This window comes from Cryptomeria japonica, chromosome 11, assembly GCF_030272615.1.
Source record: "Cryptomeria japonica chromosome 11, Sugi_1.0, whole genome shotgun sequence".
NCBI classification, from domain to species: Eukaryota; Viridiplantae; Streptophyta; class Pinopsida; order Cupressales; family Cupressaceae; genus Cryptomeria; species Cryptomeria japonica.
In genome coordinates, this window is record NC_081415.1 from 251,606,605 (window position 1) to 251,678,693 (window position 72,089).

A 72,089-nucleotide genomic window follows, 5' to 3' on the forward strand; every position below is an offset into this window, starting at 1 on the left:
ATGCTATCCAATCACCATGCACGCATATTTCACGAGGTCATCCTTGATGAATTAACAGACATTCCTCGTGAGTCGCTCACTGAACCGGTGAGCTTGGACATTTGTCTTGCTGACCTTCCCAAGGGCTAGCACTTCTCCTATATTGCAAAAACTGGTGACGACATGAATAGCTTGCGGTGTGATATCATGCGTCCACTCTAGGTACATCTTGTCACCATGAACTCTACTTAGAATGATCCTAATGTGGTCATCTATGAAATCCTCTAGGAAGTAAACCACATTGTGAAGTTTCTTCTTCTCCAAAATGCTATACTCTGGTTTGATCTTTTTATCCTTCCCACAAAATAGACCTAGTTGTGAATGGATCACAAGAGACCCTAGGTCTTTGATTTTGTAGTCTATATAATCTGAAATCCCTTCTTCTACTATAACCCAAGCTAGTACTTGTGACAAAACATTATATTTCAATTTTCTTTGAATGAAATCCATAGAATCGACAGTTACACTAGAACTATCATGAGATGTTGAAGCCATGACAAAATAGAAAACTCGAGAAATACCTTTTGGAAATCGAGAATTTAGGGCTTGCAAATTCCACTTCGCATTCCACTTCGTCGATTGTTGAATCACTGCTTTGAGTTCTTCTCTTAACCGTTTGATATTTTCTTCTGAATCTTCTTCAGGGTTTCGAGATTTCTTTGAACCAGAACACAAATCACTTTTTCTTTGCTCTACACTTGAAAAACTTCTTCGCTCGAAAAATGATGGTGAGAAATGATTTGAAAATTCCTTTTAAACATATTCCTCACCTACTGTAATAAATGCTCCACCATTAGGGTGTAAACCCTAATTTGCCTATTACCGTTTTCGGTCTTCTGCCAAGTGACAGGTATCACATACCGGTTAAGGTCTTTTACTGGTGTAAACCAAGGGTTCAAAACATTTTGTCATTTGCTCCCCCTAAGCTTTTCTGATGCTTAGTTTGTCGGTTTCGTTATTTCCACACTAGGTGCAGAAACTGGTTCTTCTTGTAACACCGTTGGTTTCTTCTTCTAGGTTTTGTTCATATCCGCTTGAACAGTGTCAATATCAATCTTTCCTTCTGGAGTGACTAGTATATCATCCGATATGTTCTTTCTTGATCTACAGAATCTGGCAATGTGACCTGGTTTGTTGCAGTGATAGCAGACCATTCCAGGTGCTCTCCACGATCCATTATTCATGTTGTCATTCTTCCTCCTGCATGTTGTAGCAGTGTGACCATGATCATGACAGATCAAATAGTTTTCTCTCCATCTGGTTGCCGCTTGATAGCCATTGCTTCTTGACTGATGATTGAAGGCATTAAACCGGTTGTGATTTCAGTTCACAAAAGGTTCAGGACCAACTCCTTGAGTCCTCTGAGGATATCTTCCAGTGTTGTTCATAACAGACCTGCATTCAGATGCTCTATGCCCAAACTTGTTGCATGCATAATAGTTACCATTGAATTTATAGGATCTAGGCTTATCATTTAGAAAATAAGGAAAATTATTGTAAGCCTTACTCCTACACACATTGGCAGTATGTCCTTCTTTAAGACAGTTAAAGCAAACAGGTTTAAACTTTTGCTTACCTTTATCCTTTGATACCGGTTGTTTCTTTGATGCTCCAACATTTGTACAGGTTTGGCAGATTCAAGCTTTTGGTCTAGCTTGACAGTACTCTTGTTGAACTTAGCAAGTATTTCCTTTGACTCAGAGAGTTCTTTGGAAATAGCAGCATTTGTTTCCATCGGGTTTTCATTTTTAGAGATGGCAATGTTCAGTTCTCCTTGCATGTCTTCCTTTTCCACTTTTCTCACATGGAGTTGAGCAATTAGGGCACTGATCTCTTGCTTCAGCTTGGAGTTTTCATGATCTTTGTCTTTGACCAAATCTTCATCTTTCCTCCGGTTCTCAAGCTCTTGACACATTCGAATAGTTAGTCCTTCCAATTCTTTTCTCAGGTTGGAATTGGATTCATTCAGCTTTTCTACTTCTTGAATCAGGGCTTCCATGTCCGCTTCATCAAAAGAACTATTTTCAGATAGCTCCATCAGCTTTTCAGCATGTTCTCTCCTCTTTGCTTGAGATGCCTTATATTTGACCATAAGATCATCATAGGCTTACTCAGACTGACTAAGCCAATGAGTAAGTTCCCTCAATGTGTATTCCCCCATATCTCTTTCCAAGTGGTTAAACTTATAGAAAGGTTGGCTCTGATACCAATTGATGAATACTAAGAGGGGGGGTGAATTAGTATGCCAAAAATATTTGTACTTAAACACTTTGCTAGACTAACAGTAAACCGGTAAGATAGTTTAGCAGACAAATCGGTTAGCACACATGCAAACCAAATAGCAAATAATGCATTCACCCACTGAAGCACAAACACCATAACACAAGAGATTTTGACGTGGAAACCCAAATGGGAAAAACAACTGTGAGATGGTACTCACAAGTAACTATCCACAGAATAGAAACCAAACCGGTTAAGGTCATACAATGTTCTTTACCATAATAGATCCTGTTAGAATCTCAATCTCTGTTAGGAGATAAGTCTGATTAAAGACTACCTTGCTAGAGGATTTTAGATCCACAGATGTGAACCACCTTGTTAGAGGATTTACAAAAGGCTTTTTGGGCCTACCCGGTTAAGGGCTTCAGACTTGTCGAAGATGTAAGTAATCAACAAGTGAGTGACCTAGCTAATAGCACAGATTGCTTGGTTAGATCCTTGATAGCTCTTTCCTAATGCATTCCAACATTACTTCAGTCTTCTACACATTCATACTCTCTCTAACTCATCAACCACCTTAAACCCTAGCAACAACATCAACAACTTAAAACCCTAGACATGATGTCCTTATAAAGGAATTTGATTTCATGTCGGTCCAATAGGATTACAATACAATTTCCTAGGTTCAATGCATCTAGACATATTTTGTAACACAACACAAAAAGCACTGTTGAAGTGTCGACACCATCAAACAATCAGTGGATGGTAACTCATCACAAAATGCCGGTTGGTCACTCATCACAGAGTATTACTAGTTCATTCAAAATACCGGTTTAAGAAAAATACCGGTTGTTGGTTTGACAAAATGAAGACTGGGAAATATGTGTTCTACCGCTTTGATCCTTCGTACCGCTTGAGATCCTCGAACCACTTGGGATCAACATACCGCTTCAGATCGGTAATCACTTTCTGCAAAACACCAATAGTCTAAGGACTATAATGCATCATACCAGTTGGAACAAGTACTAGTTGAGCTTTAACTTATACATACAAAAATGATCTCAATGCAAGTGTGTGTCCATTAATGACAATCACAACATAATCATCAAAAATGCCAACATACTCAAGGATAAAATCATTTCATTTTTCCAGTTTTGATATGATCTAAAGAGACCATCACTTCTAGGTTGAAGAGGCTAGAATCATTTAGACCAAAACTAATCAAGGCAAACGTCTCTATTCCTCACTACAAGTTGATACATGCTATGATTGATAGTCATGATTTCACCATTATGAAGAAATTTCAAACACTTATGAATAGTAGAAGTGATTTCTTTCATGGAAGAGAGCCAAGGATGTCCCAACTTCACACAAAATTGATCGGATGTAGGAATGATATCAAATTGAACATCTAAGCATTTAGTGCCAACATCAATAGGAAGTGTTATAGAACCAATAGCAGAACAAGAGAAGCCATCAAAAAATTTAACTACTACATCAATATCATCATATATAACTTGATTGAATTATAAAGTATAAACAAATTCTTCAGTTATCACATTAACCACGCAAGCAGGATCAATAAGCACTCCTCTAGCAGGTATACCTTTGATTTTTGCACTTATGTATAGTGGGCCATCGGGTGCTTTAATGGCCTCACTAGGATCAAATGTGATTCACAAATCCTTAGGAGGTTCTTGTTGATCTACAAGGTTCACCACATTATTAGATTCAAGGCCAACATCATTGGGAGAGAAAGTAAGATGATCATTCTCAATCACATTAGTGGAATGGGATGGTAAAGGATTAGTGAACATCTAAAAATTTTGATTAGGAGGAGCTACGGATTTGTTTCCTTTATCATTCACACCTACCATAGATATGGTATTGTTATCAATTAATTCTTGAATCCTACTTCTCAATGAAAAACATTTTTTAGTGTCATGACCTGGCTAACGATGGTATTGACAAAACGATTTAGCATCAAAGTAAGGTGAAGTTTTCTCAGATGGATCAATTGGTTGATTTGGAGACGTTTTAACATATTCTTTTGTATTAACTTAGACATAATACTATGCAAATATTTATTCAAAGGAGTAAATTATTTTTCTCTTTTAAAGTATTTAGACAAAGGAGGCACACATATAGTGGCTACTAGTTGATTGTTGTTGTTGTTGTCATTGAATTTGATGAATCCTTTGTTTGGTTTGAACTTCGCAATCGGTTGTTAAGAACTATCACCCTTATCACTCAGAGCCATGGAAGGAGATGATTGTTCCAATTGACTCACAACCAGTTGATAATTGTGAAGTATTGTGCACAACTGTAGAAAGGAAGTACATTCAGTTAACAGAACTTTATCTCTAATATATTTTTGTAAGTTAGCAATAAAAATGTTTTGAATATCTTGATCAGGAACAGGAAAAGCAATCTGAGAATACAAATTTTTATATCTACCAATAAAATCAACCACTTTTTCTTTAACTCCTTGTTTACAATGCATCAAATCAGTCAAAGTAACTTTAGGACCAATGTTATTGTGAAATTGTTGAATAAAAGCATTAGCCAATTGTTGAAAAGAAGTAATAGAATAAGGAGGCAAAGAGAAACACCATTGCAAAGCTCTATCCCTTAATATTCTAGTAAAAAATTTTGTTAACAATCTTTGGTCATGAGCAAAGTCACTACACAAAGTTTGGAATGTTTTAACATGAGTTAAGGGATCACCTTTTCCATTATAAAGTTCCAATTGAGGGACTTCTACATGTTTATGAGGGACTTCTCTAACAATCTCATTGGATAATGGGCTTGCTACATCAAATGTGGGCACATTATACTTAGATTGATTCATAGAAGCTATTTATTGTTGTAATCAAGACATTGTTTGGGCTAGACTATTGAATGTAACTTCGATAGAAGGATTTAAATTAGACATGTTGGATTGAGAGGGAGGAGTAACATTGTTGAATCAAGCAAGAGATTGAGAATAAGGAGTGGGACACTATGATAAGTAAGTAATGGAGGAGGAATGAAGGAATTATGATTGAAGGAGTTTCCCACTTGATTGGCATTTATAGGTGGCGAGTGTGATTGGGTAACAAGGAGAGTACTCATGGTAGAGAAATTAAAGAAGAGGTATTTCCCTCATGACTAACATTTGTAGGTACAACATTTTGTGTAGAGGTAACCATGATGTTTGATGTGAAGGTAGGGACACTAGTCATGGAAGTTGTCAAAGGAATGGAATGATTAACTTGATTAGGAGGCTATGTATAACCTAGGTTTTCAGCACAACTCTTCATAGGAATGATATTAGAATCAACAATATGAGAAATACCACACAAGATATCAACACCATGTTTATCACTTTGAATCATTATTTTCAATCCTTCAATCAATGGGAGAGCTTCACTTTCCGAGTATTCTTGACTCATCCATTGTTGAAGATTGTCAAATTGATTGTCCATCTTCACCAATTGGTCAATATATACCATAGTTAGTGACTCATCCTAATCATGAGAATTATCAAGAGGATAAACGGGAATATCTATAGGATTGAAAGAACCACCAATATCCTCATTGAAAAAGCTAGCCAAATTAGATTCCATTTCCTTGGTATTTAAACCTTGGGCAGCCTTAATTCTAAAAATTCTCCTAATGAGGATACTATAGGTAGTACTGATAGTAATAAAACCCATGCACTAAGGGAGTGAAATTGGAAATTTGAATTTTAGAATGCAAAATGGTTGAAAGAATAATTGTAGTCACGGGGATTTGCACCCGATGAAAGCATGGAAAACTTGCAATCCCATGAAACATGGGACTACTCTCAGGTTGTGGGTATCCTATTATGAGAGTAGACCTCCATAATATAGGTCAGCTTCCTATTTGATCACCTAAAAAACTAACTTAAATTCTAAGAAAAGGGATAAGAGGATATGCGTAAAACTGAAAAAAATTCACTACTAGGTGATCCACCAATGATTGAAAATGACTTGCAAATGCTTAGCAACCTCACAAAATACTCAAATATTGAAGCTATGCAATCTCACAACTCTGTTACTTATGCCTACAAAAACGATTCTTATTTAAGGATTTGACTTTTTAATGTATACACAAAGGAGAAACAATGAGTCTCTCATAGTTTTGATCCAAAAGAATGAAAACACTAACATAGACCTACACTATGACATAGCATTCTCAACATTCAACATTGAAGGAATCTGATAAAATAAAGAATAACACAATATTTCACCATAAAACTCACAAACAACAATTGAAAACCAAGAAATGATAAGAAGGAGAACAAACTTCTTTGTTGAGAAACATGAGTAATCTACATTCCAAATCTATAAAACTACTTACAAAATTTGAATACTACTCATGAGAAATGAGTTACAAAAAGTTTGAAAAATTTCTGTTGCATAGGTACAAACTCCGAAACTAGAGAAGATACAGTAAAACTATCACTTATCCAAACATGCTTTCCAAAATTCAAATTCAATCAATAGATTGAATCATGAGTGCAATGTCACTATTCAAAGCCTTTAAATAAAAAAGGAATGCATAATCATTGGAAGGCTTTACCGATGCTGGAATTTGATTCCAAGTCCTTTGAAACTAGTAGTTGAAGTCCATCATGTGCTCATATGGAGCTCTTTTGATGGTAGTGAGTTGCTCCACTAGTGAGAGATGATCAGACTTGTCTTCAAAATGTTGGTTCAAACGTTGTCCTAGCTCATCCCACATAGCTATTGAATTCACAGGTAGACCCCTAAACCACCAAAGGGATTTCCCTTTGAAAGAGGTTACCAAAAGCCTCAAAGCAACATTTACTGCAACAATATGATGCACTCTACACAAGGATGCCACATCTCTGATATGTTACATGGCTATCATGTGATCCTCGCTACTGAAAAATGGCAGACTCTTAAGTGTTGCAGCTAGTATATCATCATGTTGAGCCAAATTCAAGGGAATTCCTTGATTAAAAGGCACAAATGGATGGATCCTAGGAGGCTGATTATGAGTCATATTACTGCTTGAAATATTGACACTGCTAGAACTAGTGGTATTTGTCATATTTTGATTGGAAGAACTTGTAAATAGCGGATTATTATATGTTTTTATAGCAAGATGAAAATTTGGAATAACCGGCGAAACACCTACTGTTGAATTTGAAACATTATTAAATACCCTAGCCTTCCTTTTTGGGGATGATAGCTGGGTATGATTGACTGGGGCTATACTTTGCCTAGTCTAATATTTTTTCATAAGCTAAAAGGCTAGATTACTGAAAAAACCAAAGACTTGAGTCACCAAGTGTGAAAGATATTTTGTTGTTTCACACACCAAGACAATGTATGGTGACCTTCTATGAACTGTAAAGTCCAACAGTCCCACCGAGCGTGCCAAAAACTGTTGTCATAGGGATTTGCACCCAATGCAAGCATGGAAAACCTGCAATCTCGTGAAACATGGGACTACTCTCAGGCTATGGGTATCCTATTATGAGAGTAGACCTCTAGATTATAAGTCGACTTCCTATTTGATTACCTTAAAAACTAACTTAAATATTGAGAAAAGGGATAAGAGGATATGCATAAAACTGAAAACTTCACTACTAGGTGATCCACCAATGATTGAAAATGACTTGCAAATGCTTACAAACCTCACAAAATACTCAAATATTGAAGCTATATAGTCTCACAACTCTATTACTTATGCCTGCAAAAACAATTCTTATAAAAGGCTTTGACTTTCTAATGTATACAAAAAGGAGAAATAATGAGGCTCTCACATTTTTTATCCAAAAGAATGAAAACACTAACACAGATTTGCACTATGACATAACATTCTCAGCATTCAACATTGAAGGAATCTAATAAAATAAAGGATAACACAATATTTCACCATAAAACTCACAAACAACAATTGAAAACCAAGAAATGATAAGAAGGAGAACAAACTTCTTTATTGAGAAACAAGAGTAATCTACATTCCAAATCTGTAAAACTGCTTACAAAATCTAAATATTACTCATGAGAAATGAGTCACAAAAAGTCTAAAAAACTACTGCTGCACAGGTACAAACTCCAGAACTACAAAAGATAGAGTAAAACCATCACTTATACAAACATGTTTTCCAAAAATCAAATTTGAATTTTGGCTCCAAACTCATGCGCTGTCAATAACCTCTGAGTCCCTCCACAAAATCAGGTACTTAACTGAAAGAGAATTTTTTTCAAACTAGAAAAAGAGTTGTCAAAATGATAACAATCTCCTTGGGTGGATTCAACTAAAAATCCCTCAAAATCGGGGACGAAACTAAAAGTGACAAAGAGTCAAACCCCTAAAAACCCTCCTTGACTGAAACTCAACCTCCAAGGACTCTTTAATTGATACTAAAGTGCCCATTAGGTGGCCAAATCACCTAAATTTTCTCCTCAGGTTTGCAAAGAGCTCCAGTTAACTATACCTCTCTCTTTGATTATCTTTTGTAACTCCTTTCAAAAAACAACACCTCCCTTAGTATACATTAATGAATAAATTTTATTAAAGTGATTTATTTTTTCACTTAAATAAAGTCTTGCAATTTTGAAATCAAATGCATAAAATCAAGAGTTTCATGAAAGTAATCCTAAAAGGGCTAGTTTGAATATTTTCTTTATAAGTGTTGTTGAACACTTGAAAAGAATTACAAAGATGAAAAATAAAAACCCATGCCTAAGCAAATAAAGCCTATTAAAACTAAAAAGTCTCTCTTTCTTAATGGGCTTCTACAATTTCAAACCCTAACTCGAAGGTAAAACAAAAGATTAAATCATTGTACCTTTCCATTTTCTTTTTCACTCTATTGGGCAAGCGGCCGCCATTAGAACTAGGGTTTTGAATGCTGAAATCTTCCATTGTGATTGCTATTTTTTTATGATTGGTAGGAAATACATGCAGGGAAAGGAGAGGTATGGTTTCTTCTGTGTAGGTTTGGTTTTTTGACCTCTTCTCACTATATATCATGCTCATTTTCTGATACTTTGGCATTGCTCTTTGCTTGTTCTAGATTTATGTACTTGAAAAGATGTTGTAGGGTTTATAGATACTTTGATCCTTCTTCATTCTGTCTCATGGATTTCTTCTGCCCTCTGTGACTTTCTTCTTGATGAAATGGTTGTTTTGTGTGCTACTACAAATGAAGTTTGTGCTATTATGAGTAATGAATCTTGTTTAACTTGGCAGCATAGACAAAAACTATGCATCATGTAGGGCTTCATAACTGTATATTTGGTGAGGAAAGCATTCTTGAAACCTATTGTTTGAGAATACTTTGATAGACATTTCACCATTCAATATTCTTGTATATCTGTGATGTCATCAAACATAACATCAAACTATTGATTTTTTTTTTATATTATGAAATACTGAAGCTTCAACAATATTCTTTGAAGATAGCTCTTAACTTCATGAATACCCTGCTGAATAGTTTGACTGCTCCATGTCTAGAGGACTGATTCTTGTGCTTGTTTATGCTTCAAATATTTGCAAGGTATTAGCGAAAATTTGGCTAAGGCCCTTAAAAACATTAAGTAATTTGTCTTTTGACTTTTTTCTATTTTGGCTAGATGTTGCTGGTTTTGTTAGGCTTTTATGTTGGTTTTTGCGCAGAACTGTGCTAGTTTTTTTGCAGAATGTATTTTCTCATATCTTAATACTCTTATCTTTTAAGGATCTTTTGTAAAGGGTTTCGGGATCCCTTCAAAACCTGCTTTTCCCATAATCAAAAACAAGATTCTTTGATGATAACTCTTAACTTCATGAATAACCTGTTGAATAGTTTGACTGCTCCATGTCTAGAGGATTGATTCTTATGCTTGCTTATGCTTGGTTGTATCTTATGCACTACATTCAAATGCCTTTTGTGACTGTGATCTCTCTCTTAGCATGATCTGTGCTTATGGATTACATATTGTCTGATATACAATATTATTGTTCTTGTCCTCTATTGGCTATTTTTCTCAATGAAAATATTAAAGGGACTACATTGTCTTCTAGACTCTTTTATGTACTTGGAAAGATGTTGTAGAATTCATTGTGCTTTGTCTTCAACTTCTCTTGTTGTCTTTTAATGATCTCATTTTTCTTCTTATATGACTGCACTTTGCTACTTTTAGATTACTCACACAGACCCTTATTCTTTCTCATGGCTATGTGGTGCTATCTTCTGAAGACCCTAGGCATTCACTGTTAATAAATAAGCAAACAACAACCATTTTTTATTCACCATTATCTTTGTGTGTGTTCCTGCAAAAATCTTTTGGTGAATGAACATTTGGACTTGTAAGAACTCCCAAGGCTAATAACAGTGACCCTTATTCTTTTGTACATTCATGTCACTACATTATTTTGACCATTGTCATGACTTATATTACTTTGGTCTTGAGGCTTCACTTTCAACTGCTACTCTGAGTTTGGTCTTTCTATGAATGTTTCACCATTTTTGACCTAGGGATCCCTTTTATATTTTTTAATGTGGTACTCCATTCAATACAACTCTAATAGTATTTGACAGTGATTCTTTTATCAACCTCAAATACCCATTTGTGCCTTGACTGCTACTGTAATAGCACATGCTCTTATCGATTGTCTCTAATATCTTCTTGACTGACTTCTTGTATCTGGCTGCTACTATGAGGGTGATCTCAACCTTGGAAATACTTAAGACAAATATGATAATCTGGTGTCCTTATAGATTGGGACTGATTATTAAAAGCTCAGTTTTTTTATGTTTGTGCCTTATGCATGTTGATATGTATCTTTCATGCATGGATTCTATATATATCTCATGTTTGATCATAAGCCCTTATGCTGGTGATGACTATTTAGAATTATCTTTTCACTATGATGGATCTATCACTTTTATACTGATCTTCCATTATTAAAAACAATGAGAAATTATTGTCATGCTCTTGTCATGTTTTCTCAAGGTCATGGGCTCTTTAAACTGTGCATTGAGTCTTTACTGTTTTGATGGTGACTTGTTCATTCAATATTGAGAGTAATGAGCTAACTGTCATATATATTCATTTGTCTCTATTAGACTAAGATTGAAACTTTCAAGATAATAATTTCTTCTTTTGAACGCTCTACACATTGTAACCAGCTATCCTGAGGATTTGATCATGACTAATAACTAATTATGCTTTGCAAAGGCTATAGCATAACTGCTTCTTTACATTGTGTAATCATTGCCTCTTCATCATTTCATGCTTAGCTACATTGTTACCGTGTATGAAAAATTGTCCTCAAGATACACTGTCACTGCTCTGACAGTAAACTGCTCTAGCTTTCTGTCGGATCTTACTGTACCTTCTTCAAGGTAATCTTCCTCCAATGTTTTTGAGATTGCCCCCCATCGATGTCTTTTCCTATAGGTTATCACTATGATCCATCTTTGATGATTGTACTCTTCCTCTGCTAGGCTACAATAAATAATTTTATATTGCTTTACTCTTCTCATTTAGAAGGTTGGAGACACTTAGTGTTGTTGTATACCCATGTTTGGTACTTGTGACTGCTCATTGGTAATTGTGATAGGAGTGTGATTGCACTTTGGATATTGTGTTAATGGTATACCTTTTCTCCTTGAATGGCTCTCTTGTGCTTAAAACATGCTTAGATTTTATTTAATATATCTTTCCATTGTCATCATTGATGATGAATACTATCATATTGTTGCATTTTGAGCTTGTTTTCATGCTTTTATTATCACAACTCATGACCTTAAATAGGCTTAGCACTGTTCTTATACTAGTTTCCTCTTTTGATCACAGTCAAAATATTCTTGACATTCATTGTCTTAAAAGTTGAACACACACCTTGAAAACTAAGATTTTTTTTTCCTTCACATATTTGACTTGTACTATATCCTAGCATTGCATTTTGACACTTTTTCCATCACTTCCTCCCAGTCACAAAACAAAGTCCATCTTGACTACATTTTTCATCTCTTATTATACAAATCCTTTATCTTTTATATGATCAATCTATGACTGCTAAGGTATTCATTGTACTTTGATCTTGGTTGATCATTTATACCATACCACTATGTTTGTGATGTTCATTTTATGTTCAAACATGTATGTGAAATAGTACATCATGCATTTCTCTGAGCCTTGGGGCTATGCCCATCTTCTTAAATGCTTCAATTTGTCCTTTCTTTTTATTTGTGGACTAAAACATACATTATCTTTATATCAGGATTGTGGCTGAGTTTTACTTTTGTGTTGCTATAAAACATGTGACTGAATTGAACACTCTATTCCACTGTCATCATTGATGATGAAGACTTCATATGTTCATTGCCATCTGTAATAGCACTTATGCTGAGAAGTGATTTTCTTTGATTGGGGTATTGAGGTTTTGCTTTACGACACGATGGTTATCAGAGCGTTATAATTGTTCTGGATAACTATCTATCCCAAAACAAAATCTTGATACCTCTTTGGGATATTATTGATCAGAAACTTTCATGAGCTAGGCTCAACCCTTGTGGGAGCCGCATTTTACACCACTCATAATCAGCTGATAAACAACCATGTTACTTTCTTGTATCTGCACATGAAGCAAACAAGTGAAAGAAAACAATGCATATCTGATTTCTTGTTGATGATTTGATCTGATATTTGTCTCCTAGACCTAATGAGACACTAGTTGTTGTTATGCACATGAGGGATAGATTAAGTATTTTTAGGTGCATATGTAGGTAGGGAATGATGGCTCTCATTTATCTAGCACTTTTTTTTTCCCTCAAATGTAGGTGCACGACAATAAGGAGGTATAACTGGATGCAAGATGGCGAAAGATTGCAGATACTCAAAACAACTCAAAGAGGACTCGTCATTCAGGCAACAACGAGTCACCCTTCCCTATCTACATTTTTCTTTATATTTGCATTTGCAAGTATATAGTTTGTTACTCATCTGCACTACCAGTTAGTCTCACGGCTTGTGTAAGACATTTGTATATTCCTTTTTAATAAAGACTACTCTTTTTCAGAAAAATGTGTACTCTCATACTATTCTAAATTTGAATTCATGAAAATGCAATCTTCTCTTTCTCTTTTCATGCTCAAGAATGTAATAATAGAATAATAAATATGTACATTTTTTTTTATGTTAAAACACTAAAGCTCTACCTGATTGAGCATGTAGCAAAAATAGGTAACAATAATATAATCTCCTAGGAATTTAAAATTTAAAATTAGGGCTTTGCAAAATAACCTCTAAATTTAAATTTGAAATTATCCCTTAGAATATAGAAATTTAAATTTAAAATTAGGGCTGAAAATGACCTCTTAATTATAAAATTTTAAAAATTGAAAGGAGGGAAGATTAAATTTAAAATTATGGTTGTCCAAATCTAACCTCTTAATTTTGAAATTTGGAATGTTGAAATATTGAAGAAATCAATTTAATTTTAAAAATTAGGGTATATGCAATTAACCACTTAATTTTAAAATTAAAATTGAAAATTGAAATGTTGAAATTCATATTTGTTTTCGAGCTTAGGGCGACCTAAAACCAATAAAATTTCACAAATCTTTGGAATTGAGCAGTAAAATATAGTCAAAACAGGCTCTCGAAATTTGAGGAGAAAAAGTCAAGACCAAGTAGGTACCAACCAACTTTTTTCCAAATTTTTCAGGGAAGCAAGATATTATGATTTTAATGCAAATTCCAGAAGGATATGGGAATTGGAGATGTCTAGATATGTGAAAATAAGCCTTGAAGGTTGAAATAGGACATACTTAGGATGTTCGAGAAGATGATTAATTGAAAGAATAAAACAAAAAAAGGGAACACTTAAGGGATGACTTTTATGATGTTTAGAAATACAACAAGAAGCTTTAGATTTAATTGAGTCAATTAAATACTTAAAGGAAAATTTGAAATTGCACAAGATTAATTTAATTTTAAAAATTAGGGTTTGTTGCATAAACCACTTAATTTTAAAAATTTAAACTTGAAAATTTGAATGTTGTAAGGAAGGAAAGTCAATTTTGAAATTGAAGGACCCAAATTTGAAAATTAAGTCAAGATCTACACAATCCACAAGTTCAATTTTAAAATTAAAAATTAGGGTTTTTTTATTTAACCACTTAATTTATAAAAAAAAAATTGAACATATAAATGAAAACTTGAATTGTAAAATTGAAGAGTTCTCAGATCTGAAACAATCAATCCAATTTAGACAAATCACAAGCTCAATTTTGAATCTAAAAATCAGTCTTTTTGTTAATTTAACCTCTAAATTTTTGAAAATTGCAAGGAAATTAAACTTGTAATTGAAAATTTGAATTTTAAATTGCATACACTCAAATTTGAAAACAAAAATCAAAATTAAGGGTGTAAAGAGTCGGGTTCACCAAAATGTAAAGTGAAAAATTGGGAGCTTAGCAAATTCACCATAGGGAAAGGAGAATTCACTAATCTCAATTTTCATTTGGGGAGACTTTACATTCAAAAGAGGGGGATGAATCTACTAGATCCAATCCTAAATGATACAAGGACTGAATACTAAGTAGATTGATTGTATTTGGAATGTGTTTGACCCTCTTTTGTTAGTTGACTAATTGAATTGACATTAAGTGTTGGAAATGAAGACAAATATGAGAAAGCGGCAAGCTATAGATTCAGGATTTCGTCGTGCACTTGGATCTAAGAAGTTTGAGATTATTCAAACCTGCTCTGCGAAATCTGCCAAAAGTTGCAGGGACCGTGTGTCTAGACAAGGTCGCCCTCCTATCAGTCCTCCGAACTTTCTCCACATCGAAAAAGGTTTTTATGTCTCTGCAAATAAAGCTTAATTCCAGAAGTACAATTGTACACCCGCTTCCTGCACACAAAAAGAAAGACAAATGTGTTGGGAATAGGGGTTTGCCTTTAGGTCAAACCCCAGTTTTGGAATTAACCAAGTGGTTGAAATAATGTAATTGAAATAACTGAAAGTAGAAATCCAATCCTCCTCTTTGAGGGGATGTTGAATTGATTGTAAATGAAATGCTTATACCTCCTTGTGAAGTTTTACTTGCCTCCACATGGAATTATGATTTCATGAATTAGAATGATGATCTCCTCTTCAATGCTTGAAATCTTGACTCTATTGTTTCTCCAAATCTTGAAGGAAGACTAAAAATGCTCAATTTCTCTTAAATGTTTGAATGCTTGACCTCTTGAATGCTTGAATACTTGATAATGATTGTGGATTGTCAAATGAGAGGGAAAATCCCTCTTAAATACTTGCTCGTAGGATTAATTAATTAATTTTTTGATATGAGTCGACATAGAGGGGATTCTCCCACTTCAAATTTGAGATAGGTCAGGGGGAGGGCCCAAGATAGGTCCTCATTAAGGTGGGCTAGGGTGTCGTGCCCTGGTCTTGCGCTAATTTGGGGTAGGATCAAGGTGGCACTTGGGTGCATCACTGATTTGTATAAAGTTTTTGATATGTGTGAGCATAATTAGATCTATGATTAGGCTGAGGGGTGCAAACACTAAGGTGAAGACCCAAATGTAGTCAAAAATTACAAGGGGTTCAATTTTAGGACGTTACAAAAAGATACCCTAGAAGAGGCACAAGTGCTAGCCTTTTCAATGTCATATTTAGGCTTGTTAAGGGTATTATCCACGTATTCCAATAATTTCCTTAAAAGGGTTATTATATAGCAACATGAAAGATGGATAGTGTTGGTGTAAATAAATATTCATTTTGGATATTATTACACTTTACTTAAGTTAACTTAGGATAATGCATCTCTTCGTAGTTTGGAATTGAGACACTTAAGGAAGTGTGCACATAGGGATAGAGCTTGTAGGAGAAATTTCACCTTTTGTGGTCTTATTTTGCTGTTACACTCCACATTCGGTGGGTCATCCACCTTTTGTGGAATATTATATTATTTCTCCTACCTACCCCTAGTATTTCTTACCTACCCTTGTTTCTCATTGAACCACATGTCATAATTGTGTGCTCATACATCCATATGGCCTTGCCTATATAAGCAGGCCTATATTCATTGTATTGGTTAATCCAGTTGATCATTTGCATATTGATGAGAATACAGTTTGTTCTTGTCATTCTATTGTCTCTCTTTTTATGCTTTTCATTGTGCCCTTGATCTTGGCAAAATCCTACAGATAGAATCATTGAAAATGATTTATAAATAGGAAGTAATGAATGGAAAATTAGGGTTTCACAAGTTAAGCCTTGTAAACTAAGAATTGATCTAATTTTCTAAACAAAACATTAAAGGAAGGGAGAACTCAATTGGTCCAATGCAAGAGGATTGGATGCAAATCAAGTTCTTTTCCCTTTGAAATGTATTTGAATGCTAGATCTAGGGTGAATGATGAAGAATTGACATGAAACAACAAAATAAACAAGTTATAGATTAGATACAAAGACATAGAGTAAAGTCTAAATAGAAGAATCAAAGAGGCACCTATGGCAGCAAGTTTGGTCTAGAAATGCAAGACTTTGTGGTAATTTGTGTCCCAATCTCTGATGTCAAATGTGGATAGACTAGAATCTTTTGGAATGAGGATGTCACTAAGAATTTGTTCCTCGAAGCTCGTCAAAAATTCCTCGAAGGGCGGTGGCAATTTTTTCATCTTGGTCCTCTAATTTTCACCTCTGCAAAAGTCAAATCTAATCGACATTGTCTCCTCTATCAGAATCTCCATTCGTAGCTCCTGGAATTATCACCTACACACAAAAAGAAAGGAAATAGTGTTGTTGATAAGGGTTTGACATAGGTCAAACCCTAGGTTTGGAATTAACCCTAATTTGAATTGAATTTATAAATGGAAATACTAAAGTAAATGTTGAATAATATACCTCAGATCTATTGCAATCGATGATGGGTGATGATGCAATGCTCCTTAGATGTGATCACAAGTGTTGATGTAAAACATGACTTGGCATAACATAAACATGAATGACCTAATCAATTGCATAAAGATTGATGTATATTTGTTACTCCATGATGCTCAAAAGATATGGTGGGAAGAATGGACTAATTTTAGGATAATTATCTAATTATTTATTAACTAGGTCCTTTAATTGTTTTTTCACAAGTTAAACTTAAGTACATTTTAGTATCTAGAGTTTGCTTTTCTAGTTTTAGTTCTAGATGTAGTTGAGCTTAATTTAGCTCCTACTTTGCATCGCTTTAGTTCTCCTAATTTTAGCATTAGGGCTTGCACCTAGTGTTCCATTCATCCTTTATAAGGATTCATTCATTCATTGTAATTATACCTTTAATATTGTATCTCCAATATTGTATCTTCAATCATTCTTTGTGCATAATACAAAATTCTTTGTTTGTTATAGAGCATACAATATTTGCTTGACCTCTTTTGCATGATAGGTATTTTTCTTGTAGATGATTCTTGGCTCCTGTGGTTGACCATCAACTTATACATGGTCTTAGAGCAACAGATATGTCAAGTTTTTATACACATGCTTGAGGGATCCAACCTAAGGTGAATTTTTTGTCAACTTTGGGATCAAACAGAGGTTGTCATCCTATTCACAACATCCAAAAACCCTAAGATCAATTGTCATCTTTTTCAAAATCTGATCAATTGAAATTTTGGGTCAAATTAGTTTGAGGGCATGAAAATCGAGACAAAATCTAGGGGTAGCTAAAAAACCTAGGCACCTTGGAGTAAAACAAAGGTCACCATTAGAGTTAGGAGGCTCGAGAACCTTAAATCTCCTATCAATTTGTTGAAATCAGAGATCAGGGAATTCCTTACAAAAAAATTTCAAAAAAATTCTATTTTTGGAAACTTACTATTTTCTATTTTTGGAAATTTTCTTTTTTGGAAACTTACTATTTTTGAAAAAGTTGATATTTTCAAATAAATCCATTTTTGGGAACCCTTCAAGCCTTAATTCACATGTAATTGGTCTTTTGCCAATAACATTATCATACAGAGTTGAAATCAAGCAAATGAGATATCATCGGAAAGTTAGTTTCAATGTTGATCTAATTCTATATGTGGTTTTATCAAATTATGCACCAATTTCAAGTACCAGACCTCCAAAGTTAGCCTTTATTTTCATTTCTAGGGTCATAACTTGAGCAAATGGACTTTGTTTTTTGACTTCTGCATATTGTTGAAAAGCTCTTAGAGCCCTCTATCCATATTTATTGTTATTTTATGCATATTGTGCTCTAGGTACATTTTATTCAGATTATTTTTTTCACTATGTAGTTAATAACTTGTATGTTTTTGCACTTGAGATGGATTTGTTTGTTGGAGGTTGCTCTACTTAATGTGGTTTACATATGCTGAGATTGTTGAGGTTTGATATTTTCATTTAAGGACGTATCATGGGTTTTTCTATTCACCCTTCTATTATCAACCTGACAAAGGGCAATTATGAGTCTTGGTGAAAAGGCATCTTGAGACATCTTTGGTGGTTTGATTTTTTGCCCTATCTCTATGGACTCATCCCTCAACCAGATTCAAATACGAGTTAGTATGCTTGGAGGATCATTAATGACCATGTTGTAGAGGTGATTGGTTATATTGTTGATCTTGACCCTATGTGTGCTTTGATTGACATTGAATGTCCTCACATACTTTGGACTTGCCTCTAGGGGAGATTTGGAGACCGTCATCTCTCTCCATTTCCAGAGGATCTTGTAGCAAATTGTGTCATTCCCATTTTACATGTGGATCGTATAGCCTGTAATAGTGGTACTTTTTATATGTTGGAGTATATCACAAATCGTTCATGTCTAGATGGATTTGAGGCTTGTCTCTCAGTTCTCACTCCTCATATTGTAATTCCATCTCAGTCATCTTCATCATCTTTTGTTGTTCCTAATCAGATTGGTATTGGCTCATGCATAGCCCCTATTGATTTAGTTTAGGAGTTTGATTGTTCCCTTCCAATTTTAGCTTTGTGGGATGACTTCTTGCCAAATATTGCAAGGTTATTTGTTGATTCACACATTATAGACATTGGGGACATATTTGAGGATCTTCACTTCCTCTTTGATAGTAGTTTGAACATTCCTATCATCTCATCTTAAGTGCCTTTAGAGATTGTTTAGAAGGTATCTTTTGATTTGGCATACCATGATTCAGATAGTTGGACAATTGAGTAGTCTTCCATGACACACATCATGATACTTTTCCTTTTGTCTCCTTTCATGGAGTTGTTGCAGCCTTGGTCACTTGATTTGTTTTTTCCTAAGAGGAGGAATGTGGTTTGCCATTCTTGGATCATCTTCAACATTCATCCTTGAGCCTTCATTTTTGGCATTGGAGATTCTCTCTTATGGGGGGATACATCATCTATTTTGTTATAAACACGGTTGTTGTTGCACCAAAACATCAACTTGTTAATGCCCGATACAACCATGAGACTTAATGAATCCACAAGAGGTGGTTAATCCATGTTGCAAACCCAAGCACTACACTACATAGCACAAAGAGACCAAGGGCACACTTTGCAACAATCCCCCCAGTGCAAGCTAGGGGTTCGAACCTGTGACCTAGGCTCTAATACCCACTTGCTAGAAACATGGTTGTCATTGCACCAAAAGATTGACTTGTTAATGCCTGATACAACCATGAGATTTAATGAATAAACAAGAGGTAGTTAAGGCATGTCGCAAACCAGAGCACTATGATGCACAACACAAGGAGACCACCAACAAGTGGTATCAAATCCTGGGTCATAGGTTCAAACCCCTCATTTGTGTTAGGGGGATTGTTGCAAGGTATGCACTCTTGGTATCCTTGTGCTATGCAACACAGTGCTCAAGTTTGTGACATAGCTTAACCGCCTCCTACAGATTCATTAAATCTCATGGTTGTATCAGGCATTAACAGGTCAATCTTTTGGTGCAATAGCAACTGTGTTTCTAACATCTTTTTCGTTCTCTTGGGGGGGGGGGGGGGAGGATATTCATTGTACTTCTGTGATCAACTATGTACTTGGGGGGGCACTTGGAGTCCTTCATCTTAGTCATATGTAGTAGCTTTTTCATTTCATTGCATCTCTCACTTTTGGAGAGGGGTTTTTTCCCATGTGGTTTTTCTCCTTTTCTCCATTTAGAGAGACCTCATTGGTGTGAGAGTTTGATGCAGAAAGGGTTGGACACCAAACAAATCTTCTTCAATCAAGAAACACACACACCTAGCACTCCCAATGAGGTACTAACACAAGGACTTGCCTAAGGCCACTCTATAGTGTCCACCCAACTCAGACAATCCTTCAAACCACTTGTGAGACACAACTTCCCACATCAAGTACTTGATTCCCTCAAAGTTGCACAATGGCACCAACCCCCTTGCAAGAAAGGACCTTGTCAGCATGACACAATATTGAGTGTTTTAGGTGTGTTCTGACCTCCCTTCATGGTTTCCACACCAATTCCTCCCTGGACCGCACTCAAGGGTTTCCAAACTCAAGTCTTGTGGCTACAAGGCTAGTAGGAGACCTAGTAGCATTTAGCCCTATGATTTGAATTTTTGGGTGATAACTCTCAAACCACACAAACAAGTACCCAATTTAATGGCAGATTTGAATACCATTTCCCCCTTTACAGACAATATTGCAAAATCAAATGTGGGTTTTGCCTTTGACCTGGTCAACCCTATACTGTCTAAAATAAGCCTATTTAAGGGAATTACCCAAGGGTTTAAGGAACATGCAACAAATCAATATGCCCTGATTTCTAACTTGTTGTTTAGGGTCTACCCACACCCAAAGACTCTTGCAATACACTTGGAACACACCTCTACACTTCAACACTCCCCGCAACAACACATTTACCCCTCAAATTGGCTTGTCACATGAGGATGCCAAGCCTAGGGTTTGATCATTCTCCCAACCACCATGGTGAACCGACCAGATGCTTTTGGAATTATATAATACATCCTTGTGTCTAACATTCCCCAAAATATTAGGCCATGAAGGTGAGGGAATGTCAGACTAACACCATTGTTTGCCAAAACCCTAGGAAATTAAGGGTTTCAAAGTCGGTGTTGAACAAACAGTTTAATATGCTCTCCAATCCACTCAAAATGAAATCTAATCGGTCTGGATGACAAGTAGAATCAAAGCATAAACCAAAACAATGATTTAAAAATATGCTTCAATCTACTAGATGCATCAAAACGCCTTAAAAACTTCAGAATCGCTGCAAATTATCCAGAACAATCCACCTTCAATATTCAGTTCACCATATCCCACCTTCTTACATGTCTGTCAGGCCCATATCCAACCACCACTAATTGAAATTTAAATCAGTTAGCCGTTGGGAACCAAAATGAACAAATGTTGTAAAGTTGTAATGTTGACAACTTTACATGATTATTGAAACCTATCACCTTAGGGACCCTACCAATGGTCCAAACATGTACAAACAACATTACAAACAGGAATGACCATCTTCCAAATAGCTTGGGAAGTCATTGTCCACAATTTACCAATTAAACCCTGATAGATCCTGATAGGCAATATGACAATATTTGGCATCAAAAGGCCAGGTACACGACATTACATCATTGATTGGTCTTGATAAGACCTTATGACAATCCTAACAACCTAGGATAATGCAAAAAAACAAACACAAAAACATCAAAATGAAGGTGCTCCTACACTAGAGTTGCATTGCTTTGCATTGGTTTGTAGATAAGTACCTAATCAGGCCTAGTTGTCAAGACTCATTCATGCATGCATTTTGCATTCATCATTAGCTCTTTAGCTTATCCCTAAGTTAATCTTAAGGTGGCATGTTGGAGTAATTTTAGCACAATAATCTAATTTATTAATTAAGTCCTTAGATTGCTTTTTCAGTTAAGCTAAACTTAGGTGTTTTTTATTATCTAGAGTTTGCTTTTCTAGTTTTAGTTTTAGATGTAGTTGAACTTAATTTACTGCCTCCTTTGCATTGCTTTAGTTCTCCTAATTTTAGCATTAGGCTTTGTACTGAGGGTTTCATTCATCCTTTATAAGGATTCATTCATTCATTATAATTGTACCTCTAATATTGTACCTCCAATATTGTATCTTCAATCATTCTTTGTGCATAACACATAATTCTCTAGTTGTTATAAAGCATGCAATCTTTGCTTGATCTATTTTGTATGATAGGTGTTTTGCTTGCAAATGATTCTTGGCTCTTGTGGTTGATCATCAACTTCTACAATGAAATGTTGCCTTGAATGCTTGAAGATGGTTGATATGGATACACAAATGATGGGGTGGATTGTAGATAATATGAGATGATAAAATGAATAAGAAGAATGATCTTACATAGGGTTCCCAAGGTAATTTATCATTTAGGTTGACGTCTGACAATCAAATTGAGATACCAAGAACCGAAACCATCGGGGAGTGGAAGTGCATTAACCCATTTAAATCAATTCTTGTTTAAGGAGGACTAGGATGCCCTAGGCACCATGGTCCACCAAAAAAATGGCAAACCAATGGGAGATTAGGGTGCATAGCCCGAGACATAGGTTTAGTTCTTCATGCGGACAAATGATATTAGATTTGAGGTTAAAAAAGCCGAAAAATGGACCTAGGAGAGAGCTAAGATAGGACGCACTAAAGTAGGAGCACAAAAGTTGGTGTAAATTATGTAGCACGTTACAATTTACGACGCTACAAATATACAATTGTGTTAATTCCTTGCCCAAACCTACATTAGAGAGCATATTTTGAGCTCTCTCTAAAATTGTTCAATTCAACCTCTCATCCGTACCATTTTCTTGAGGGGTGAATGGAACAATTTTAATGTGTTGGATGCCATTATTTGCACAAAAACTATCAAACTCTCCCCCATTATCTATTTCAAACATTCGATTTTGTTCCCAGTTTGATTCTCAACAATGCCTTTGAAATCTTTAAATTTGCTCAATACCCTGATTTCCTATGTAGCATATAAACCCAAACTTTATGAGAACAGTCATCAAGAAAAATGACAAAATAGTTTGCTCCTCCAATAGAGGTTACCTCCATAGGACAAAACATGTATGAGTGCCCAAACTCCAAAGGCTTTGTCTTATTGTCATGTCCGATCTTCAAAAAGCCAATCTACCTTTGTTTGCCATAAAGACATGCTCATACAACTCTAAATCAACAAATTTAAAATCTAGAAATGATCCCTTTTGAGAAAGATTTCAAGTCCCTCCTTGCTCATATTGCCAAGCCTCTTGTGCTAAAGCCATGTTCCATTGTCCCAACTCCCACTTCAACATGGTTCTCTAGCACATATAAAATAACCAATTTGTTGCCTCTTGCAACTACTAAGGCTCCTTTGGTCATCTTCCAAAAGTTTGAAGAGAATATGATGCTACATCCTTGAGCATCAAGCTATCATGTGGAAATTAGATTACTTTTGAGTCTAGGAACATGTCACACGTCCTGTAATAGCCATTTACTTTCATTCTTTAATCGCAACATCACGTCACCTTTGTCAATTATATCACGTGGTTCATTGTCACTAAGATAGACTCTACCAATTTGTCTTCTTGATAGTTTTTGAAAGCTTTTCAACATGGAGTTGCATGAAAAGAGGCATCAAAATACAACACCCATGAATTTGTTCTAGTTTCACTTGTTGACAAGACTAAAGCACCTTTATCTTGGAAAAAAAAAAAAAAAAAGGACAACTTAGCACCTTCATCGTGTTCATATGTTGTGTTAACTTTACTATCCTTTGATTGACTCTGCACTTTCTTGTATGACCCACAAATTTTCTTCGTGTGTCATTTGCGACAAAACTAGCAACCTCCATTTCTTCCTCTAGACTTAGATCTCCTTGCAAATTTTGATCTCCTCCTATTGTTATTGCTGCCTCTATCTTGAGGCCTCCCTCGATTGCCAAAAATAAAGGCATCACCCAATGAGTTTCCTTGTTTTTTTCTCCTCATGTCTTCACTAAGAAGAGTGCTTCAATATGTTTTTGCTAAATACTGAATTGTTGATTGCCATCACTACACCTTCCCACTATTTGGATGTCATCCAGATTTATGTTCATGCAATTGACTAATTAATGTATTGAACTCATTGAGATGATTGGGCATGTTTCCTCCCTCCTCCATCTTCAAATTATACAACTACTTCATGAGAAAAACTTTGTTTGAAGTGGAAACCATCTCATACATATAAGACAATTTGTCCCATAATTCTTTTGATATCTTTTCTGCTGAACCATTAAATAAAACAATATTGGATAGAGAGAGGATGATGGTTGCTCTTGGCTTGTTTATCCAATTTCTCTCACTCCACAGTAGCCATCATATTTGGCTTCTTGGCTTTTCCTTCCAATGCAAGTGAAAGGTCTCCTTTAATCAGCAACGATTCCATCTGCATCTTCCATGGTCCAAAATTCTGCCATGAGAAATTTTCAATTTTCCATTCATCTGCTTCTTCCATCTTCCCGGAATTTTTTCACAAATCCTCAATCAGTTTCTTCACCTTGCTCTGATACAAATTGTTAAATACAAACTGCAAATAAAATAATTAATAAAATCAGAAATAAAGAATGAAAGACACAAACAAATTGAGACACAGAACACCAGATTTACATGGTTCACCAAATTGGCTACATCCACAAGGAGCAGGAGAAATCAATGTTCTAATATCACTGTTTGGTTTATACATACATCAGCAAGCTTACTTCAGCTATACAATGATATAATTACATTATCCATATCATTTTATAGAAGTCTTAGAAAGAGAAATGCCAATAGGCATATAATGAAGAGTCCAAAGGCTGCCTATAGCATGCATAGTTGGACTTCACTATCCAACAGGTTGCCTATAGCCTGGGAAACTTCAAGACTTTAAAGTCTACTTCCTTTCATCACCTTTCAACAATATGAGGTCAGCTACAAGTCCTAGACAAGTTTCGTGCAGCAGATACCTTGCAATCCTTCGCATTAATCTAAAGGAAATCAATGATCCATACACCCAATGCCCACGGACTGCAAGCTTATTCGTGCAAAATCAATTGTATTGTTTGTTGCACAAAAAAGCTTTTACACTCCGGTTCAACATTGATAAACCAGAAAAAATTGCAATCCCTGCCAATAGGTATAACATCAAGATATGGAACATTAAAACGGCTTCTCTACACAATAAACTCAAAGTTGCTGCCACGTTAACAAAGCGTCTTCCCTATAAGCTCAAATTTACTGTTCGTATCAGCTGTTGTCACCAATAATCACCACAGGAGCAGCATCCATCCTTAAAATGATGGAAACGATTTAAATCCCTCACAATAATTTCTCGCTCTACAATTTTGGAGATAATCTTTGTAACTTTGTGGCAATCGCCACATACTCGGAGATTCTTAGCTATCCTTAAAGTTGTCCCAGGACTCGTGCAGATAAGCCCAAAGGCTATGGCTAGTCTCTCACTATGACCACAGATAAAGAATTCCTTATCTTCCTCCTCTAAATCGTGAAGCACAAAACCAGTATCGAGTACATACCCCGCATCCTTCATCATTGTAGACAAGCTCTCCAACATAGCATAAATTTTCTCTGATTGTGGGTGGGATTTGTCTCCAACGAGGAATGTATGAACCCTGTTCTTAATCTCGATCCAGCTGCACCCTGGCCTTCGTGTAAATTTTTTTCTTTTGTAGACTTCTCTGATCTTTACTACATCATCCCACCTGCCAGAATTAGCATAGATGTTTGATAAGAGTATATAGAACCCGGAATCTTCTGTTTCTAACTCAAAAATTCGTTTTGCTGCATATTCTCCTAGCTCTATATTGCAATGGATTCTGCAAGCACCAAGCAAAGATCCCCACACACCGACAGTAGGTTGTAAAGGCATGTCCTCAATAAATTTGCATGCTTCATTCAACTGCCCAACACGACCAAGAAGATCAACCATGCACCCATAGATCTCTATGGTTGGTTTGATGCCATAAACTTGTTGCACTGATTCAAAGTATTGCCATCCTTCGTCTACTAGACCTGCACGGCTGCATGCGGATAGGACAGCAACAAAGGTGATTTGGTCTGGTTTCATGTCTGCCTCTTGCATTTGCTTAAATAATGCAAGCGCTTCCTTGCCAAGCCCATGCATGCTATAGCCTGCAATCATTGTAGTCCATGATACCTGATTTTTCTGGGAAATTTTACTAAATAGCTGGTTTGCCAACTCTATATTCCCACATTTTAAATACATATCTATAAGAGCGTTCCCCACAAAATTGACTGATTCAAAACCATTTCGGAGTATATAAGTATGGATCTCCTTGCCTTGTTGCAGTGTGGCTAAATGGCCACATGCTGGCAGAATAGTTGCAATAGTCACAGCTGTAGGTTGTACATCAGTCAGATGCATTAATCGGAAAAGGTTCAAAGCCTCAACGGTATGTTCATTATGGGTGTATCCTGCAATCATTGAATTCCATGATACTACGTTTTTCAGAGTCATTCTATCAAAAATATTTCGTGCCAATTCTATATTTTTGCATTTGGCATACATGTCTACGAGGGCACTCTCAACAATTACGTGAGGTGTAAAACCAAACTTGATGATATAGGCGTGGATTTCCTTGCCCTGCTGCAAAGCTGTTAAGTAAGCACATGATGGCAGAACGGTGGCTATGGTGACAGAGTTTGGTTTGACGCCTGCCATATTCATCTGACTAAACAGTTTCAAGGCTTCATTAGCAAACCCATGCTGGACATATCCGGCAATCAGAGTAGTCCAAGTGATTACATTTCTCTCGGGCATTTTGTTAAATAATTGACTTGCAACCTCTAAACATCCACATCTAGCATACATGTCAATGAGAGCACTCCTAACATAAACATCCGATTCAAAGCCAGTTTTAACCGCATAAGAGTGGACATCCTTTCCCTTGTCCAGAGATCTAAAGTATGCACAAGCTGATAGAATGCTATTGAGAGTGTTGGATATGGGTTCTACATTTGCCTTTTGCATTTTACGAAAGAATTCCAATACCTCATTCCAATATCCATTTTGCGCATACCCTGAAATCATTGAGGTCCATGTGACGCAGTTTGGATTTATGCCTGACATTTTCATCTGATTGAAAAGATGCAAAGCCTCCTCACAATCTCCACTCTGAAGATACCCCGCAATCATGGCATTCCACGAAACCACGCCTCTCTCAGACATTTTGTCAAACACTTCTCGCGCTTTATTCAAACATCCGCATTTTGCGTACATTGCAAGAAGGGAATTCGCTATAAAGCCATCTGACTCAAGTCCGACTCTTTTTACATAGTCATGGATGTCTTTTCCCTCTTGTAGAGCTGCAAGACGAGCGCAAGCCTTGAGAACCAAAGGAATTATAAATTTGTGTGGTTTCATTCCCCGCCTTTGCATATGGTGAAAGACTTCAATGGCCTCCTGCCAGTGCTCGCCCTTGACATGTTCGTTGATCATGGCATCCCATGCCTCCACACTAGGTGTAGACATTTGGTCAAACACTTGACGCGCATCATTGTAACTGCCGCAGCTAAAGTACATTTTCAACACCTTGGTTTCAATAGAAATGCGAGCATGGCGTTTCTTAGGTTGTGTGAATAAGTTGATGCGACTACAGACCTTCAAGATGACACCAATATCGCTAAAACTGGTAAATTGGTTGTTGGCGGCATGGACTTCAGGCATTTTTTGAACCGTTTGCTGTTTATGAGTAGCAAGAAGAGTTATTGGTGTAACAGTAATGCCATAAGTAGATCTACTAAATGATCTAATCATCTTCTTATGAAAAAGCATACCAGTAACGGTTCCAATTGTTTCGTAGAATAATAATTCCTGAGCTTTGAATGCATCTGCTACTGCAGAACGAGCAGCCGCAGTTTCTGCCACTGATTTTTGTTGCTTCCATTAACTCTGATATGCTCATAGATTTGACAGTAGCTCTCAATAATTTTATTCTAGTTCATGAATTCTAAAACAAAATGGCGCAAGGATTTGAAACTGGAAGTGCTGCGATATGCTAGTAAATCCATTAATCTACATTGCTTTTTAAACTATTCCTTCATTTGACATTTTTCAGGGATAGTGGATGAAATAATTCTATTGTTACATAAGATATGACGTAAGTCATTCAAGCATAGAACATAGTTCAATCACATTTTTAAGGATTGAATTTTGGTGGATGTCATATATGATTTGATTGAATGAAATTAATAGAATGTATAAAAATACATTTAGTTAATCATCAAAATTTCATATAATTAAAGTTTAGGAAAATTAGCAAACATTTTTATTTGAGATTATAGATTTTTGTGTTTGTTGTACATTAAAATATTTTTGAAATAAATTATAGTTTTTGATCAATAACTTATTATCAAAAAAGTCAGTCTTTTGAATTAGGTTAAAAAAAAACTATAAAACAATAAATAAATAATTCAAACCAAACAAAGATTAAAAAAATTGACCATACAATCAATAAAATATAATAAACAAAGTTGTAACCTTATTTGATTGGCATACTTAAGATCTTTTGAATTAAAATTATTACACACAAAAGAGTTATTTTAAGAGTTACTAAGATTCATATTATGATACAAAATTATAATTAGTAAAAAAGAGAGTAGGAAGACTTATAAGATCTACTTATTCAAAGTTATGAATAAGTACAATGTATTTACTAATTAGGAATCTACTGATGACTCCACCCTTGGGATGTTCAAGGGAAGCTAGATGATAATGACCCTTCTCTGCAAAAGTAATGTTTGACTCAGTCTCCATTTTTGTTTATACGATCTTAGGACTAAACCCTTATACATTTAAATTAGGTATATTCATAAAAAAGAGTTATGAAGTAAGTGTACTCTGGTAAGATATTGAGAGGAGAATTGGCATACAAATTCATGGTGGACAAATTAAAGATGGCATGAACTAAGTGGTAACTTCAGGAAATATATGCGTAGTGGCTATATAACCTCCCAACAAAGTATTGGAATGTTGAGATTCTAAAAATAATAAAGACAAAATTAGAGAATTCATAAAGGTGAATGATCACATTGAGGATAGAACCTTCTGGATGCATTCAAGGATCTACATATCAATAAACTTGGATTCCCTCCCTCCAGAAGAATTTGAAATCAAATCAGAATTCGACAATTGGTGCCAAATTGAAGTAACGGAGAGAACCCCAAGAAGATGTAAAAAATGTAATTTGTGAGGGCATTTAGCAAATGAGTGTATGAAAGTGTTGGAAAACCCAAAATACAAGGATGGTGACCAAGCATGTTAGAAAGGAAATATATTTGCAATTAATAAGGATCCTTTGAAAAATTTCTAAGTCGAATTCTCCAAGAAGCAAGGAGAAGTAGATTATGAATTGTATCAAGGGACAACAAACTTATCAAGAAGGTAAGGGAAAACAGTCAAAGGAATGCATTTTATGAAGAAGAAATAATTTTCAATTCCCATATAATGGAAGAATATTGTTTCGACAAGAATTCCAAAACCTTTGATGTTCCCTGTGAGCTTTTTGGAATCACCAACAAAAAAAGGGTTTCTATAAGCTCAATAATGTTGTCTTTGTTTTGCTAGGTATGATAGATTTGGAACTAGCATATAAAGGAATTGAAAATGATGGTGTTAACAAGGAATGTAGTATACTCACAAATGGGATGCTATTATTGTCCACTAGTGAAGAGCTACTTGAGGAATTGGCTCCTTAAGCTCTAGAAAAGAAACAAATTTCACAATGTGGAAAAATTGGATTATATAAAGTAAAAGAAAAAAGGTAAGAAAACAAATAATGGAAAGTTCTCTCAAGAAGGCGATATTGAAGGCCAATTGAAAATTAGTAGAATATTGAGATTGGGGAAAGAAAAGACCCTTCCCAATAGAGGATAATAGAGGTCTCAACATTGATTAGAGGCTTAAACTTTTTAACAAAAAATAATCATATGAACATATCTAAGGAAGACATATTCTTGCTACAAGAAATAAAACTCAAAATTAAGAAGCTAAAATTTTGAAGGTAAAACTAAAAGGATGGGTTTGGATATTTTTTGCACATTTGGAGAGCTTCTTGGAGGTTTGGTTCCATTAATGCCTTATTTGTTCATACCCATTGCTAAGAATGCATTAATGGTTACATTGCTCTTTGGCTATATAAGGGTCATTACAATAGCAATAAGCCCACTAGAAGTCTCATTCAAACCACATTAATTGAGGCTTTCTTTGCAACACTTGACAACACCTCCAAAGATTCATTGAAGCTATCAAATGGATAAATTGTAACATGTTTATTTTGGAGGTTGGTTGCACTTTGAGATGGTATTTTGTATGAGAATAAATTTTTGGCATTTTTTGCTTATACTTTACTTTTTGCTTTTTTTGGTGAATTTTATGATTTCAAGGGTACGTTTGTAGGAACAATGTATTAAGGGGGCAGTGTTGGCATAGTTGTTTTGTGTTAAATATTTATGATAGTTACGTTTCTTGTTACCTACATTGTTCCATTCTTCATTGTATATATCCCTCTCTACGTTGATCAATAATGTAACAAGTTTTGTGCCCACCTTCAATTATTACATGTACTTAAATATATTTATTAAATATACTTAATAATCCTTATTAAATACTATTAGTACATAAAACATTTAAACTTTCAATATTTTGTTGTTTGAAAAACACTTATTAGTACATAATATATTTAATCCATGGATGTTTTATTATTTGAAAAGTACATGTATCTTGAACAACATGAAAGTCCCAAAATGTTTCAAAACTCCTCTTTTGATTGGATTGGCAATAATTGATTTTTGAAATAATTTTTGCTAATAAATTTACATGTTAACATTTGAAAACATAAATATTTGTTTCAAATTGAAAAAATCTTATAGAAGAATAGATTTTTAAACAATTTGCAATGTGATAGTTCCTACTAATCAACATATACTAGAAAAATAAAATATAAATACAATAAATTTTATGTCTTTTTATGTAATAAATATAATTCAAAAATAAAACAAAACAACTTTAGATAATAAACTAGCTCCAAGTACATTTCCAAGATATTATACTCCTCTAATTTTGTTTTTTTTATGAATAAGTGCTTTGGTTACTATAAATATTTAAATATACATAAATTCACCAAAAATGTTAAGTGCATACAAGATCACACCATGGAGTTCACGTGGGCAGAGCTTGAAAAGCTAAAAGTAACAACATAAACAACTATTAGGTAATGAGAGCAATATCGTAGGGGGAGGCAGAGGGTCCCAATCATCCGATTTACCCCATACATTAGTAGTGTCTGGGGTGACATAAGGAATGGACCACCCTTCATTAGCTTTATCTTCTTTAATTTGCTTATCTCTATCTTCATTTCACACCAAAGAAATTGCTAAGGTGAGTTGAGGTAACCACTTAGAAGAATTTGGAACCAACCAACCACCACCGCCATTAGTCAATGACTCTGCATCTCTTGAAGGCCACCCAAAAGTGGCACCCCTAAGAGAAGGTGATGTAGAGCAGCGTCTAGCCTAGCTGCTCCTACTACCAAACCAATGACGAGGAGCCTAAGATCTAGGAGATTGAGAGCACTTAGCATAAAAGCCTTGACAATGACCACGAGATAGAGAATGACCATGGGAGGTAGAATTGTCCTGGGTACCCCGACATCAATACACAAGGCATTGTCCCAATGATCAAGTAGCTCCTACAAGTGAACCACCTCCAGGGTCACTTTGTTGCCCTGAACTTGAATTTGTAACATAATATTATAGAAAATAATAGTTTTAACAAAAAATGAAACATTTGTATCAACATTGCAATAAAAAAAAGCTAGAGAATTCCTATCTTTCCACAAAGAAAACAAAATCTCCATCTTGAAAGCATGTCAAATTTAAGTATGCTTGAAAGAGATGTGAGACCAATCTCCCAAAAGAGCCATATGTCAAGAGAAAGGCTCTAGTCAAAAGGGACGAAAAAAATCACAAATGCAACTCCAAAGGTGTTGGGCACAACAACAAAACTAAAAGAGATGGTTAAACGACTCTACAAAGTGAACAACGAGGTCCTCAATACCCATGTGTCAAAGATGAGACCCCATAGGCAAGCCTTAGAAAAGAATATACTAGACAAAATGAGTGAGCTTAGGCTCAACAATTGCTGACTAGATATTGTAAAATATGTGTTGCCAAACCAAAAAAGATGATTAGGGGAGAGGACCCAGTAGTTGTGCATCCCAACTTCGCGCTTCTCAAAATCCTGTGGAAATTTGAAATCACTCCCAATTTTTTACAGTAGCTTATTTGGTAAGTCCCCTGCTTATAATTGATGTTTCAGGGCCACATCATCAAATATGATGCCATGTCAGCATGCTTTTTGCCAAGGTGTCCAAAACAACCCAAAAAAATGTGAGACCAATAGTCATGCAAAAGAGGCCCCCATACTTATGCAACTAATGTGACATCACATGATTGGTTGCTTTTAACAAATAGGAGTACATTTCATTCAATTATGGGTAATCATTACAACAATAAAAACTTTAAAGTCATAACTATTGATGCAATGTTGTAAAAAAAAATTAGACATTAAATCAACAACTATCATCACAACGATTGAAATGTGTTCAACCACAAATACCACAAAAAAACTTCAAAATAATTTATAATTAAAAACAAATATTATGGAGTTTTATGAAGATTCAATTGTATAGTTTTTTAATCACTCATTGACTCGTTATGTTCCAACAGAAGGTTTCCGAGAGAAAGTAGTACAGGGAGAAATCTTCCATGGGAGGAGTATCTCTGTTGTATCCCTATTCTACCCAGAATTATGATTGAGGTAGCAACGGCAGTAGTAAGGCCATCTCGTTTCAGCAAAATACGCCATATCGTCAATTTCATTCATCACATTAACATGGATGCAAGTCATAAACTAATCCCGCTTTCTGCATCAAACCATTCTTCAATTTCCTCGCATATCAATACTCTCTGCAACGAAGGAAAACTGATAGAGATAATGTCTGTTCTCGAGCATATGGACCGTCAACAAATCAATCTCAATTCCCACAATTATTTTTTCATATTGCAGGTATGCACCAGCATGAAAGCCTTGACACAAGGGAAGCTACTCCATGCACGTTTACTCACTGGAGGACTTGAACCAAATGCACATTTGGCCGCTACACTTGTAAGTATGTATGCCATGTGCAGGAATATGGAAGATGCACGCCGAGTCTTTGACAAAATGGCCAAACGGAATGTTTTCTTGTGGAATGCCATGATCTGTGGGTATGCCAAAAACGAGCTTTCTCGGCAGGCAATGGCGCTTTATTGTGATATGCAAGGGTCAGACATACAGCCCAATAATTATACTATCCCATGCGCTCTCAAGGTATGTGATAGTTTATTGCAGGGAAAGAAGGTCCATAGTTATGTACTTAGAAGTGGGTTTGAGTCAGATGTGGTTGTGTGCTGTGCTATTATAAACTTGTATGCTAAATTTGGGCGTATAGATTTTGCACGACGAGTGTTTGACAAAATGCCAAGAAATTTTCTGCCATCTTGGAATGCGATGCTTGCAGGATATGTTCAAAGTGGCTGCTCCGTTGAGGCATGGAAACTCTTTCGTCAAATGCTGCTGGACGGCATTGATTCGAACCCAATGACTCTTACAATTGTTTTGCCTGTGTGTTCGTACTCAGAGAATCTCCAGTTGGGCAAGATGATTCACGGATATGTAGTTCGAAGGAGATTTGACTTGGATATTTTTGTGGGGAGCGCTCTTATTGACTTTTATGCCAAATGCAGACGTGTAGATGTAGCATGTCAATTGTTTGACAGAATGCCGGAAGCAAATGTTGTTTCATGGACTGCAATGATTGCATGTTATGCTCAGAATGAGCATGCTAATGATGCATTGAAATGCTTTCGGCGAATGCAGTTGGCAGGCGTGAAGCCTAATGAGATAACCATAGTGAGCGTTTTGCCTGCATGTGCCCAATTAGCAGCTTTGCAACAAGGAAAGCAAATCCATCAATATGTGCTCAAGATTGGCTTCATGCGCATTATTTCCGTTGGAAATGCACTTATAGATATGTATTCGAAGTGTGGTAGTATAAACATTGCTTCTCGGGTGTTTGACAAAATAATTGATAAGAATGTAGTGTCATGGAGTGCAATGATTGCAGGTTTTGGAATGCATGGGAAGGGTGAAAGTGCGCTAGAATTATTCAACCAAATGCAATATACAGCCATTGAGCCAGACTATGTAACATTTATAGGAGTTCTTTCTGCATGTAGTCATGCAGGTCTGGTGGATGAAGGTTGGCAATATTTCAATATGATGAGGGAAAAGTATGGTATCTCACATGTTGTGGAACACTATGCCTGCATGGTGGACCTTCTTGGTCGAGCTGGGCAGCTGCATGAAGCTCAAACGTTAATAGAGAAGATGCCATTAGAACCAAGTTCTAGTGTTTGGGGAGCCCTGCTTGCTGCTTGCAGAGTTCACAGCAATTTAGAGCTAGGAGAGCATGCATTTAAGTGGATTCTGAAGTTAGAACCCGAAAATGTAGGAAATTATATCTTGCTGGCAAACATCTATGCTGCGGTTGGGAGGTGGGATAGGATGGAAAAGGTCAGGATAATGATGAAAAAGAGAAGCTTGAGGAAAGTGCCTGGGTATAGCTGGATTTTGGTGAAGAACAGTGTCCACACTTTCCTTGTAGGAGATGAATCGCACCCAAAAATGAATGATATCCATGCTACACTGAAGAATTTGGTACCAGAGATGATGGCAGTGGGGTATGTGCCTGATTTTCATTCCACACTGTATGACAATGGTTAAGAACTGGGAGTGTTACTGCCAAAATTGATATTTTTAAAAAAACAACATGCAATTTTTTGAGATACAGCCTTTACCAATTTTAAGTGAGCTCTTTTTGAAGCAAGAGAAGAAAGCAATGGTTATACGTTCCTGTTTCATAACATGCCATGAGGTGCTGGCAAAGATGCTATCAATTCATAACATATTGTAGAAGGTGAGCTACAATAAAAAAATCTAGAAAATCGAAATTAGATGACAACAAATCTTTGATCACCTCTCTATGTAAATCCAATAGATGATATAGATTTTTGTCAATATGTTTCATTATTGTTGTTTTGACTTCATCTTCATTAATTGTTAATTGCAAAGAGAAGGGATGACATTTAAATTTTTTAGTTTTACTCAGCATTTCAACTAAACTCAAAATAATGCTGTCATGTTTTTTAAATTTTAGGTCTAATGTTTATATCAAAATAAACATAGGAACTTGTTTTGTAGCTTCAAAATATCTTTTTGTATAGCATAACTTGTTTGCTTTATAAAACCATTGCTGGAAAAACTAATGCAAAAACCATATACGATTCATTCTGTCCCACCTTTGATGACATATATGAAGTACTTAAAATTAAAACTTCTATCTATTGCTTAGATCCAAGAGAGAATTTCAACATTATAGTCAACTGGTTCTTTGTAGCACTCTTTGATATCACTCCCTAACTTTTTAATGTTTGATGATATCACGATCATAGTTTTTTCAACCTTTGTCAACATTCTATGGAATACTTCCAACTTATATTGATCCCTTGCAAATGGTTTAGGTGTCAGCTTGTGGGAGTAAGATTCTAATGACATAACAAAATAAACATACGTGTCTATTCTACAAACCATTATGAGTTTTTATTATTTGATAAATGCAAATATTTTTTAGATAATTGCTGTGTTTGTTTGGAGATTGTTAATTTTTTTGTACTTAATGTCATAATTGTCTAAAAAAAATTGCATTTGTTGATTGATAAAACTTATAATGTTTTGTAGGCTAGAAGTCTATGTTTCATTTGTCATATCATTGGGATCATATCATCACTAGATAAAACATAAACTATTTGCTATGGATCAAAATCATTTGGAAGCATTCTATAAAATGTTGACATAGTCATGATTTAGAGATTCAAAAGTCAGAGAGTGGCATAAGAGAGAGCTATGAAGAACCAATTGATTGTGATGACTAAACTTTGTTTTGGATGTTAATAATAGATGCATGTTTTATTACTGAGTCCTTTAAATCTGTTGTGGAAAAGAGAATGGAGGATGATTTTAACATAATTTTCAAATCTATAGTTGTATAAATTAGACAAACAATATTAAAATAAAAGGCATTGCAAAACTATAAAATTAAGTTCAATTTACTCTAATAAAAACTCTAGAAATGGAGTTTTCAAAACATGAAGATGTTACTTTGCATTTAGTTGAAGTGTTGAGTAAGATCAAATTATTTAAAGGTGATTCTTTCTCTTTGCAATTGTTGATTGACAAAGATGAAGTTGAAACAAGGTAGAGAGAACATACCCAATTAAAATTCACATCATTTGTTGGATTTGCTTAGAAGGGTCAGCTATAAATTCATTTGACATTTGTATTGCTACAAGAAGAGGAACGGAAATAGAAAATAGAGGAAGAGGAAAGAAGGGAAGGAGGAAAAAGGTATGTGAATGACTTAAATCCATCTATTTTTCACACTTCTGTTTTTATTTTTCATTTGTAATTTTTTTCTTTTTCATTTTTTGTTATGTTTACCTAACATTGTTCAAATACTTGTAAACAACAGATATAAGTTGAACAAATAACATGCTGTGAAGGTGTTTAAACTTATTTTTTTATTGTCAAAGGGGCTGAATTCAATTGGTTAAATCATTGGGTTCTCATGATGAAGATCCATGTTGAAATCCCCAAAGTGGCATCTTATGCGGAAATCTAAGTTGAATTTTAATGTCGATATCTAAGTGACTTGTGGAACTTCCAATGTTGATATTAAGCTGACTTCTCACATTGATATGTAAGTGATTTTTAACTTTTCATGTTGATATCTAATGTTGATTTTTCTAAGTGTCTCTTAGATTTCTCCTATAGATATCAAAGTTGGAAAAATGTGATGTTGATATCTAATGTTTATATATCTAAGCATCTCTTAGATTTCTCTTGTAGATATCTAAGTTGGAAAAATCTATTGTTGATATCTAAGTTGAATTAGTTATTGGCATTAATTTTTGAGGGGAAGAGGTTCCCTAATCATGCCCTCCCTTGTTTGAGCTGACCGAAAAATCAACTTAGCAATGAAAAAATAAAACTTATATTTAATCTTCCATTATTATTAATTGTTTTGTGATTGAACAACGAATATGCTGCTATTATTTTTCCTTCTACAAGACATTTGAGGCATATTTTTTCAATTATTTAATGTCTCTATGTTGTAAACTCATTTTAAAAATAATTTTATACTTCAAATAATCAAAATTCTGTTGTTTTTACTTTCTGGCATTCTGCTTATATAGTGAAATGTTCTCTATTACGCCCTTTTGAAACTCAATGCAATATACGTTTATTTATTTTAAAGAAATTGATAACAGCAGCAATTATTTAAGTTTCCACTCCAAACTAAATAAAAAGCTAGGCATAGGATAACAAGTTTTAATATTGAATTTCTGGAAATTTGATTCATGGATTGGTTTTTTCAATAATCAAATTTAACCAATCAACAAGCCTGATTTGCTTCCAAGGTTTAATCTCAGATGTGCAGCAGACCATAATCTGGAAGCTTTTGGTGTCCAAAACCCTCAAGGAGCTGCGATTTGTATTCTGGTCACCTGTGCGTGTTCTGGTGGGAGGAAAAGCTCTATATCAGATGCAGATCGCTGTACCCACAAACTGCTTCAGACTGAAATTAACTCGCCCACATTGCTAGAAAGACCACTAACAGATCCAGCGATAGATAACTTGATGAAATTACTGCTTCCAACTAAAGTAGAACGCTGTTGCAGACCTAGGGCTACGTCCAGAACTGCTAAGACAGGGTTTGCGTCCTGTACTTATGCTGAGTTGCAGAGCTCATAAATCAACAAGAGAAGACAAACATAATAATGCTCTTACACATCCATCTCTACTTAAATAATAGCTTCAGCAAAAGGCATCGATCCATCTAGAAGCCTCCTTAAATGACTTAGGCACAATTTGCAATGTTGTGTTAATTTTTAAATTGACCCCGCCATAATGATTCACCTAGGAGACACAACATAATAACTTAAAATGGCCCCAACTTAAGTTATATCAATGAGTTATAATATTTGATCTCCAAACATTAGTGTTTTTGGGGTATAAATTAATTTAATCTTTCATTCCCTTATTTAATTCATTAATCCTAGCCTGGGGAATGCCGCAGGCTAGAATTTGACTTCTTGTAGCCTGTCACTGAAGAGGGGATATTACAGTCCTCCCTTCTCGAGATTGATGGTCCTCCATTAGTTGCAAGTTGGGGCGTTGAAGGATCTCTTCTCCTTCCCAAGCAGTGTCCTCCAGAGGCAGATTCTTCAATTTGATTAAATATTCTTGAACCATTTTATTTCTTAACTTCTTCTCTCTCCAATCTGCAATGCCTTCAGGAACTAAAACCAACTTCCCATCTTCATCTAGAGGTGGCAACTCAGGAGAAGCAACGGTACGCTGGCCTAAAGCCTTCTTGAGACAGGAAACATGAAATACATTATGTATTTTGCTGCCCTTAGGTAACTCCAGCTCATATGCAACCTCTCCTATTCTCTTCAGAATCTTGTAGGGCCCATAAAAATGTGGCTTGAGTTTTTCTGCCCTACTCATCTTCGATGCGGTCTGTCTGTATGGTTGCAAACGTAGAAACTGTTGAATTTACACTTTCAGATTAATAAGAAAACTCAGAAAACAGAATTAACCTTTAAACTCAGATAGTTTGCTGTTAGATTTTAGTTAGTTTCAGATTTAGGAACAAACAGAAACATAACCAAAGTTAAATAAGACACTTATTACCCTGGGAAAACCTCCTAGGAGGAAAAAGCCAGCCAGAAAAGATCCTCAGATCTGATTATGGATAATGAATAATAATCTGATTACAATATTTATCTCAGCTCACCCTTAGGGCTAATGGCATCTTCAATTTACAGTGGTCTCAGATCTGCCTCTTAACCAGTTTCGGATCTGCCTTTTATTACACCAACCAGCAACCAAAGATTTGACCTTGAAATGAAATGTACGTCTCCAGCTGATGACTGTAACCAACTTCAGAACAATAGATCCTTCAACTGTCAGATTGCATGATGAAGAGCACTCCCTTAACAGCAGAGATGAATCGCTTTATGCACAACAGATGAAGGACTAAGTTCATTGTCCTTCAGATCAGATTTGCATATTAGAGAGTAGATGTCCTGTGTGTTGTAAATGAGATCAAGTTGTTCTTTATTTATATGAGGTGAGGGACCTATTTAGGTTGGCTTAACATTAATTCTTTTATTTCTTTTTCTTTTGTGCGAATTGTCTTTTGTAATATAGGGTCGGCCCTATTAGAGGGAACACATTTCCCTTAGGGTGGCCTGAGGTATATGGTTGGCTTTATTAGGGAGTGGCATGTGAGAGAGGGCCCAGCCCTACACGTTACCTTATGAGAGAAAGGGGCCAGCCCTTTGGGCAGATTCCAATGTTGCCTAAGGCAATTGGAATCCGCCTCTCCTACCTAATTACAATCAACACTCCCTCTTAATTAGGGAGGAGGAAAACATAATCAAAATATCATTATCTTCCATCTTGCACACAAGCAAAGAATGGATTACATAATCAGAATATTGTAGTCTTCCATCTTGCACACAAGCATATAATGGAACTACATAATATAATCTTCCAGCTCGCACACAAGCATAGACTGGATCCACCTTACATTGCCCGTAGAGGGTGGAGAGGATCTTTTCTACCATCTTACATTGCCCGTAGAGGGTGGAGAGGATCTTTTCTACCATCTTACATTGCCCGCAGAGGATGGTAACAATTACTCTTCTCCCTGAGAAGATTACACTACCACATTACATTGCCCACAGAGGGTGGTTTGATACAACACAATGTATCACTGAGGTTGAGACTCCCTCTCAACCAGGGTTTCATTTTCCACCAACACCAAGTCTCTCTCTGAAGTACACAAACTTCACTTTGGACAGAGGCTTGGTAAGAATATCTGCAACCTGCTCATCAGTGCTAACATACTTCAGCTGAATGGCGCCTCTTTGCATCATATGTCAAATGAAGTGATAATGAGTTTCCACATGTTTTAACTTGTCATGAAACACTGGATTGACGAACATCTTGATACAACTCTGATTATCACAGTGAATAACTTTAGGTACCCAAGGTTGTCCAAACAACTTAGCAAGAAGCTTACGAAGCCACACTGCTTCTCTAGAAGCAACACTTGTTGCAATATACTCAGCTTCAATAGTACTTTGTGCAATTGAGGATTGTTTTCTGCAAGCCCAAGAGATCATTGTGGATCCTAAGTTAAAGCAAATTCCTGAGGTGTTTTTCCTGTCCTTGACACTTCCTACCCAATCTGCATCTGAGTAACCTTCCAAGGTTATTGGAGTCCTGAGAGGGTACTTCAGCCCATAACCAACTGTACCTCGCAAGTATCTCAGAATGCGCTTGGCTGCAACAAGATGAACATGCTTAGGCATGCTCATGAACTGGCTGAGAGCATTCACTGCATAGCATATATTTGGTCTAGTGTTAACTAGATACATCAATGATCCAATCAACTGCCTATACTCCGATGGATCTGCAAAATCAGAGTTAGCTGCAGAAACACTCAACTTCTTTAAGTTAGATTTCTGTTGATGTGTCTTTTGTACACGACCAAACACAGAATAAAATACCTAAAGGCACCTTATCCTCTCTTGAACAAAGTTTCTCGACTGCTGAAGATCTCGTCGAAGGATCAATCGAGGCAACTCCAAGGTTCTTGTATGTAGGGTCTCTACGTGGATGAGCTCTTCGTGGTATGATGTGATTTTGCTGGAATCACAAGGAGACTTACATTTGACTGCCTGAGCGTTTGATTTGCTTTGAATGTTGTTGGAACGTGAGATTTTACTGGTCCTAGATTTTGAAAAAAAGGAAAAAGGAGAAGGGTTGAAACGAGATCTATTTCTAATACCAAAAATGTAAGAGCAATGAATGACCTTTGATGAAATTCTAACTAAGTCTTGCTTTGACATCCCAGGACCATCTCCACAAGGTTAGTGTGATCTTTTGAGGAAAGTTTTATGATGTTCAGATCACCGCCACAGGCATGGACACCATCAGGCTGATGCATATCAATGAAGAAGCGACAATTGAAGTTAAGCTTAAGCTGAATGATTCCAGTTGACTACACAAGGCAAGTCTGCAATCAACAAACTGCTAGTAGTATGGATATGCAAATTTCACCATCGATCACACACATTTCTTCCACTCATCTAATAACATGAAATCAAATTTGAGAAGTATAGAGACCATGCAAATTGTTGAATCGACCCATAGAATTCACCATTTCTTCAATGAAGTTTACAAGTCTTTTACAACAACATCTTGGCAACAATCTTTGCCTTCTCTTTCTATTTTACTCTAACTATTTCTTACTCTCTGACTATTCACTACTATCTATTCTCTATTAACCAACTATTAACTATTAACTCCCTATTAACCTTTACAAATGAGGAGCCAAGGCTTTATATAGGGAGCCCTTTACAAATAGACGACTCTGATTGATTTAGAATCAATGGCTAGGATTACAAGATAAAAACCCTAATTAGGGTTTGTTACAACAAACTTCCTTAGCCAATTAGAAAATTACATTCCAGGAGTAAGAACCAATAGGAAGCGGGGGTAGGTGCCTCAAAGTTTGTGCCACCTTCGGTAAATTAGGTACATTGAATTTGGACATGCTGAGGTGAACCAATCCGACTGTAGGAATGATAAATGGGATGCCACCTTGTTTGACACTTGTAACTTGGTTGATGTTCAATTTGATGAGGTTGAGAAGCTAACTTTGATTAACTCTTCTGAGACTATTTGCTTCTTCAACGGACCCTGGTACAGACCTTGGTTGATTCTCCTCTGTCTTTGATGTGTTTGATGAATGGAGTACCTCTCCTTGACTCCCATGTGTTTGATGAAGTTTCCTGATTGTCAAGTCATCCTTCTCCGGAAGTACACCTCCGCCTGGGAGTGCTGGCAAAGCCTTTCTTGGTCATCTTGTGATTCCTTAGTGTGGCGAAGTGAAGGGCTTTGGAGATAGCTGGCAATTCCTTGAACACCTTGAGTCTTCCAATGCTTGTGGAATGTTCTTGACGATGTTGGACTGGAATTGGTCGTCCTTGATGATGCTGGACTGGAAGAGGTCGTCCTTGATGATGCTGGACTGGAAGAGGTTGTCCTTGCCCTGGCCTGGTTTTCCCCATCTGCAAAATAAACCAAAAGGTGATTAAGTACATATGACATGTTCATTTCAACAAAGCGTTTTCACCTTAAATCATCAACAAGAAGACTTTAAAATAAAGTTTGTTCAAAATCCTTCCCAACGACAGGCCTATCCAGAATTTCGCTCTGGACCCTTTGGAAGGGTCAGGAGCGAATTTCATGTTTAAGCTCAAAATTTGCATTTTTGGTGATCAAAAGTCTTTCCAAGGCAATCCAAAGAGCTTTTCTCACCTAGGCCTAGGCTTGACTTCACACAAATTTTGGAGAAAAGATGGTTTTAAGGTTTTTCGCTCTGGACCCTTTGGAAGGGTCAGGAGCGAAAATCTTGTTTTGAGGTTATTCCTCCATCCTTTCAACCTCAATCAAGTCCAAAAGGCAAGAAAACATTTCTTCACACTCACCCAAGCTATAAAAACCCAAAGTTTGACTTATCTTGCAAGGAAAGTAGGTGATTGTAGAATTTTCGCTCTAGACCCTTTGGAAGGGTCAGGAGCGAAATTCTTGGTTTTGCTCAATTCCATCAAATTCATGGATCACTAGCACCTTGAAGTCACTCCTAAGGACCCCTCCCATCTCAATTCACTTTAGTCTGCAATTGCCTTGGCATAAAATTGGGAAAAAGGTGGTTTTGAGAAAATTCGCTCTGGACCCTTTGGAAGGGTCAGTAGCGAATTTTTCATTCTTGACTTGATTTTTCATCTTTTCAATCTCATTCTTCCTTACAAGATAAATTTCACCATTTCTCATCCAAGGAACAAGGTTTTAAGCCTAAGCAAGGTCAAAAAACTAGGTTTGCAAGGAATTTCGCTCTGGACCCTTTGGAAGGGTCAAGAGTGAAATTTCCATTCTTGGTCAAAATCCTCACTTTTCAATGCCTTCAAACATTTCCAAAGGCAAAAAAAATATGTCCATTCTTCCTTTCAACATGCCTCGCAAATCAAAATTTGGCCAAACAAAGAAGGAAATGAGTTCTAGGTAGATTTTCGATCTGGACCCTTTGGAAGGGTCAGAAGCGAAAATCATGTTTTGAGCTTGATTCTTGATTCTTCCAACTCCAATCCTCTTTGTGAGGCAAACATAGACCATTCTTCTTGCATCTCCACCAAGGTCCCGATCTTGTCTAAGGGGAAAATGAGTGTTTTCAAGAATTTCGCTCTAGACCCTTTGGAAGGGTCAGGAGCGAAATTCAATTTTTAGGCTAAAATCCTCCATTTCCTCCACCTCTAGTCATTCCCTTAGGCAAAAAACATGTCAAACACTTCCATACATGCCTTAGAGACTAACACTTAGCCAAAATTAGGAAGGAAATAAGGGTTATGAGGATTTTCGCTCTGGACCCTTTGGAAGGGTCAGGAGCGAAAATCTTGATTTATCCAATTCTCTCTCAAACTTGATCAATTTCAAGGTCCTTTCAAACTTTATTCATCATTTTAGGCAAGATAGAAGGTCAAATGGAAGATTTCGCTCTGGACCCTTTGGAAGGATTAGGAGCGAAATTTCCATTGTAGGTTGATTTTCACCATTTTGTAGTCTTAAACCTTCTCTCCAAGGCAAACATGCATCCAAGTCTCCTCAACTATGCCTCAAAATCCAAAACTTGGCCATATGAAAGAGCAAAATAGAGGAAAAGGTGAATTTCGCTCTGGACCCTTTGGAAGGGTCAGGAGCGAAATTCTCATTTTAGGCTCATTTCTTGATTCCTTTCCCCTTTCCTTGGCTTGGACATAACTTGTTAGGCCTCCTTTGATCTCTATCAAGCTCACCTTGGCATCCATTTGGAGACTCTGTGAAGAAAAATAGGGTTTTATATGAATTTCGCTCTAGACCCTTTGGAAGGGTCAGGAGCGAAATTCCTCCTTGGGCTCAAATCCTGACTTCATTTTCACATTTCTTCATTCAAACAAGTGTGTTTACCTTCATTCAAGCCTAGGAATGGGTTAGCTCAAAGTTTGGGTCAAGGTGGAGTGTCTTGTAGAGGAATTGGCTCTGGACCCTCTGGAAGGGTCAGGAGCGAAATTCCCATTCTAGGCTCAATTCACCTTCAAACTGACTTGACTTTGTCTTAGACTTGATCCTAGATCCATTTCCTCCATATCCTTGCAAATTTGCTCGACCACTCTTTGACTTAGGTGAGATCTTGAGTCCTTGGTGAATTTTCGCTTTGGACCCTTTGGAAGGGTCAGGAGCGAAATTTGACATTTTAGCTTCTTCGTCAAGATTCATTTATGGAATATAACTTTAAGTTATATTCCATATATACTGTCAGGATGTTTGAGAGTGGTTTCGGACGTCCAGGAGCTATAATACAAAATCTAGTTTTTGGAGGATTTTTCAATTTTCCAAACTTAGTCAAATTTCAGGATCAGGAAGACATTCCAGACTTAGCCAAATTTCAGGGCATTTGAAGATCAGGATGACATTCCAGACTTCATCACTCACCAACTTGACCTAGCTTAGACCTTCAAGGATGATACTTACTCACCAAGCAAGACACAATTAGCAACAAGAGCAAAACCAGGCCCTAAGGAAAACTTCTCAAAGAAACCCTAATTCTGGGGCCCCGTGGACTCACCCTGGCTCAAGCAGAGCCTGCCATCCTAGTGATCCCCCTGGCGACACTCAAAATGCAAAGGTTAACAGATAAAAACCCTAAAAAACCTAGAAAAACAAACCCCAGAAAGCAAAAAGTAGGGGTCCCCATTTATAATGGGGCAATGTGTGAATACGTCACAACAATTCCATAGGAGTAGACATAGGTTTACAATCCATCATTCTAAATCTTTTCAAAATATCAATAGTATACTTTCCTTGACTAAGAAAAATTTCATTAGATCTTTGCCATACTTCTAGACCTATAAAATAATGCATTAGACCTAAGTCCTTCATTTCAAATTCTGAAGCTAATTCTTTCTTACATCTAATAATAAGCTCATCTTTTCCAGTAAGAAATAAATCATCCACATACAGAACTAGAATTAGCATTTCATCATTAGATACCTTAAAGTAAATGTTAGAGTCAGCATCATTCTTACAAAACCCTAAACTTAACAAGTATTTATCAATTCTTTCATACCAAGCACGAGGGGCTTGTTTGAGGCCATAGAGAGCTTTCTTCAATCTGCACACATGAGTATCTCTTTTATGAATCTCATAACCCTCAGGTTGTTCAATGTAGACTTCTTCCTCAATGACACCATTAAGGAAAGCAGTCTTAACATTCATTTGATGCAACTTCCAACCTTTAGCTACATCAATAGCTATTATAATTCTAATAGAAGCATATCTAGCAACAGGAGCAAATGTTTCTTCATTATCTATGCCTTTCTTTTGAGAAAAACCACGAGCTACAAATCTAGCTTTATATTTTTCAATACTACCATCAACATTATGTTTAATTTTAAATAACCATTTAGAGGAAATAACAGATTTACCTTTGGGTCTAAGCACTATGTCCCAAACATCATTCTTGATGATCGACTGATATTTTTCATCCATAGCTAGCTTCCAGGCATGATGGTTCAAGGCTTCTTCAACATTGTATGGCTCAGACTCAATGAGATTGCTCATCAATGCAACATAGTTGGAGAATACTTGAGGTCTCTTGGTTTCTCTGAAAGTGCCACTGGGAGCTGCAAATCTTTTAGCTTCTTGAATGTTGTTTCTTACCCAAAGTGGCCTCTTTTTGCTAACAACAATGTCACTAGGTATATCAGTGGGATTCATAGGCTCAGGTGGATCATCATGCTCTTCTTGAGGTGGAGGCTCAAAAGACTCCCTCTGAATCTCAGGGTTAGTATCGACGTTCATATCTTGATTGTCATTAACTTCATCAATAACAAGAGAACCTTTTGATTTCTTAAAGGCAATATCTTCTTGAAAAGTAACATCCCTACTTACCTCAACATACCTTTGACCTGGAATGTAGATCTTGAAGGCCTTGGAGGATTCACTGTATCCAACTAGCATGTCTTTCTTCTCGGAAGGCTCCAACTTGGTTCGCTTTTCCTTGGGCACATGAACATATACAGGACTTCCAAAAATTCTTAAGTGACTGATGTCAGGTTTGGATCCTGTGAAGGCTTCTTCAAGAGTCATGCTCTTTAGAACACGGTGAGGACATCTATTCTGAATATATACTGCTGTTCTAGAAGCCTCAGCCCATAGAGAAGTCTGCAAATCTTGATCATGAATCATAGCCTTTGCAGCCGCAACAATTGTTCTATTCTTCGTTTCAACAACTCCATTTTGCTGAGGATTGTATGGAACACATAACTCCCTCTTAATTCCTGTCTCAACACAAAAATAATGAAAGCTACCAGAGGTATACTCACTTCCATTGTCAGATCTTAAACATTTATTCTTTTACCAGAGATGTTTTCAGCTAATGCCTTAAACTCTTTAAATCTACAATAGACTTCATCAGATTCTTTAGATTTCAATAAGTAGATCCAAGTTTTCCTAGAGAAATCATCTATGAAGATTACATAATAGAGAAATCCACTAGGAGATGCTATAGACATAGGACCACATAAATCAGACTGAACAAGTTCTAGTTTATCTTTAGCTCTACTTTCACTTATATGAAAAGGGCTTTTGACATTTTTTACCTATAGCACAACCTTTGCATGTATCATCATGAATTTGACTGAGTTTAGGCATACCTTTGACTAACTTTCCAAGGGAGGGAAGTGCTTGAAAGTGTAAGTGTCCAAATCTTCTATGCCATAGCTCACAAGATTCAGGAGCCTCATTAATGAGGGCTTGAGCAGGGTTAGCAGAGAGCTTATATAAACTATCATATCTATTTCCAATTACACTAGCAGATTTAAAACTAGATTTCTTAGGCTAAGCAAGTACTTTACCCTCAGAAAATGCAATTTGATAACCTTTATCTTCTAGAGTAGAAATGGAAATTAAATTTCTTTTAATTCCAGGGACAAATAAGATGTCACTAAGATGAAGAGAAATACCAGAATCTAAATTCAGAGAAGTAGTGCCAGAACCTCTTATCGAATATTTAGCATCATCACCAATTACTACATGTAGATTGGTGTCTTTCTCTACTAAGTTTGAAAGATGCTTGCGATAGCCTGAGATGTGTCTGGAAGCACCACTGTCAATCAACCATGTGTTATAGTCTGTGGGAATGCTGCTTGACAGGGCAGAAATGAATAAGAATTCCTCATTTAGATTTGAGACTTCATTTAGGTTGGCTTCTCTTTGTGGAGGTTCATTTTGACATTCTTTAGCATAGTGACCAAATTTGTCACATCTAAAGCATCGAACACGAGAGAGATCTCTTGGCTTCTTCCAAGAATTTTGAGCATTTGATAATCTGAAATCTCCACTCCGCTTAGGATTATTCTTCTTCCAAGGGCCACCTTTGTTGCATTGGACTGCAAGTACATGCTGATCATTCACTTGAGGACTTTTGAATTTTCCTCTTGTGATAAGATGAGACTCTTCATGAATGCAATCATTCTTAAGACGATCAAAAGTAGGTAATTCGGTTTTTCCACTTATGGTTTGAATGAAAGAGTCCCATGAGTTTGGTAGACCATTTAGAGCAATCATGACAATATCTTTGTCTTCCATGTTATGTCCAATTGTACCTAGTTGATTCTTTAGTTCTGAAATCCTCATGAAATAAGACATAGCAGATTCTTCCTTTGACATTTTGATATTAAGTAATTGCCGCCTTAAGGCAATTGCTCTTCGAAGATTGTTGATTTCATAAGTACCTTGAAGATGACTAAATATTTTCCTTGCTGTAGTGAATGAGGAAATGGAGGTGACCAGGTGATCTTTGACTAAATCAATGATGAGTTTTTTAGCTTTGACAACATTCCTTTTGAATTGTTTTAGCTCAGATGCATCTGTAGGTTCAGTCACCTTTTCTTCATCTATAAATTGAAGTTCTTCTTCTTCTAGGGCAATACGGATGTGAACCTTCCATGCAGCAAAGTTGAGGTTTCCATCGAGCCTGTCTTCAACTTTCAGCCCCATTTGACCTGATTGAAAATGAAACAACAAACTGGAAGTAGCAAACTACCGAAATTTGAAGGTTAATCTAACCTAGAGCTCTGATACCATGTTGAATTTACACTTTCAGATTAATAAGAAAACTCAAAAAACAGAATTAACCTTTAAACTCAGATAGTTTGCTGTTAGATTTTAGTTAGTTTTAGATTTAGGAACAAACAAAAACATAACCAAAGTTAAATAAGACACTTATTACCCTGGCAAAACCTCCTAGGAGGAAAAAGCCAGCCAGAAAAGATCCTCAGATCTGATTATGGATTATAAATAATAATTTGATTACAATACTTATCTCAGTTCACCCTTAGGGCTAATGGCATCTTCAATTTACAGTGGCCTCAGATCTGCCTCTTAACCAGTTTCGGATCTGCCTTTTATTACACCAACCAACAACCAAAGATTTGACCTTGAAATGAAATGTATGTCTCCAGTTGATGACTGTAACCAACTTCAGAACAATAGATCCTTCAATTCTCAGATTGCATGATGAAGAGCACTCTCTTAACAGTAGAGATGAATCGCTTTATGCACATCAGATGAAGGCCTAAGTTCGCTGTCCTTCAGATCAAATTCGCATATTAGAGAGTAGATGTCTTGTGTGTTGTAAATGAGATCAAGTTGTTATTTATTTATATGAGGCAAGGGACCTATTTAGGTTGACTTGACATTAATTCTTTTATTTCTTTTTCTTTTGTGCGAATTGTCTTTTGTAATATAGGGTCGGCCCTATTAGAGGGAACATGTTTCCCTTAGGGTGGCGTGAGGTATATGGTCGGCTTTATTAGGGAGTCGGGTGTGAGAGAGGGCCCAGCCCTACATGTTACCTTATCAGAGAAAGGAGCCAACCCTTGGGGCAGATTCCAATGTTGCCTAAGGTAATTGGAATCTGCCCCTCCTACCTAATTACAATCAATAGAAACACTAAATCTCCCACTTCAAAAGACCGCTCCACTCAGTGCCTGCAAGCATACATCTTTTGCTGGTTTTGGGCATGATGTATGTTATCTTTGAGTGCTTTGAGCATGTCCTGATAGTTTTGCATAGTCTCCTTAGCCCGTGGGACCTTACTGTCCTCAAATGCTAAATCCATAAATGATAAAGCTTCATACCCATACATAGCTCTGAAAGGTGACATGCCAATGGACATGTGATAGGTCGTATTGTAGCAATACTCACCAAGATAGAGCCACCTCACCCAAGCACACTGCTGCCCTGAAACATAGTTTTGCAAATAACCTTCAATCCACTTGTTAACTATTTCTATTTGCCCATCCATTTGAGGATGGTAGCTGGTATTGAGTGTCAATTCAGTTCCTACCAATCTGAACAATTCTTGCCAAAACATACTCATAAATCTGCTATCCCTATCACTTACAATGGTTTTGGGCAATCCGTGCAACTTGAAGACCTCCCTAAAAAATAATTTTGCAATCTGCAACGCTGAGGAGTCAGTAGGAACAGAAAAGAAATGTGCATACTTAGTGAGACGGTCTACTACCACAAAGATACAATCTTTCACTTGCACATGAGGTAGCCCTGTGATAAAATCCATTGATATCCCTTCCCATTTTTGCTTAGGAATTGGCAAAGGCTATAGAAGACCTGTAGGAAATGTGTGTTCTGACTTGTTTTGCTGGCAAGTTAGACATTCTCTAACATGTTGAAGCACATCATCCTTCAATCCTTTCCAGGTAAACCTCTCGCGAATCTGACGATAGGTTTTGAAGAAACCTGGATGCCCTGCTGCAAGTGAATTGTGTAGTGCCTCCAATATTTTCTTCTTCAATTTGGAACCAGGTACAAAATAGATTCTGTTTTTAAAATAGATAATGTCATCCATCACTGTATATCTATCATCCTGCACCTTACCATCAATAAGGTCACAAGCAAAAGGATTCTTCGAATACTCAACCAATAACTGCGTCTTCCAGTCAACTGCAATTTGTGTGAGGGAACAAAGGGTAGGTTTCCTAGAGAGAGCATCTGCAACAACATTTTTCTTTCCTTTTACATACTCCACATCAAAATTCATAGGCTTGAATCTTGCTTACCCATTTTTGCTGCCGCTCATTCAAGTCTTTCTGCTCCAAGAAATACTTGAGACTGTTATGATCTGTACGCACTATGAAACGATTCCCAACAAGGTACTGCCTGAACTTAGCTAGCGCATGCATGATTGCTAGCATTTCCTTATCATATGTGGAATAAAGGCTCTCATTGTCCCTCAATTTTCTGCTCTCATAAGTGATCGGATGCCGGTTCTGCATTAGCACTGCACCAATTCCTTGCCTTGATGCATCACACTCCAAAACAAATGGCTGTGTGAAGTCTGGTAGTGCTAACACCGGACATGAGCTCATAGCATCCTTAAGCTTATCAAAAGCTAACTGTGCACCTTCTGACCATGAGAACGCACCCTTCTTAGTCAAGTCAGTCAGTGGAGAAGCTAACTGAGAGAAACCACACACAAACCTTCTATAATATGAACACAGCCCCAAGAAACCTCTCAACTTAGATATGTTTGTAGGTGGTGTCCAGTCTAAGATTGCTTGAATCTTCTCTTGATGCACTTTCACACCATCAGTGCCAATGATGTGTCCCAGATACAGGACCTCTGTCAACCCAAATTCACACTTATTGCATAAAGTGACTATACCTCCATAATACCCAATACCTCGTCCAAATGTTGCAAATGGTCACCCCAAGATCTATTGTAAATCAAGATGTCATCGAAGAAGACCAAAACAAATTTCCTTAGCTGCTCTCGAAACACATGATTCATACAAGACTGAAATGTTGCTAGTGCATTTGTGAGTCCAAATGGCATGATCAGGAACTCAAAATGCCTGTAGTGACAACGGAAGGTAGTTTTGTGAATGTCCTCTTCTTTGACACGTATCTGGTGATAACCAGAGTGCAGATCTATTTTGGAAAACTACACGGCCCCATGTAGTTCATCAATCAGCTCATTGATCCTGAGTATGGGATACTTGTTTTTTATGGTCTTCTTATTTAGTGCCCTATAATCTATACACATACGTATCGTCCCATCTTTCTTCTTAACCATAACTACTGATGAGGCAAATGGGCTCGAACTGGGCTTGATATGTCCCATACTGAGAAGCTCTTTGATTATCTTCTCAATCTCTTCCTTAAAGTGTCGCGGGTGTTGATAAGGTGTGGTGATCACAGGCTTTGAGCCCTCTTCCAGCTCAATCACATGTTCAAATCCTCTGTCTGGTGGCCGACTAGGAGGTATGTCTCCAAAAACTGCACTATGTTTATCTAACACTGTCTGTATGTCCATATGGTGCTCTGGTTTTCCGCTGGAGACCGGTTTAGAAGAAACTAAACACTGCGCTGCCCAATCTACATCTCCATGTCTGATAAGGGCCTCCATCCTTCTAGCTGACACCACCCTAGGTCCACCATCTGCCATTGCCTTAAGTATCATCTTTTTCCTGTTTACCATGAACTCCAGCTGCATCTGTTTGAAGTCTTGAACTTAACGTTTTGAACTTAACGTTCAAGTGACTCCAACTATTCCAATCCCAATGCAACATCTATGTTACTGAGATTAATCACATAGAAGTCCCCTGTCAAAGTGTAGTCACCAAACTGCATGCTGAGCTGGGGAATTACCTTAGTGCACGACAACGAAAAACCATCAGCCACTATGATGCTGAATCCAGGAAACTCCTCAACCTGAAGCCCACGCCTCACTACTAATCCCTCGTCAATGAAGTTATGCGTGGCTCCACTATCAACCAAAGATACCATCCTCTGTCCCTCGAGAACACTCTTCAGTCTGAAAGGTCTGCTACGTGGGACTCCAGATAGAGTAACAATGCGTGGAGTTTCCTTAGTTGTTGAGTCCTCCAATTCTATCTGTAGCTGATCTCCCTGATTAGAATCCTCATCAGTACTAGGATCCTGTTCTTCTTGTTCGTCATCCTCAAAAATCATCTCAATCAGATGTGCCTTACCTTTACCAAGGCAATGATGGCCAGGCTCCCATGGTTCTTTGCAGTTAAAACATAACTTCTTCCTGCAAAGTTCATTCTGATCTGATTTTGATGGGAAATTCTTTTGTGGTTTTAAATTCTTTTGCTTTGATTGAGATCCACTAAAGAACTTCTTCTGTGGTTGGAAGGGAGGTGTGGTCTCTAGATCCAATGTTAGACCAATGGCATCGTGTAATGTGCTAGGCTTATGAGCCTTTACCAACCCTGGCAATCTATCACTCAGGCCCTCAACAAATAGCATTGTAACACGCCTTTCTGTCATATCTGGGACCATAACTGTAATTTTCTGAAATTCATTGATGTATGACTCAACATGACTAGACTGCTTAAGTTGTGCCAGCTCCCTATAATATACTTCCACATCCTTTCTGTCAAACCGAGCAATCAATTTGTTAACAAATTCTTCATAAGAGTGAATCAGTGCATGATCCTGAGAGACTAGCCCATGATGCCACCAGTCAAACGCCACTCCTTCCAAATGCATTGTGGCAAATTGAATGGTCTTACCTTCTTCCATCGGTTTGAGAGATAGGAAAGCGTCAAGTTTGTGTACCCAAGATCTGGCACTCACCTGTCCGCTGCCATCAAAAGTGGGTAAAGGAATTTTATTAAGTGCATCGTTATATTCAGTTGGCTGAACACCAAGTCTACCCTGTCCTCTAGGCCTTCCATCTTGCCTGTTCATACGATATCTAGCTTTGTCCTTTCGCTGATCCATGAACTGATTCAAGTTCATTAACGCTCTAACCTGTTCAGGAAGTGTCATGTAATCAGCATATGCAGCCATCACATCATCAGTAATATGAGTTTCTACCTCTGGTTGCTCTGGGATGGTCTCTTCTTTATTTTGTCTAGGCAAGAAGGTAGGACGTAGGGGTCTATCTGATTGTGTAGTTGCTGTTCTAAGAGCATTAGACCCTGCTCTGTCCTGGTTTTCATGTCTACTATTGGCTCGGCTGGGTATACTACTCGATCTTTTGGACCTAGATCGATCCATCCTCAACTGACCCATAGCAGTGATCATTCAATCTTGGAATTGTTGCATCATCTGCTGCTGCTGCTGGGTAAAGGCTGTCAGGAACTGATCCATTTGATTATTTAAATTCCTAGGTGGTGATCCATCTCTTCTCTCACCCATGTCACCTTTAACTGGTCTGATTTCAGATTCCTCTTGATGGCCTGACCTACTTCTGGTGATATATTTGTGCGTAGAACCAATTCAAACTGACATGCAACGGATTATGGGTAACATGCAACCTTAGATTCTGACATGCAGCTGATTAGAAGCAACATGCAACAGTAAATTTTAACTTTTAACTGATTAAAAGCAACATGCACCACAAATCTTCTAACCAGACTTGCTCAGATTTAACATGCAACTATTTGGGTAGTCGCCAAACTGACATGCAAGATCTAGGTAGTCGCCGAAACTGTCATGCAACACCGAAATCCCAACAGGCTGGCAAGATTACCAGCTCTGATACCACTTAAATGTTCTCTACTACGCCCTTTTGAAACTCAATGCAATATACATTTATGTATTTTAAAGAAATTGATAACAGCAGCAATTATTTAAGTTTCCACTCCAAACTAAATAAAAAGCTAGGCATAGGATAACAAGTTTTAATATTGAATTTCTGGAAATTTGATTCATGGATTGGGTTTTTAAATAGTCAAATTTATATATCACACATACCAATCAACAAGCCTGATTCGCTGTCAAGGTTTAATCTCAGATGTGCAGCAGACCATAATCTGGAAGCTTTTGGCGTCCAAAACCCTCAAGGAGCTGTGATTTGTATTCTGGTCACCTGTGTGTGTTCTGGTTGGAGAAAAGCTCTATATCAGATGCAGATTGCTGTACCCACAAACTGCTTCAGACTGAAATTAACTCGCCCAGATTGCTAGAAAGATCACTAACAGATCCAGCGATAGATAATTTGATGAAATTACTGCTTCCAACTAAAGTAGAATGCTGTTGCAGACCTGGGGCTATGTCGAGAACTGCTAAGACAGGGTTTTTGTCCTGTACTTGTGTTGAGTTGCAGAGCTTATAAATCAACAGGAGAAGACAAACATAATAATGCTCTTACACATCCATCTCTTCTTAAATAATAGCTTCAGCAAAAGGCATCTATCCATCTAGAAGCCTCCTTAAATGACTTAGGCACAATTTCCAATGTTGTGTTAATTATAAATTGACCTCCCCATAATGATTCACCTAGGAGACACAACTTAATTAACTTAAAATGGCCCCAACTTAAGTTATATCGATGAGTTATAATATTTGATCTCCAAACATTAGCTTTTTTGGGGTATAAATTAAACTAATCTTTCATTCCCTTATTTAATTCATTAATCCTAGCCTGGGGAATGCTGCAGGCCAGAATTTGACTTCCTGTAGCCTGTCACTGAAGAGGGGACATTACATATAGTGCATACAAAATCTATTTTTTTTGTCATTTCTAATACCTTATTAAGCTGTAATGTTTTTGTTTATTAATTTATCTTTTGTTTTTAATTGTATTTGTTTTCGAGGTCAAGATGAGTTACTATAATGGCAACGAGAGCCTTTATTTGGGTAATGAAATTGGGGGAAACAGTTGAGGCCAATCAAACCCCCATACAGGTAGTTCAATTGAGAGTACATTGCAAATAGATTTTCTTTTCAAGTTGTTGACACCATATGCCAAGAGCTCATTTAACAAGAAATCCCTATTGCACCAATTTGTATTGCGTATTGCTGCTTTATTCTTAACAAGATAAGTAATTCAGGTGGGAATCGGCTTTGGAAATGCAACATTTGTTTAAATTTTAGATGACTTGAATGACAATATTTTGAGGGTTAATTGCACACTTTTTACATATCCCTAGTAGAGGGTTGGCCCTTGTAGCAAATCTAACCTTGAAGAGAAGGTTGAGATGATCATATTAGACCAAGGGGACATCACCCAATTTTTATTCTTCCAACAATTTTGGACAAGGAGCTATATCATCTCTAGTTCTTGCATTTGAGGTGAGTGGGGTGGAATCAAGGGGAAAATAGAAGATCTTATTTTCAACATCATTGTAATCTATTACAAATTTGTTTAACATGTAGGCTAGAGATGAGGAAAATGATGCCATTGTCAATTGTTTTTTGGTTAATGGTATTTATTTTCATTTTTCTCAATCTCCTTATTTGAAGGAGGCTATTGCCAACATAGGTAAAGTTGGTACCACTTATGTTCTTGTTGGTGAGACTAAATTGAGGACCGCAATTTTGGATTTTTTTTTCCCTAAGATTAGCTTATTGAGGGAGGAGATGAAGGCCACATTGATATAACATGGTGGTGATATAATCACATGTGAATGGACTTACATTGGACATCACCCACTCATCAACATTATGTCATGCCCCCTTTTTTAATAATTCATGTAATGGATAAAAATGCCCATTTCGTGACTCGCGCATTTTTCCTGATCCTATTTTGTGTGTGTATTGTTACCTTTCATCTCCCATGTGTTTTCTTTAGACTCCCAAGGTTTTTAACTGTGAAGGCACAAAAAATTTCCTAAGGTTGTGTAAGCTATCAAACTCACAAAGTTCCCCTTCTCAGCATGCCTCTTTGACTAAGTTCATTTTGTCATGCCCCGCCAAACTAGGGTTAGCAGGAATTAATAAACAAATCGCAGCCTTGAATAATTAAGTCTAGGCTAGTAATAAATGTAGGGGCCGACCCAAAAATGCAGTACTAAATATTTCCAATAATTATTTAGGGAGAGCCAACCAAGGAGTATAATTACATCTTTAGGCCGACCTAGTGTTGTTGTCACTTTGAGGAAATTAGAAAGAAAAATAAATATATTATTATTAGGTCGACCTTGCTTTGCTGGCTGACCACATCATGCTGGCCGACTCTTTGCTTCATGAATTAAATATATTAATTTAAGTTGGCCAATGAATAGTTGCATCCCTTTGAAAAGTCATCCCATTTAGAGGAGTCTCTCCTCTTGACAAGGATAGGGAAGGATATATATAGAAGATAAGTGTAGAAAGGAACATGGAGGGATCAGAAGAGGCATAAACATATCATTACAACAGATATAAATATAGTACTACAGAAGACAAACATATTATTACCATAGATATGAATATATATTTTTGAGCAGATTTGAAAGTTAGAATCTGCAGATTTGAAGGAAACCTGAATTGAATCCAGGAAGGATCAATGAACATGGAAGTAGAATAGTATCTGATCTGAAATAAGGAATAGAATGATAAAAGGAATGAAGTTCTGATCTGTAATATAAGAAACTCCTGATGGAATGGAAGATGCATTAATATAAAATCAAATCAGACAGAGAAGTCAATTGATCCTAATTGGATATCTGGTTTCAGAATTGATCAAGGGTAGTCAACAAACTTCGATAGGTGCTTGGATCTAAATCAAGATTTAAAGTGGGCAATTTGCATTTCCTTTATATACTTAATACCTTAATTGGGAATTCTAGGACAAAATATAGAAAGTCCCAATCGGGGATGTGTTGTGACGTTTTCACACATCGCCCCATTGCAAATGGGGACCCATGTTTTTTTTTGCTTTTTAGGGTTTTGTTAGTTAGCCTTTGCATTTTGAATGTCGCCCAGGGGATCAATAGGATAGCAAGTCCGGCTTGAGTGAGGTCCTGTCCTAAAATTTGGCTAAGTCTGGAATGTCCTGATCCTGAAATTTGACTAAGTCTGGAAACTGAAAAAACCTCCAAAAACTAGATTTTGCAATATAACTCCTGGAGGTCTGAAACCACTCTCAAACATCCTGGAAGTATATATGGAATATAACTTAAAGTATAAGTTCACTTATACTTAAATGTTATATTCCATAAAAATTATCCTGATAGAGAGTGCGAAAAGTCAAATTTCGCTCGTGTCCTTCTCCAAGGGTCCAGAGCGAAAAGCGCTCCTGTCCCTCTCCAAGGGACCAAGGTGAATCACTCGTGTCCCTCACCAAGGGTCCAGAGTGAAAATGCTTAGTTGAGCCATTCCTGACCTTGTTTGGACGAATCGAGACATCAAAGGCATGGTGAAGGACGAAATGAGCATGATAGAACATCCAGACTTGATCAAAAACAATGAAATGATGAAGTTTTTACCTAGAGGGTCAAATTCGCTCCTGTCCCTCACTGAAGGACCAGAGCGAAATTCTTCATAAGGTACGATCTGGGCAAAGATCAAGCAAGTTTTATGTTTGAAGGCAAGGAAGGAGGTGAAATGAACTCATTGAAGATAAATTGAAGATTACCAAATGCCAACAAAGGACCAAAATGCTTAAGTTCGCTCCTGTCCCTCAGGAAGGGACCAGAGCGATTTTTGTCTAAGACAAATTTCTTGCTAAGTTACAATCAAACCCAAGGCATGGATGAATGGAATGGAACATTACGAGACCGTTGAAGATAAATTTGGAAGCTGGCGAAGTGTGATGGAGACTACAAGTACAAATTCGCTCCTGTCCCTCTCCAAGGGACCAGGGCGATACAATGAGTATGTTGCCTTTTCCTCAAGTTCAAAACCGTTCCAAGTCAAGAGGAAGGGTGGCAAAGGCGTTTCGAAGCGTCCCAATGAAGAACGAAGTATCCAAGGTTGCTAAATTGAAAGGATTTACACTATAACACCCAATTCGCTCTTGTCCCTCAGGAAGGGACCAGAGCGAAATTTGCATGAAGGCATAAATTTTGAAAGTTTGTCAAGCATCAAGTGATTAAGGAAGATCAAGGGATCACGTTTTACCCGATGATAGCAATTGCAAGTTGGAGAATGCAAGCATGAGCTCAAAATGTTGAAGTTCGCTCCTGTCCCTCAGGAAGGGACCAGAGCGATATTGATTATATTGGCCAAATCTCTCAAAAATCACGTAAGGTCAAGGTTTTGCAAGGTCGTAAAGGGTCCAAGACATGATTAAAAGATGATATTCAAAGGCTTCAAACGTTAAACAATCATCAAATTGAACAAAGAAGCTATATCGCTCCTGTCCCTCTCCAAGGGACCAGGGCGATTTGTATGGGATCCTTCATTTTCCTTCAAATTCATGTCAAGTCAAGGTTTTTCGAGATCATACAAGGTTGAAGGTGTCTTTTGAAGATGATATACAAAGGTTTTTAACGTCAAAATGTTATCAATTGAGCTAAAAGACTTATATCGCTCCTGTCCTTTGGACAAGGACCAAAGCGATTTTTATTAAAACACTTATGTTCCGTCAAAACCAAGACAAGGCAAAGATAGGCATGGTCAAGGACGTCCTTTGGAAGACAATGAACGAAGAACAAAGATCAAGTGTTTGCAAATTTGAGCCAGGACATGGAGATCGCTCCTGTCCCTCTCCAAGGGACCAGGGCGATATTTGCCAAAACACTTATAATCCTTTGAAGACCATGTCAAAACAAGGTTGTACAAGGTTTTAAACATCATTTGGAAGGCGATACAAAGGGAGATGGACGTTAAATATTACCAATTTATGCTTGAAATGGAGAAAACACATAGATCGCTCCTGTCCCTCAGTCAGGGACCAGGGCGATGAGGTACGTATCTTTCATCTTCAAAAGTTGGCGCTCAAACAAATATTTTTAAATTTATTTAAATGCTAGGAAAATCGATATTTAATTTAAAAGCATTTAAATAGCGCATGGTATTCATTTATTAATTATTTTTGCCTTTGTAAAAATCGAATTTGACAATTTAAATAATAAAGGCATTTAATAATTAATTATTAATCAATAAAAAATTAAAAAGGAGCGCTTGGTTTATGAAAGTCGGCCTACTATTTTATTTAAAAATTGTTTTAAATTGCCTTATTAATTACAAAAGTCGGCCTATATGGTGATGAGAGGTAAGCGCTTATAAAGGGTGGTGCAAATTGTTATTATCATACACATTCAAGAGCGATTTGAGGAAGACAAAGGTAGTGCGAATTGTGTGTTAGAGGTGCGAATTTCATTTCAAGCAAAGGAAGGCGCTAATATCATCAAAGGAGTGCGAACTTAGTCTCCACTTGAGCGAACTTGCCAAGGACATTGCAAATTACGTCAAGGACATCCCAAAAGGTGGCGAAGGTGCTAACTTGAAGAAAGATCACGTTGAAGGCCATCTATTTCAATTTTGCCTAGGCAAATTCCTTGTTTTGCATTCTAGAGTTAGCTCTCTACTGAGGTATGGCGATATTGCTTTATTGTTTTTGATTTTGAACGTTGATCGTCATAGCCTTAAATTTTGAATTTTGAAATTTTGAATTCCAGTAGCCCAATCGTTTTTTAGGAAATGATAATTCAAGGACTTATCATGAGGTTTCCTAAAATTAATTTAATCTATGCTATTCATTGCAAAATCATGTTACTAATTTTGAAATGTTGTGTAGGCATCAAATGGAGATCTCATCAAGGAAAATCAAGCCGGATCAAGGACGGTCTTCGCCAGGACGATCAAGTAAGGACATGGGCAACCTCTTTCAATCCAGCGTTCCAAGGCGAGGTACATCATCGTCTTGCACATCAAGGACAAAAGGAGTTAGAACAAGAAGTTAATTAAAGATAGCCTCTCAACGACATCAAATTGAATATCTAGCAAGCTACAAGTGTCAGATGAGGTGGCATCCCAGTCATCACTCCTCCAGTCAGTGTGGTCCACCTCAGCATGTCTAGATTCAATGTACTTAACTCATGGAAGGTGGCACAAACTCCGATGTACCTACCCTGGCTATCCATTGGTCGATTTTTCTAGAGATGACATGTGTCCAAGCAATACAATTTTATCATTGGTCAAGCATTAAATGTTATGTAATGGTTGTAACAAACCCTAATTAGGGTTTTCATTGTTGAATCTTGGCCATTGATCTTGAATTGATCTAAGCCATCAAATTGTATTGTGGGCACTATATAAGCCCAGGCATTTCATTTGTAAAAGCTAATTAGCAATAAGTTAGAGATAGCATGTAAATAGTTAGAATAGTTAGAGAATAGTTGGAAGCAATTAGAGTAGAATAGGAGGACAAGGCAAGAAATTGTTGCCATTGATTGTAAACAAACTCCATTTTCATTGAAGTAATGGTGAAGTGTGTCGTTTCTTGCAATTTGCATGGTTTCTTGTTGAGTCTTCAATCCTAGATGGTAGATGATTAGATGAATGGAGGAAATGCGATTGATTAATGGTGGAATTCGTACATCCATACTACTAGCAGTTTGTTGATTGCAGACTTGCCTTGCGTAGTCAACTGGAATCATTCAGCCTAAGCTCAATTTCAATTTGTCGCTTCTTCATTGATATGCATCAACTTGATGGTGTCTATGCCTGTGGTGATGATTTGAACATCATAAAGCTTCCCTTAGAAGATCGCACTAGCCTTGTGTAGATGTTCCATTGATGTCAAAACAAGACCTAGTTAGAGTTTCATCAAAAATCAAATCATTGCTCCTACATTCTTAGTATTAGGATTAGATCCTCTCTTCACCCCCTTCCTTTTTCCCTTTTTTTTAATCTAAGTTAGTGAGAGCTTGTGTTCTAGCAAAGTAGATCGGAAATTCAATCACCAAATGTAAGTCCCCTTGTGATTCCAGCAAATCACATCATACCACAGCGAGCTTATCCACACGTAGAGACCCTACTAAAAGAACCTTGGAGTCTACCTAACTGATCCTTTACGCGAATCTTCAGCAGTTAGAGACTATTTTCTCAAGAGAGGATAAGATACCCTTAGGTATTTTATTCTGTGTTAGGCTGTGTACAAAATACACGTCAACAGGATGTTACACACTTCTTTCTCTACTTTTGTTGAGGTTTCATACTTCCCTATTCACTCATGCCCTTCGCCAATTCTCCTCCTTAGTTCCCTCTTCCATCAAGACTTCAAAGTCTCTCCTATCATCATGCCTCTTCCCCAAATTCCTTTTTCTTTTTGCTGTTCATATTCGCCTACCTCATTGCACAATTGAAGCTTCATTAATGGCTAGAGTGATGATGTGTCTTCTAGAAGGGCTCCTATCAACATAGACACAATATTTAATGTTATGGAGGTGGATCCTTGTGTACCTCTAGTTGTGAAAAGGGGAAGATGGTTTTGAACACCATCAATGCAGTGGTTAGGGTTTCAGACCCTAAGGGACCCCTTGCCATTATTGCCAAGGACTGTGGCAATTCATAGGGAATATTCAGCCACGTAGATTTCGATACCCTCTTCAAGTTTTTTAAGCATTCAAAGGCTTAATTGAATGATTATGATGAAAAATACTCCAAATGTTTTGAGCCTTTGCGTTCGAGCATCAAATTTGAGGATGGAAACTTGCAAAATTGTAGAGGTCAAAGGACAAAAACCTAGAGATCTCATTTGCTAAAGGACAAAACCCCTCCTGGTTGAAGGAACGTTCTCACCCTAAGATCGTATTGGAGGTTCAGTGGTGATAGAAGCCCTTGTTGTACATTGTCAATCCGAGTTGCAGGTGGTTGTGTTGTAAACCTTGTATTGCAATTTATTGTGGTTGTTGTGTAGCATTTTGTAATGTATGACTTCCTTGCATAATATAAGAAATGGTCTACAATTCATTTTACCTTTGCAAGTCTGACTGTAATTTGGGATTAGTGGATTAGTGTAATATTTAAATTTGTAGCATATCATCTTGATGTGGACTAACTAGTAATATTAGGGATTGTCATTTAGAATAAAATAATGGAGCTTCAAGCATGTAATGAGTTGTTGATAGTATGGCTTTATATTAATATGGTTTAGTGTTTATAAGGTGTTGGTTTTAATTATTTAGGATTGGAATTTAAATAACCATAATATTGCCATAGACAATTCTTAGGGATGTTATAGTGGTATTAGAGCTGGCTTTCCTATCAGCCCATTCTTCTTCCTAAAATTAAATCTTTGTATGCAAAATTGTTCTGCATTCCAGTGATAGGGTCAGTGGGTATCTTCAAAGAGAAATAGAAAAAAAAAGGCATTCCTCAGGAAGTCTAGAAGGTGAAACTCTTCCTACAAGAACAGTGGTAGACCAAAGTATTATGGTAGACAAAGAGAAGATTGAGAACGTTGAGGCTCAGTTAGAAAGAAGGTTTGATATATGTTGGACATGTTGGCACAAATGCTTCACAAAATGGACAATAACATGAATGTACCTAGGCAACATAACGGTGAGGGGAGCATTTATGAGTTTGAAAATCATAGAGCCACTCCTACCAACACCTGGAAGACTATCCCTGTTTCATTTACTAGACCTTTCAAACCCACTTTCCTTCTTAGGGAAGAGGATGTGCATGATAAGATCTTTGAAAAGGAAGCTCAAAACTGAATCATTAAGGACATTACAGCTGTTTATGCTGAGTACTAAGTCCTTCTAGAAGAGATCTGAGAAGAAATGTCTTTTAACAACTATATAATATTGAAGAGATCAAGCAGGAATAGACTAAGACTTGAACCTAGGTTGCCAGTAGCTCAGAGAGACATGCAACATGCCCTTGGAAAGTTGACACTTCCCACCTTCAATGTGTTTGGAAAATGCACAACTTGTGCATGGGTGTAGAAGTTGGACACATACCTATCTCTCATATCCTTGACTAAAGAAGTTGGGTGCAGAAGTTTTCTATGTTGCATCTAGAGGGCATTGCACATGATTGATGGTATCATGGGCTAGTCACTGAAAGGCCATAGCTTCATGGACTCATACAATGAGTTTTGTATGGTATTGGTTGAAAGGATCTTGAGGTACGTTGTGAAGAACTAGCTCAACTCAAGCAAGTTGGTTAGTATGATGGTTCTTGACATCATGGAAAAAAGTTTAATGATGCTCTTCATTGAGAGACTAATTGAGTCTCTTAGAGGATTGGTTACAGCATTCGAGCCACCTTCCCTTCAAGAGGTGATAAAAAGGGCCTTGGCACTTGAAACAACTATGCCAACCAACACACTTCAAAAAAAGACTTTCCTCCAAGGAAGATTCTACATAAGAATGCACATAAGTCCAAAGAATATCCTGCAAGACAAGAGTTGGAGGCAAAAATGAATTGAGAAGAAAGAACTTATTCTTCACCTACAAGGAACCTTGGTCACTTGGTCATAAATTTCTTAGAAAAGGGCAAGTGCACTACATTGGGGTAGTCTCTAAAGATGAGTTAGGAGCTGAATAACCTAAACCTCAAAGCGAAGAAGAACTAGAATTGGAGGTTGAAAAAGAAGATAAAACAAAGGATCAAGATGAAATTTTAGGAATTAGAGCTTTGGGTACACCAAGATACAATGTATTTAGAGTTTGAGGAGTTTTGAAGGGACAAAGAGTCATTGTATTCACTGACATTGGTGCTACTCATAATTTTATAGATGAGGGACTAGTAGCAAGATGAGGTTTTGAAACAAAAAACTTCAAGGGCTTTGATGTGATGGTAACCGATGGCTTTTCCATTCAATGCACTAGAAAAATCTCCTAGCTGAATCATACCCTAGATGAGTGTATGAAGGACAATTCTATGTTTCTATTATTGGAGACAAATATGGTTTTGGAATTCAATAGCTACACTTACTGTGGAAAATCATATAAAATTTGTTACACCATGGAACTAAAGTTCTAACCCAAAGGAAAAGAGGTAGTATGACAAATGGAAAACCAAGGATTGTATCAGAAAAAAAGGGTGGAAATAATTTTTAGTCACATACAAATAGATTGGGTTGTGCAATGTTTGGTGTTGATGACAAACCCTTCCCAAAGAAAAGGAGCATACCATGTAGTTCTATAGGTCCTAGACAAGCACTATAAGGTTTTCAATAGCATCTATGGAATTATCAAACTATGGAACTTAAATTCAAAATTGAGAGTAAAGAAGCGGTTCTTCAAGGTTTGTCTAATGGAGCTCTAAGGCTTATTATTGCAAAGAGAATGGAGAGAGCTTTCATAGGGGATAAGTAGATTGGGCAACACAATGTTTAAGTATTAATGAAACTTCGAACCAAATGGACATGCCATTCATATAGATATTCAACCCATTATGGATAAGCGTAGTATTTGGTGATATCCTACCAGGACTACCACTTGATAGGGGTTTCAACATGTCATTGAATTAGAGGAAGGCTCCAAACCAATCATTACTATGCCATTGTCATCCAAGGAGTTATAAGGAAGAAATTGAGAAAACAATTAAAGAACTACTTGATATGGGACATTTACAACCAAGTTCTAGTCCTTTTGCTTCTTTCATAGTATTGGGGAAAAAGAAGGATGGTTCTATGAGAATGTGTGTTGATTATAGGGAACTTAATAAAAAGACTATCAAGAATCGCTATGCTATCCACATAATTAATGAATTGATTGATGAACTCCACAGAGTATTATATTTCTCTAAGATTGATTTGTGTTTTGGGTACCATCAAATAAGGATGCAAAAGGAAGATGTTCACAAAACAATCTTTACATCTCACTTTGGGCATTTCAAATTCCTAGTCATGCCATTTGGATTGACTTATGCTCCAACTACGTTCCAATATTGTATGAACCAAGTATTTAGTAAGCAATTAAGGAAATTTATTGTGGTCTTCTTTGACAATATATTGATTTATAGTAACGTTTGGGAGGAACACCTAAAACATATAGATGAGGTATTTTGAATACTTGAGCAGCACTCGCTATTTGCCAAGACATGTAAATGTGAGTGTGGAATGTTGGAGATTTTATATTTGGGGCAAAGGATCAATGCCTAAGGTGTCAGTGTAAATGAGGAAAAAATTAAGGCGATATTAGATTGGCCTCAACCTAAGACTTTATCACATTTAAGAGGATTTTTGGGACTTTGCAATTATTACAAGCGATTTGTCAAAGGATTCTCACGATTGGCTGCCCCACTAATAAACTTAACTAAGAAAGGAGTATTTTCATGGAGAGAGGAGGCACAAATAGCTTTTGAAAAACTCAGAGATAATGAGTTCCTATCTCATATTAGCCATCCTTGATTTCTCATTGCCATTTGAATTAGATTGTGATGCTTTAGGAGAAGGCATCAAAGCAGTATTAATGCAAAATAAACACCCAATAGCATTCAAAATTTGTAAGCTTAAGGAATCCAAGAAAAACTACTTTATTTATGACAAAGAAATGCTTGCCATCATGCACACATTAGAAAAATTCAAGTACTACTTGGTTTGTGGGAAATTTGTAGAGACAAACCATAATAGTCTAAGGTTCTTCCTAAATCAAAAGGATTTGAATGATAGGCAATAGAAATGGGTGAGCAAGATAAAAGCTTATGATTTTGATATCAAATATGTGAAAGGAAAGGTTAATATTGTTGCGGATGCCTTGTCTCAAAGGCCTCATTTATGCTCTATGACAAATATTTCTACATATTGGAAAACTTCTATTTTAGTAGAATACGCCAAAGATACTTTGCCTAATGACATATTGGAAGGCAAGTTGCATGATGATAGGCATAGGTAGTTGAGGAACACATTTTTTTATAACAATTGAATATATCTAGTCTAGGATCAAGTGCGAAAGAAAAGATTCTAAGAGCATATCATGGTTCCCCTTTGGTTGGACATCAAGGATACTATAAAACATATAAACAAGTGAGAGAATGACTTTCCTAGAAGGGTCTTGTTGACGTGTTTTTTATGACAGCATTGAACACAGAATAAAGTTGCCTAACGGTCACTTGACTCTCTCTTGATCAAAGTGTGATTGTATGCTAAGATTGTCATGAGTTCAAACAATCGACTCCAAGGTTCCTTTTCGCTATGGACGTGACTCAGTTGGCTGATGTGATTTGCTTGTAATCCAAGGGGCCTTACGTCTAGATCGTTCTTTCACCTCTATGCTATGGCGTGGAACATCATCAGATTTGGCAATTCTGCGATTCTTCTGCTTCAAATGAACTAAACGGAAATGAACTAGAATTTAAAGGGGGAAAGGGTTAGAAGATCTAAATCTATTCTTAAGGGTAGTGATATCAACAGATAATGCTCTGATGGACAAATTCCAAATAAACCAGGCTCTGCTTCGCCAAGATCAACTACAACTCCACAAGAACCGGTGCAATCTTCTGAGGATGTTGAAGGATTTTCACATTGAGAAAAGTGCATTTGAATACCCAACAGGACGCAATCCAAATGACTATTCACAATCGAACTTAGCACAAATTTTGGGGTTTAGGCTAACTTTACGCTGCAACTTATAATCAACAAGATGCAAAAAGTATGAACCATGGAAATTCATCAAACACCATCACATTTTCCATTGAAATCAAAGCACTATACTATTCTACTCTAAGTGAGGAAGGTGAAAACATGCAAGTTTTGAAAAAATAACCTAAGTGGACACCATCAGAGAACAATGTTTCACTGTTATTATCTCAAAAACTTATCGCAACAATTTCATACAAATCTCCCTCTCTTTACAAAGGAGGGGGGTCACCCCTTTATATAGGCTTCAAGCCTTGGCGAATCAGCAATGAATGACACATCATGCCCATATACAATTAATTTTACGTGCCCAAAATGCCATCCATTATGCATTAAATGCACCACTTCTTTCAAATTCGCCCAATGTGTATAAATGCTCCATCATCTCTTGAATACGATAGTTACATGCAAAAGATGCTCCACCGTTGCATTAAGTACGACGACTGCCATGCAATGAATGCACCACTATGCCTTCACACGATGATTGCATGCAAAAAGATGCTCCATTGACTCAGCATGTGCTGACCCGACTGCCACTTGGTGAGAAACCCCTGGAGAGATAAAACTTCAAGAGAGAAAAATTTGATCCATGAAGAATTTTCTTGAAGTTTTTCGAACTTTCCTTGCTCTGGAGGGGATTTTTAATGATTTTCCACCATCTATTTTTGAGGATCGTACCAAAAATAGGGTTCCAAATTCCAGGTTTTAGGAGAGAGAAAATTCTCTCACGAATCTAAATTTGAAAGAATTTTAAAATTTGGATGTGATTTCATGCCCGAAAATGGACTTTTCAATTTTTTTTTTAGGGGGAAATTTCTTGTTCAGTTCATCCTTGATTCCTTCCTTTCTTGGAATTTTGTCCCGAAGGAAGGAATCTCCAACACTTAGTCAATTTTTCACCTATCCTGGAATTCAATCCTGAAGGAAGAAATTTCCAACACTTAGTCAATTTTTCACCTATCCTGGAATTCAATCCTGAAGGAAGGAATTTCCAACACTTAGTCAATTTTTCACTTATCCTGGAATTCAATCCTGAAGGAAGGAATTTCCAACACTTAGTCAATTTTTCACTTATCCTGGAATTCAATCCTGAAGGAAGAAATTTCCAACAATTAGCCAAAATTTCACCTTTTCCAAGAATTATGTCCTGAAGGAAGCAATTTCCAACACTTAGTCAATTTTTCCACTTTCTTGGAATTTCTTCTTCCTGGGGGCGCAATTCTTCCTTGAGGAAGGATTTTTTTTGAATTTTGAACCTTTCTTCCTAAACCTTGATTTTTACGTCTTGCTTTCAACCTTGGGCACATTTGGGAATTGGACAAGAAATTCTAGAAATTTGTTCCTTGAGGAAGGAAATTTTGTGCTCTTTGAATTCATCATGTCCATAGGGAGCTTTTTGACCAATTTTTCACATCTCCTATTTTTTAGGAACTTTCTAAAAATAGAATTCCGGGTCTTGGAAGAGTGAGAATTCTCTGACGATTCCAGATTTGCAAAAGTTTTGGAATTTTGACGAGTTTTGATGCCTAAAAATAGGATTTTAAAAATTTTTACAGAGCGAAATTTCCTGCTTTTTCATTTCATTCCTGACCTCCAAATTCCCCTTTGCCTTGGAAAATTTCCGCTCTTGGGCATGGAATTCACTTGGTGATGGATTTTACATCGTTTTATGAATTCCATGGCACATGGATTTTGGCGCCTTCCTGACTCCTTGGGCGGAATTTTGACTTGGTCTTGGATTTTACGTAATTTCATGAATTCCATGGCACATGGATTTTTGGTGCCCTCTTCACTCCTTGGGCGGAATTTTGACCTGGTCTTGGATTCTACGTAATTTCATGAATTCCATGGCACATGGATTTTGGCGCCCTCTTGACTCCTTGGGCAGAATTTTGACCTAGTCTTGGATTTTATGTAATTTCATGAATTCCATGGCACATGGATTTTGGCGCGCTCCTGACGCCTTGGGCAGAATTTTGACCTCGGGAAGGAATTTTGACTTTTTCATGAATTCCAGGACATGAGCATTTTGGCGCCCTTTTCCAGTTCTGGGTGTTGATTTCACCTGGTGATGGATTTTTCACAATTTTCATGATTTCCAGACTTAGTCATGCTTCAAATTTCAAGATGCCATTTAGGAATCAGGGTGAATTTCCGGACTTCGATGATTTTCATGCTTCACAATTCAAGATGCCACTTTAGGAATCAGGGTGAATTTTCTGGACTTAGATGATTTTCAAGCTTTCCATTCTTGGACTGAATATCCACACTTAGCCAAATTTTGATCACTCTGCCTGCTCTTTGACTTTTCCGTATTTAGAAATGATCGTGTATATCTGGTCTTCAATGTCTGCTTGCAACGACCTGCCACAAATAGACTTTACAAAAATAGAAACTTTTTTTCAAACTATCAGCGTTAGAGCAAAACAAGGCACAGGGACACTTTCTAAAAATAGTAAGTTTGATTTTCGGTGAAATGAAGACAATTCGGGAGGCAGTGAAATCCCTAAAAAATAGGAACTTTCTAAAAATAGAAAGTTGCTCAGAATTCACTCAAATTTCACGTGTCGGTACCTTAAAGGGTCCTGATGCCAATCCTACGTTCAGTTTTAAAAAGAGCCTAAAAGAAACCCCTAAAATCTAGGATTGAAGGTAGAAACCCTAAAACTGACAAAATGGGCCCTAGACTTAGCCAAATTTGCTCAAACGAAAGGCAAAATTGATCAAATTGACCCCACTCACTTACAAACTAAGAGAGACTGACGAGACTATTGCGAAAAGATCCAACAAACAAAGCCAAAAGATCGAGAGAGCCTAAAAAGTAGGGGGTCCCCATTTGCAATGGGACGATGTGTGAAAACTTCACAATAGGTCTCATGGGGGTTGTCTTAAAGCATGTCAAAGAAAGTATGGTTTGTCAATAAAACAAGGTAGAACAAACATTTCTAGCTGGTCTATTACGACCCCTACCAATTCCAAAACCAAAATGGGAAATAGTGTTGATGTATTTCATTGTAGGGCTATTGAAAGTACAAGGGAAGGATTGTATCTTTGTGGTCGTAGATGAACTCACCAAGTTGGCTCATTTCAATGCCATAATTCCGAATATGGAGCTCCACAAATGGTTTATCTTTCTTTAGAGAAGTGTTCAAATAGATGGACTGCTTAAAAATATCGTTAGTGACAGAGACAATAAATTTATTAGTTTATTTTGGCAAGAACATTTTTGCTTGACCTTAATAGAATTAACCCCCTAGCACTAGCTACCACCTGCAAAAGGATGGGCAAACAAAATTTTTGAATATGACTTGAAGGGTATTTAAGGAATTATATTATAGGACAACAAATAGCATTGATCAAATGGCTTCATCATGGAGAATATTGTTACAACTCCACTCATCATATGTCCATTGAAATGACTCCCTTCAAAGCACTATATGGTTATGAGGCATTATCATTTGTTGATTTGATTCCTATGTTGTTGAATCGCTAGACTTACTTGTCGATTTTGGGTACGAAACATCTTGGAATCGGAATCAACCTATTGATGTGTTTTTTATGCACATGCAAACACAGAATAAAATAACCAAAAGTATCTTATCCTCACTTGAGACAACTCCAAGGTTCTTGTATGTCGGGTCACGACGTGTGGATAAGCACAGTTGGCTGATGTGTTAGCTGGTATCACAAAGGGACATGCATTGAATTATCGAATGCTTGAATCACTGGAACTTGATCATCTGATGTGCCAATCTTGTGATGCTTTTTGTCCTAAACTAGTTTGAATTGAAAAAAGGGGTAAAAGATGAAGGGTTGAGAAACTCTATCTTAAAGCCTAGAATGTAGGAATATGGGTGATTGATTAGATGGAATCCATCAACTTGAACAATTTGACACAAGTTCAGTGCAATTTTCTAAGGACATTTCAAAGATATTCAAATTATTATCATGAAACATTGATCACCATTCAAGTCAATGCATAAGCAATGGATGTATAACAATTTGAAGTTAAGCTCATATCATTCTAGTTGACCACATAAGGCGCACATACAATCAGCAAGAGGCTAGTGGTATGGACTAAACGGATTCCATACAAATGCATTCAACAAGTTCTTCCACTCAATCTGATCAACATGAAAGTAAATTGAGAAGTAAAGACCATGCAAGTTGTTGAAGTCACAAATCAAATTCACCATAACTTCAATCAAATCAATTGTTCTTTACAACAAGGTTTGGCAACAATCTTTGCCTTCTCCTAATCTAACTTCTATTCTAATTTAGCTACCATCTTAGCTCTATTCACTATTCACTACCCTATTCACTAACTATTAACCTTTACAAAATGAGGAGCTTGAGCTTTATATTGAGAGCTCAATACAATTCAATGGCTCAGATCAGTTTGAGATCAATGGCCAAGATTTTATAATGAAAACCCTAATTAGGGTTTGTTACAACAAACTCAATTCTGGCCAATGAAATAATTACATCATTTGGACATGACCAATAGGTAATAAGGGTAGGTGCTTCAAAGTTTGTGCCATCATGGATGAGTCAAGTTCATTATATCTAGACGTGTTGATGTGGAACTTCTTTGATTGGCGAGTGGTGAATGGGATGATGACTAGGATTCCACCTTTATCTTGCACTTGTAGGTTTGATTGATCATCATGAAGGAATATTTCTTGATACTCAACATTAGCCAGCTTCAGCGGTGATGATGATGATCTTCTAACTTTGATTAACTCTTTTGAAACTATCCTCTTGAGGGCTTCAATCATGGGGGTGCAAGGTATAGATCTTGTCTTCCTCTTAGTTTTGAAGTATTGATGTTGCCTTGGAACGAATTTTTGATGGCACAACTGCTTCTCTGCTTTGGAATTCCTTCTCTATGACTCCTTTCATGTTGTTGGTGTTGTGGATCATGTCTTTATGTAAGTGAATGCTTCTTGTGTAATCACCTTCTTGTGCTTGTCTATGAAGTTCCCTTGAGGATATCTTCCTTGTATCTTAATCTTGATGTTGAAATTTGATCCTTGAGAGACTTGTTTCAATCCTCTTCCAAAGTGATCCCCTTGATTTCTTTCTTCATCTCTTGCAAAATAAACAAATGAGCATCAAACACACTTGATATATACCTTCTATATAACCTCCTAATTTGATATAATTATGTGATTTTATGTGGTTTGCAGGTTTAATAAGAGCATTTAGAGAGAATTTGCCT

The 72,089-nt window shown here is 36.8% G+C and overlaps 2 protein-coding genes across 3 annotated transcripts; one reads left to right on the forward strand and one right to left on the reverse strand.

The window, feature by feature from the left end:
* Positions 1 to 25,292: 25,292 nt before the first annotated feature.
* Positions 25,293 to 28,371, reverse strand: LOC131069673 (putative pentatricopeptide repeat-containing protein At3g13770, mitochondrial). Its single transcript, XM_058005181.2, has 2 exons — positions 28,068 to 28,371; positions 25,293 to 27,972 (listed from the first exon to the last, which is right to left on the reverse strand). Exons 1-2 carry the CDS (start codon positions 28,119 to 28,121, stop codon positions 25,507 to 25,509), a joined length of 2,520 nt encoding a protein of 839 aa, XP_057861164.1. The 5' UTR covers positions 28,122 to 28,371; the 3' UTR covers positions 25,293 to 25,506.
* Positions 28,372 to 32,977: 4,606 nt separating this feature from the next.
* Positions 32,978 to 35,181, forward strand: LOC131069674 (putative pentatricopeptide repeat-containing protein At3g23330). Of its 2 annotated transcripts, XM_058005183.2 has the most exons (2): positions 33,500 to 33,660; positions 33,851 to 35,181. In XM_058005183.2, the coding sequence occupies exons 1-2, from the start codon at positions 33,648 to 33,650 to the stop codon at positions 35,113 to 35,115; spliced, it is 1,278 nt and encodes a 425-aa protein (XP_057861166.2). In that variant the 5' UTR covers positions 33,500 to 33,647; the 3' UTR covers positions 35,116 to 35,181. The 2 variants fall into 2 exon arrangements, with proteins under 2 accessions (XP_057861165.2, XP_057861166.2); XM_058005182.2 differs by having other exon boundaries at positions 32,978 to 35,181.
* Positions 35,182 to 72,089: the final 36,908 nt, after the last annotated feature.

What these genes read in the sequence shown, in the direction of transcription:
- LOC131069673 (XM_058005181.2), bottom strand. Translation starts at nt 28,121, where the DNA reads ATGCATTCAAAGCTCAGGAATTATTATTCTACGAAACAATTGGAACCG. An exon ending in AACAATTGGAACCGTTACTG is followed by an intron (nt 27,973 to 28,067) that starts GTATGCTTTTTC and finishes ACTCATAAACAG; the next exon opens with CAAACGGTTCAAAAAATGCC.
- LOC131069674 (XM_058005182.2), top strand. Translation starts at nt 33,100, where the DNA reads ATGATTGAGGTAGCAACGGCAGTAGTAAGGCCATCTCGTTTCAGCAAA.